General features: G+C 38.3%; 3 protein-coding genes across 3 annotated transcripts; 2 read left to right on the top strand and 1 right to left on the bottom strand.

The window, feature by feature from the left end:
- Positions 1-10,541: 10,541 nt before the first annotated feature.
- Positions 10,542-18,489, top strand: LOC109214543 (ethylene-overproduction protein 1-like). Its single transcript, XM_019378479.1, has 4 exons — positions 10,542-12,780; positions 13,285-13,576; positions 13,654-13,963; positions 17,619-18,489. Exons 1-4 carry the CDS (start codon positions 10,730-10,732, stop codon positions 17,846-17,848), a joined length of 2,883 nt encoding a protein of 960 aa, XP_019234024.1. The 5' UTR covers positions 10,542-10,729; the 3' UTR covers positions 17,849-18,489.
- Positions 18,490-32,233: 13,744 nt separating this feature from the next.
- Positions 32,234-36,268, top strand: LOC109214544 (probable phytol kinase 3, chloroplastic). Its single transcript, XM_019378480.1, has 6 exons — positions 32,234-32,646; positions 34,539-34,606; positions 34,696-34,827; positions 35,381-35,496; positions 35,649-35,763; positions 35,838-36,268. The coding sequence occupies exons 1-6, from the start codon at positions 32,359-32,361 to the stop codon at positions 36,013-36,015; spliced, it is 897 nt and encodes a 298-aa protein (XP_019234025.1). The 5' UTR covers positions 32,234-32,358; the 3' UTR covers positions 36,016-36,268.
- An 18,430-nt stretch (positions 36,269-54,698) lies between these two features.
- Positions 54,699-64,378, bottom strand: LOC109214545. The gene is made up of 11 exons (XM_019378482.1): positions 63,903-64,378; positions 60,970-63,441; positions 60,680-60,809; positions 60,498-60,586; positions 59,875-60,119; positions 59,274-59,360; positions 58,676-58,775; positions 57,695-57,902; positions 57,487-57,619; positions 55,723-55,780; positions 54,699-55,628 (listed from the first exon to the last, which is right to left on the bottom strand). The coding sequence occupies exons 1-11, from the start codon at positions 63,969-63,971 to the stop codon at positions 55,443-55,445; spliced, it is 3,777 nt and encodes a 1,258-aa protein (XP_019234027.1). The 5' UTR covers positions 63,972-64,378; the 3' UTR covers positions 54,699-55,442.
- Between the last annotated feature and the right edge of the window lie 7,711 nt (positions 64,379-72,089).

The following is a 72,089-nucleotide window of genomic DNA, read 5'->3' as shown; positions in this document are numbered from 1 at the left end:
GCCATACATCTTACAATTTTAGGGAACAAGAAGGCAAAATGACATTCCTCACATGAAAGCCAAGAAGTGTGTATACGGCAAAAATCAGAGGGTCCGATTTTGTGACCATTAAGGCACCTCGTAAAGACCGCCCCCAGAAGGCTCGAAGTTTAGCTCCAGGCTCGACCCCGAGGGTTCTCAATGATCGACCTGAGGCAGTGCAAATTAGCGGCTATGATGGACTAACGGGAAGTTCCCAAGGCACGTGACTAAAGTTGACCAAGTCTATTAGGCTAGTACAATCCCGTATTGTGGCATTAAATGGCTGTACCAGCTAAATATCTTTGTAATAAATGTATTTGTAGTATGTTGGGATTCCCCCTCAGATATAAAGGGCACCCTTGTCACTTTGTAAAAGATATGACACACAACATACAACATTGAATACAAGAACATTCTCTGCTCTCTAACTTAAACATATTCTCTCTTTGTTCTATTACTCACATTTATTGCTTACATTTACTGTGTTCTATTAATTGTTCTTCATTTATTGCTTATTATTGATCATAAAGAGCCTTCATCAAAGCTCTCAAAACTGTTAGCCCTTCATCGGCTTTTCACAGCTTAGTGTCAAGCTCGACTTCGAGGCCCCGTATAGGCTAGCCCGAGGCCCCGACTCTCTGTCATTCGGTTTGCTCAAACATACTGCCTTTAAGGCTTTTACCTTATTTTCTAGTCTCACACTTAGCATCTACTACTTAACAACTAGCATAAAAATAGATCACGTATTTTTTTGAACCACAAAATCAAATCTAATTGTAATTACCATTTTCAAGGTAAACAGTTTGGCGCCCACCGTGGGGCTGAAAATAATAGTGATTGTTTTCTTGCTGGTTTACTACATAACGCAAGTTATCTTTCACACTTTTTCTTGTCAAAGAATCTTTGATTTCAGGTCAAAATGTATAACTCAGTGAATGCGTATGAAAACAACAGTCTTGAAGACCATGGAGTGAATGATGTAGCTGTTCCAGGTACTGGAGTACCACCACGAAACCCTGAGGACGCACCAGATCCAATCCCCACAGATGTGGTCTCACGTGATGCTCAACACGTCGATATAAGCTCCCACACTAACATGAGCGTACGCCAAGGAGACCCACAAGAAGCTCGGAAAACCCCAGCTCGAGAGGAACAAGAGGTTAGCCTTCACATTATTTTTTAAATGTTACAGGCACAACAACTGGCGATTGCTCAACTGCAAAACCACCAAAAAACTCCAAGCACAGCAGCACCGTAAACGGCTCCTCGAGCCAAACAGGTACAGGAAAGAACGAGTAACAACGGGTCAGCAGCCAACCCCGCTATTACGAATATGCTCGAGGACCTCACAAAGAGGATTGAATCGGGCAAAAAATGATAGAAGCTAACGACAAAAAGGTGGAGACCTACAACTCGAGGGTCGATCAGATCCCGGACGCACCCCCGATCCTGGAGGGTGTTGATTCAAAGAAATTCATGCAAAAGCCATTCCCGTCAAATGCCGCTCCAAAGCCCATCGCAAAGAAATTCAGAATGCCCGACCTTCCGAAGTACAATGGAACCTCAGATCCCAACGAGCATGTCATTGCTTACACTTGTGCGGTGAAGGGAAACGACCTAAGGGACGACTAGATCGAATCCATCCTGCTAAAAAAGTTCAGAGAAACACTCTCGAAAGGGGCCATGATGTGGTATCACAACCTAGCTCCGAATTCAATTGACTCATTTGCCATGCTGGTAGATTCCTTCATAAAGGCACATGTCGGTGCCATCAAGGTGCCTACAAGGAAATACGATGTCTTCAAAATCAAGCAAAGAGAAAACGAGATGCTGCGGGAGTTTGTATCCCGCTTTCAAATGGAGCGAATGGAATTACCACCAGTCTCCGATGACTAGGCAGTACAGGCTTTCACCCAAGGCTTGAACGAACGAAGCTCGATGTCTTCAAAGCAGCTGAAGCAGAACTTGGTCGAATATACTGCCGTGACTTGGTCGGATGTCCACAACCGATACCAATCAAAGATCAGGGTCGAGGACGACCAACTGGGAGCCCCCTCGGGCTCGGTATATCCAAGCAGACTCCTAGCAAAGGATCCAAAGCCAAACAAGGAAAGGTACCGACCATACACTCAAGATCGAAGAAACGCCCCAAGGCGAAACATACCCCGGAATGACCGAAGGACAGATCGAGGTCAGAATCCTCGGGGACTTGTAAACAGAGCCGGATTCGACAGATACACTGGGCCAACAGAGGCACCCTAGTTATCCGAGTATAACTTCAACGTTGATGTTTCGGACATCGTGTCAGCCATAAGTAAAATTAAGGACACCAGGTGGCCAAGGCCCGTACAATCAGATCCGTCACAGAGGAACCCTAACATGGTGTGCGAATTTCACGGCACACACGGACACAGCACTGAAGATTGCAGACAGCTCCGAGAAGAAGTAGCCCGATTACTCAGCAAAGGGTACATCCGAGAGTTCCTTAAGGACCAGGCCAAAAATTAGTTCAGAGAAAGAGAGGCGACAGGAAAAACGAAACAAATGAACCGCAACACGTCATCCACATGATTGTTGGGGGAGTCGACATCCCACAGGAACCCACTGTTAGAAGAACAAAAATATCCATCACAAGGGAAAAGCGAACTCGAGGTTATATACCCGAGGACGCCCTCACTTTCAGCATAAAGACATCGAGGCCCTGTCTCAACCTCATAACGATGCACTGGTAATTTCTTTTCTTGTGAATACATTCCAAATTAAACATGTACTTGTGGATCCAGGTAGCTCGGCCAACATTATCAGGTCAAGGGTCATGGAGCAGCTCGGACTGCTCGACCAGATCGTGCCCGCCTCTCGAGTCCTCAATGGATTCAATATGGCGAGCGAGACAACCAAAGGGGAAATCACCCTCCCGGTCAACGTGGCCGGAACAACACAAAATGCCAAATTCCATGTCATCGATGGAGACATGAGGTACAACGCCTTGCTCGGAAGGCCATGGATACACTGCATGAGAGCAGTACCATCAACCCTTCACCAAATGATGAAGTTCCCGATGAAGGACGGAATAAAAACTGTATATGGGGAACAACATGCAGCGAGGGAGATGTTCGCGGTGCACGATGTGGCACCGACATCTACGCCTCCTACATCGGAGGAGCCAAAGGATGACAAACAATGACGTAGTAATTATGAGACACATTCTCGGCTACACCCGAATAAAACAAGCAAAGGACCGTGCCGCGTCCTCGGAGCAAACACTAAAGGCATATCGAGGCTCGAAGCGCCATCGCCACTTAGGTATAACCGTCTCCCTTTTTATTTACATCTTACACTAACCTTTGTACAGATGTCCGATCAGAACAGTCGAATCACTGTCCGGCTCGAAGACCTTAAGGTTTCAAAGCATACGTTACACTCTTTTCCTTCGGTCGGGTTTTATCCCAAGAAGGGTTCTACCGACAAGGTTTTTAACGAGGCAACACCTATATGCTACCTAAGGAAAATTTCACAAGTATTCAAGGCTTCTGTTCAATCAACCTCAAACACTGGGGGGGCATCCCCCCGGAAGATCACCTTCCTGAAGAAGCTAAGATGAGCCAAAAAGGGTCTCAGTAGGAAAATGATGTATCGCGCCAAACGGTCGAATGAACCGTTTCCGCATAGAATAATTGAGCCCTAGACGACAAAAACATGTATACTTGTTCCAAGTAATCAAAGAATATTTCCTCCTCCATCAAAACGCTTTATGCTTCAAAGAAGTATGATACTTTTACAAGAAACGGCTTCAGAACCAGAGATTTCCCGAACACTCGGGGACTGACGCCAAAAACTCGAGGCCGCATGACCTCCGGGTCGAAAACTTCGAACTCATAAGCCCTTAATGAGGTAACACCAAGTTTACAAAGAATGGTCCAGAGCCAAAAAACTATCGACGTTTCGAGGACTGCCATCGAATGCCTTCCCTTCGAGCAACCAGTAACTCAAAGCCGTAAGACCCCAAGCGGGCAGCCTCGAGTCCAAAAGCCCTCCACACGGCAATATTAGAAAATGAAGACCTCCACGAGGCATTATCAACAATGTAAGACCTCCACGAGGCATTATCAACAATATAAGACCCTATAAGACAACACCGAAACTGTACGACCTCAAGAAAGGCATGAACCATACTTGTACCAAGTAACTTATCTGTAAGACTTCAAGCAAGGCATGAACCATACTTGTACCAAGTAACTCATCTATAAGACCTTACAAAAGGCATAATCCCGATCTCAAAAGTTGAGGCTACATATCCGAACTTATAAGACCCCTAAAAAGGCATACCCTCGATATAGACGCCGAAACTACTTCACTCGGGGACTAAAAGGCTCTGGCCAAACACAATGACTACGGTCACAAGGCTGTACCAACCAAACGAACACGACTCGGGGACGCCCGACCGTCGCTATAAAATCACAGGCCTTCAATTACTTCGAAAAAACTTCGAAAAGAACCGGTTAAGCAGGCTACCCTCGGCACAAGAAAAAGAGCTTCGATCATATCAGCTCCAAACAATAGGCTTCGAAACAATTCAGCCATCGAGCGAAACCTCCCGAGGTGCTCATTTATCGCTACATAACGGCTCACAATCGAGGCTCTTAAAGAGCCATCAAAAAGTCTGGCGAACATAAAACTTCAGAAAGTCTTTAACGAGGGAAAATAAATCCAATATTAGAGGTTGTACCGACCCAATGCGTAAGAGCCACTGCCGACAGCCCATATTAGAGGTCGTACCGACCAAATGCGTAAGAGCCTAAGGGCCATCTTGAAATTCAAAAACTTGAGGGTCAATGAGCTCGAGTCAAAATCCGACTCGGAGACTGAGCCCGAAATAGTTAACTAAGAAAACGCCTAAGGGCAAATACGTAAGAGCCACTGTCGCTAGCCTAAACAAAAAGGTCGTACCGACCTAACGCGTAAGAGCCACTATCGCCAGCTTAAACTAAAGGTCGTACCGACCTAAATGCATAAGAGCCCTTGTCGCCAGCTTAGATTAGAGGTCGTACCAACCAAATGCGCAAAAGCCTACGGGCCAGCCTAACGAGCCTCAAAGCCAAATTATGCACCTGAGGGTCATTACTCAAAGTCAAGTTCACCTGGCCAATAATCGACCAACGTATAAAAGAAAGACATAGGCAAGCAAACAGAAATTCATGGAAGCAAAAAACCGAAAGGTTTCTTTACATATACGCACGTATGAAACAATGCGAGGCTACATTTACAAAGTTCTCTAAAAACACTTTACAAAGAATTAAAAAGGAAAAGCCTAGCCTAATTTCCCTTCGGGCACTGCGGCCCCGTCGGCCTTTTCTCAATTATATTCGGCATCAGATACTAGGAATTTGGCGTTGTATTCATCCACCTTGGCTTGTGTTATCTCTTCTGAGAGATCGAAGCCCCTTGCTTCAAGGGTTTCCCTCCAAGATCTACACCGGGCATATTCATTGCTTTTACTCTCTCGATCAGAAGCACACCTCAGCTCAGCCCGAGCTTCGGCGGTGTCTTTTAAATAGATAGCCACTTTCTTATCGGTCCTGGCCCGAATCCCTTCAGCTTCAGCCCGGGCGTCCACGACCTCGGCCTTCATCTCCAAAAGGTCTAACTCGTGCCTTGCAATCCTACTCTTCTGAACCAAGTTGTTCCCACAGGTGTTCCGGAGCTACCCCTCGAGGGCAGAAACCTTGGCCAAAGCATTCTTCATGGCCGCAACACGGGCATCTATCTGAGCCCTTAGTCCGTTACACTCGTACCTGGCCTGGCCAACCTCGCCCCAAAGGCGTTCCAGATCCTCTGTCTTGCTCTGCAACTGAAATATCAAAACATTAATCTCCAAGGATAGAAGAAAAAGCTTGCATTCTCTCAGAGCGAAGGTTACCTGTTTCTCAAGGTGGCTTTCGTAGTTCAGACTCCGATTCGCCTCGTACCGCAGGTATACCAACTCATCTCCCCTTTTATCACAAAGAAGCTTGAGGGATTTCTCCCCATCCAAGGCTCTCCTCAACATAGATTCACGGCGGAGCAGCTCGGACCTAAGCTTATCAAAGGCCTATGAAAAAGAAGCCGAATAAGGAAATAAAAAAGTGTAAAACTGAAAAGCCAAAATTGTCGATCAAAACTCACTACAGAACTGAGCCTTTGAGCCTCCTCAAAGGTTGAGCGCACGTCTACTGGCCTGGTCTCATCGACCCCAGTAGAACCACTCCCGATGGGAATATGATCACTCGACACCCCGCCTGGCTTAAGCAGCCCCCGGCCTCGAACATCCCTTGAAGTACCTTCGACAGGAGATGAAGACAACGTCAGAACACCTGTATCCCTCGAAGTACTTTCGATGGGAACAGAAGGCGGCGCCAGAGGGGGAACCATTTTTTTGGGGGCTAAAAGCCCCAAGTGCTGTAGGCTCGGTCGATACATCTTCTTTAAGCCTGTCACGCCCCCTTTTTCCTCGCGAAGTCCGGGTTTCGACATTCATTGGGAACAACTCGTTTCCTTTTGGGAATTGGGTATTTGAAGAGTCGCCACCTAACGGATTAAGGTGCGTTAGGGCACCTAGAGCTATTAACTCATATAACTAGTTTGCATTACCAGAGATTAGGGTAAGGGCCCGACAATCAAGATGCACTTCCTTCTAACAAGTGGTTGAGAGTTAGCAAGCAACCTTGGCCTCTTGGCAGGAGGTTCGCTGTCCCCCTCCTTTCCGGTCCAGCCGCCGCCCATCACGAGTCACATGGGCACCCCCACCAGGTAGAATAGTTGTGATATCCCCATCAAGATCTAACTCTAAGAGGATACTATTCATTTCTTCTTTACACTGCTGCTCAAATTCGATGGTGTTTTTCGTAGCAGTCCAAGGTGGCATAGCGTCGAATCTACTCTACCCTACGCTACCATCTTTCTTCCTTGTGATTCAACCACGGCGGATATTTAGTCAACTGCGGTTACATTCTCGAAATAACCTTGAGTAGAAGGTGTGAGGCACCCCTCGCGGTCCACAACGGTGGGTCCTAGCCAAACTCAGTTATGTGAATTAGTCATTTAACACGTAAGCAGTCTAATCACACATTTGCAAATAAAGGAAGTTTAGGTAGTCTGAGCACACATATGTAAATAAAGGGAGTTTAGGTAGTCTAAGCACACATATGTAAATAAAGGAAGTTTAGGTAGTCTGAGCACACATATGTAAATAAAGGAAGGGAAGTCCTAAGTTGGTTAGCCTAATTTGGAGTATCCTACTTTCACGCAATTCACAGGGTTCAACAAGCAATCGATATTTCACGATCAAGGGTTAGGATCATATCTGTACAATACCCGGTAAGTCTTCCTCAAATAGAGGGGTTACACGTGGCATTAGCACACAGGTCATCATATCCTTTTTACTACCCATTACCCTCCCCTTAGCGGTTATATAAGCGAGTTTAATTAGCAAACTCTAAGCGTGCTTTACCAGTCCCTTCGTTGTGGTCCTGGAGGTGTTTAGGACCTCTAAATTTAGGCAGTACTAGACCCTCCTAAGGTGTTTAAAAGGTAAAATCTAAGCGACAACAAATAACATATAGGACTATCAAATAGGGAAACAATTAAGGGACTCATGTTTACCTCCACATATAAACAAATAAGTAGCACGTCTCAAACAGCAGATTTTAAAGAATTTCAGAAGGTCCTAGAACAGGATATCTAGGTGAGCATCACAAACATAGAATATGCAGCATTGTTTTAAAGCGAAGTGATATAACTTGATCAGTTTGCCTACTGATTTTAGAACCTTTTAAACCTGGACAATTTTACAAACACAACACCATTTCGCAGTTTTTATGAAACCCTTAATTACCTAAGGCTTGCCTAGGTGTGAATCTATTATACCCCCATAAACATGCTGTCTGAAACAGAATTCTGGGAATTAGTCAAATAGCTTGAGTTTATTAAATCCTATAGGTATACTGGTCTAGGTGCTGAATGTTACAAAAAGCTGATTTCATGCATATTTATACTAGGACATGATATCTATGTGTTGGGGCTGTCTTTAAACCTCTTTATAGATAATAATTTATTTGAGCGACATAGATACGATTTAAAGCAAATGCAAACAGAGTCCTAAGGCATGATTTCTAATGCACAGAGAGAGATGGTCATTTTATTAAGCATGATCACAGCGGTGACTTTAACAACAGATTTTCGGGTGATTATGACTTGTGCAGAAACATAGTTTTCGTGATAATAGAATGATGAGCCTATAACATGTTTTCTAATAGGCAAAATCAGTAAACATGATTATCCTAAGGCAGGATATCTAATGCATAGATTAATGGCATGGTTTTTAATACAAATAGGCATAGCAAACCTATAGGCGTGATGTCTATTGCATAATATAAACCTAAAGCATGATTTGTATTTCAAATCAACACAATATAAACCTAAAGCATGGTTTCTACTGCAAATCAATATATATAAACCTAAAGCATGATTTCTACCCGTTTTCCCCACAAAATCATATAGGAACCCTCCCTTTTTTACTAATTCCCCCAATATCTGTTTACAAAGAATATTATTACAGACCAGGATCGAATGAATTAAATAAATATTACCCCAATATTACGAAATCATATAGGAACCCTCCCTTTTTTACTAATTACCACAATATCTGTTCTTTCTCTCATGAATCTCATGAGTTCCGTCTTGAAGGGGTCATTACCGGGCCCGCTACCGATGCCCGCGGCTCTATCGAAGTCGATCTCACCCCTCGGGGTGTTGTTTTCGACTCTTTGAGTGGTTTTATTTGCGGGAGCACCGGGAGGAACAAGGCCTCTTCCATTCGCGTTGTTGGAAGCGCTTGATAATGCCTGCTTTAGTTATGTCATGACCTGGTCTTACCTTGAGAGATAGCCCATGATGTCCTTTTGCTGCTCTCTCAAGATCCTTACTGTTTCCGCAACGTGCTCGTCCTCAGCGTCATCAGGAGTTGTCTCTCGCACATGTTGGGGGTATTGCCCGCCATGGACCAAAGTTGCTACAACTCCCTCGTTGCAGGTCTCACTGATTGAATCCTCATACTAAGGTAGATTTTCCTGAGCCTCAACGTTGTATGTGTTGTTTACATCGTTAGCTGCCATTTTTTTCTTTTCGATTTGTGCTATGAAACAAAGAATCAAACAAGTTAGTAATAGACGCAAGGATCTACTCAATTACGCAGCTGTCTAAGTCCCACGGCGGGCTCCAAACAGTTTACCCGTAAAATGGTACAATTGAATTTGTTGCGTGATTTATATATAAGCGGACTGATTTGATCCCAAAATGATAAATAAACTAAATGAAAAATAAGATTTAACATTGAAATCGAAAGAAATAGCAAGCCTAGTTCCGGGAGCAAGGCTTCCGAGAACAATGATAAGAATAATACTAGACAGAAAATAAAGTTGTCTTATTTAGCTTGAGAATAAAATGTAGCGTAAGTTTTGCTAGCGATTTTATGTCTACAATGGTTGTTGAGGCCCCTATTTATAATTATACCTTGGGAATAAGATTCAAGGATCAAGCCACTCTTAAATGATAATAAATGGGGCCATCGATGAATATACAACGGCAGGCGATAAATGCCAAAATTCTCTACAACGGCTGCGTATTTAATACTGAGGAATATTCTTCATTAAATGTCATCTGGTGACAAACATTCGTTTGCTTCTGTTGACTGTATTCTCTTTGGAATCTACCCGATATTAACCGAAGTTGTTGTCTTCGGTCTTGGTTTTCACTCCCTTCATCTTCTGTCTGCCTGCGGTTCTACGTGTCATGTAATCATTCGAGCATTTAATATAAACCAATTTTACCCTATACAATACATTTTCACTTTAATAACAACTCTTAAGATTAAATATTTTGATTTCCTGTAGCCATGTAGATATAGATTGTGAATAAATTTTCTCCAGAAGTGGTGTAACTGCAGTTGAAGAACTCGTGACCCGTTTAATAGCATCTGCATACCCATTATTAAACTTATAAAGAAACAACTAATTAACATTTTCACGTAAAGAACATAATGGATCGTCAAACAAGAAAGGAAAGTTAGGATATGAATCAGAAGCTGACTTGACTAAGATATGAACTTAATATCGGAAGGCATACATTTTTGGAGGGAAAGTGAAAACTATATTTGAAGTTTTGTGTAATTAAATACAATGGTCCATGTCTTCTTGACGAAAGGCAGGATTCCATTAATGATGCACAAAGATGAAGATTAAGTTGCTTCAGTTTTCTACTTTATTAGTAGTTATCTTCTTAGACACGTAAATTTCCTTTTTAAATTCGTTAAATATCATAAGATAATTTTAAGTAATAAACTAAAAAAAAAAAATTTAAAGAAAAAGCAGAAACACAATAAATGTACACACACACGCAGCCTGATATAGTGATGTGACGAGCTGGCATTATTCAAATGAAAAAGGAAATAAAACAAAACATACATAATGGATTAGATACAACCTCCATAAAACTATTACTAAATCCTTTTCACAAGTCAGATGAAAGTAGTGTATGTATAACAAATCACGCCATAGTTGTTGAACCTTGAACCTGCATATCTATCACCCCCCCCCCCCCTAACCCCCCTTATTTCTAGGTGGTGATATATGCAGGGCAAAAGGTGAAACAATCAATTAAATTCGTTATTAGATTCATGTCTACTTGTACAGACAGTAATGAAGAGAGAAACATTTGGAATTGGAAATCAAGATTTGTGAGTCTCATCTGTCACTACTCTCTCGAACTCTCTCACACTATGCGGGGCAGCAGGGGCTTCAAGCTCAAAGACCGTTGTAAGACTACTCAAGTCCATGCTTACAACCCATCTTCTGAAACTTCCACCAGCAACCCTTTTCCTTTTCCTATTTCCAAGCTCCATTTCCCTACAATCAACTCCATTTTGCAAGAATCTGCTGATTCTACTATTTCCCTTTCAACAGCTGAGGCTTTTCTTCCCTATGGTCTTCCAAGAACCGATTCTTTTGAGCCCCCACTTGAGCTTTGTCTCAAATCTGTTGATTTTGTTGAATCTCTGGCTGAGCTTTACCGCAAAATCCAGATGACCCAAGATTTTGATAAATCTTTGGTTTATTTAGAGCAGTATGCGCTCTTGTGCAGCCTTGGTGATCCAAAGTTGCTGCGAAGGTGTCTTCAATCGGCTCGTCAACATGCGGTTGATGTGCACTCAAAGGTGGTTTTGTCAGCTTGGTTGAGGTTTGAAAGGAGAGAGGATGAGTTGGTTGGATCATCAGCTTTGGATTGTATTGGAAGAGTTGTTGAATGCCCCAACGCTGCTTTGCTACATGGCTATGATCCCAATTCTGTTTTTGATCATTGCCTATGTTCTAATCAGATCTCTCATTTTGGGAATAATTTCCTCAGCTCAGAATCAGAAGAGGATGGGCTTGTTTGCTTCTGCATAGGCAATGAGGAAGTCAACTGTATTCGAGGTAAAATTGCAGCTCTCTCTGCTCCATTAAAATCAATGTTGTATGGTAATTTTATTGAGTCTGATAAGCAAAGAATTGATTTTACCCACGTTGGTATATCTGCGGACGGAATGAGAGCTGTAGATTTCTTTACTAGGACTAGAAGATTAGATTCTTGCTCACCCAATGTACTTCTGGAGCTTCTTTCATTTGCAAATAGATTCTGTTGTGAGGAAATGAAATCTGCTTGTGATTGTTACTTGGCGTCTTTGCTTTCCGATATCGATGAGGCATTGGTTCTTATTGATTATGCTCTGGAGGAGAGAGCACATCTGCTCGTGGCGTCTTGCTTGCAGCTGATGCTAAGAGAGCTTCCAGGTTATTTATATAATCCAAAGGTTCTCAACACATTTTGTAGCTCCGAGGCTAGGGAGAGACTCGCCACAGTTGGGCAAGCTTCTTTTCTGTTATATTATTTCCTTAGCCAGGTAGCAATCGAAGATAACATGATGTCCAAAGTTACAGTTATGTTGTTGGAGAGATTAAAGGAGTGTGCTAATGCAAGATGGCAGAAGGCACTCGCTTGGCATCAACTGGGTTGTGTATTGCTTGAAAGGAAGGATTACAAAGAAGCTCAACATTGTTTTGAGATGGCTATTGAGGCTGGTAATATTTATTCAATAGTAGGTGTTGCACGAACTAAACTCAAGCAGGGGCAGAGGTTTTTAGCTTATGAGCTAATTAATGATATTATTACAAAGTATAAACCTACGGGGTGGATGTACCAAGAGAGGTCTTTGTACAGCTTAGGCAAACAAAAGATTTTGGATGTTAATGAAGCCACCAGATTGGATCCTACCCTTTCTTTTCCATACAAATACAGAGCCATTGCAATGGTAGAAGACTGCCAGATTGAGGCTGCTGTCGCAGAGATAAATAGGATTGTCGATTTTAAGGTCTCTCCAGACTGCATTGAATTACGGGCTTGGTGCTTTATTGCACTTGAAGATTACCAATCTGCTATAAGAGATATCCGTGCATTGTTGACTCTAGAGCCGAACTTTATGATGTTTCATGGGAAAATGAGAGCTGACCACCTGGTGGAGCTCCTCAGTCAGCACGTTCAACCATGGAGTCCTGCAGATTGCTGGATGCAACTCTATGATCGATGGTCATTTGTTGATGATATTGGTTCATTGGCTGTTATACATCAGATGCTCATAAATGATCCTGGGAGGAGTGTCCTGCGCTTCAGGCAATCTCTTCTCCTATTGCGGTAATTTTTTGAGACATATTATCTTTTGATTTTTGCGGCAACCTTATGCAACAGTTCCCAGTGTCTCTGAGTCCTGATTCTAGCTTCAACTTTTCCCTTTTTCGGGAATGCAAATAAAAAAGGGAAAGACTGGTCATTGACTTTTTTTGGCAATCTGTAAACAATATTCTTGTTGTCACATATTCTTGTTGTCACATATGTTACTTTATAATCGAAGAACCTGTTTACTAATTGTAACACATCAAATCCGGCTTTAAGTTATAAGACCCGTGTTATTGAAAATTGAAATGGATAATGCATGAAACAACTCTTTGATAACTATCCTTAGTTGGATTGAGTCAACATATGTGTAAGTAAATTTTGGGGACTGGCTGGAAATATACTGTCATTCTTAGATAGAAAAGCCTTATCATGGTTAACATTCCATGCTGTTCTGATTTCCATAAATTATTTGATATAAGCACATCCTGTTACTTAGGTTTACCTAATACCTTTTACGTGCAGGTTGAATTGTCAAAAAGCCGCAATGCGCAGTTTGCGCCTGGCCCGGAATCATTCCACCTCCAAATATGAAAAGCTTGTGTATGAAGGATGGATACTATATGACACTGGACATCGTGAAGAAGCACTTGCCAAAGCTGAGGAATCGATTTCTATCCAAAGGTCATTCGAGGCCTTTTTCCTTAAAGCATATGCTCTAGCCGATACAACTCTGGATTCTGAATCTTCATCTTATGTCATCCAACTGTTGGAGGAAGCACTTAAATGTCCTTCAGATGGTCTTCGCAAAGGACAAGTGGGTCAATTCTCCAAACTAGTTCTCTTGGCGTTGTTTCTGTAGATAAATTTATTCATGTTATGTGGTCTTGGCAGGCATTAAATAATCTAGGAAGTATTTACGTGGATTGCAATAAGCTGGACCTTGCAGCAGATTGCTATGTTAGTGCCCTCGAGATAAAGCACACAAGAGCTCATCAAGGGCTAGCGCGTGTATATCATCTCAAAAATGATAGGAAAGCTGCTTATGAGGAAATGACAAAGCTGATAGATAAGGCTCAGAATAAGGCATCAGCTTATGAGAAAAGGTCAGAGTATTGTGATCGCGACATGGCAAATAATGATCTCAGCATGGCTACACAATTGGATCCTCTAAGGACATACCCGTATAGATACAGGGCTGCAGGTATATTATCACTTTCAATCACTTTATAACCCTTGCTTGTTACCTAATTTTATTGTTCAGGAAGAGCTTACTAAAATTCTGACTAAAGATCTGACTGTAGGGTGATGAATAAAACTTATTATGTGAATTTGAAGTAGAGTTCCGCTATGATTATATTTGAGGAGAATCTTTTCTTGGGTGTTATTACTATTTGTGACATAAATTCCTGGTGTAACCTAAAAGATTATCACAAAGAGGAAGCAATCGTTGTTGCTTGTGGACTGGGCTTGAGCGGATGAATCTTCTTATGTTCTCTTGAAAATGTAATTCACTTTTCCGAAGGAATTAGCAGTGTTGATAAAGGATGAATGCAGTGCCGCCATGTCCAGACTGATAAGAGAAAAGCTCTATCAAAATTTGAAATTAAGTCACTTGAAAGAGCCTTTATATAAGGGAATACCTCTCTTTTCTTCTTCTCAGGATTGAGATTTACTACAACTATTACAATTGAATTGGTTAGCAAAAACATTTTCGATGAAAGCACTCTTTCTCTTTTCTGCGAAGGTCCTGTCGTATAAAAACGATTTCTAGCTATTTTATGTATATGTGATGGTCTTAAAATCTGTTTTTCAAATTGCAGAATATACATTGCAAAAAATTAAAAATAAAGCAGGTAACGAGATATTAGTGTGGTGGTTTATGCCTATGTCACGCAAAGCATCAATTGAAGTCATTACAATTAAGAGATATGCATCTGTTCATTCCACCTTAGGTTTGACAAGCTATTGTCTTATGATGCATACCCCAAATGTTCTTAAGATAAGTTGTCTATGCAATAAATACAAATGTAATGTAGAAAGAGGAATTTATCACTGATATCTTGTCCATCTTTGACATAGGCAACTTATTGTTCTCATGGAGCAACTGCAGAGAGCTCCTCTTCTTTTGACAAGTAAATTATTCTTTGAATCAACCGGTACCAAGAAGGTGCTTAGAGAATATAAACTGTTGACTCGTCTCATTTTACATGTTTAAGGAGTATAGCAAGTTGTTTAAATGATTATATCATTTACAGTATTCTTCCAATCTCCGTAGACCAAAAATATAAATTTTAAAGACATCACTTATGATATGTGCTCCTTTTTTCATCAAAACATTTATGATTCTTTCTATCCAGATTGTCCTAATAAAACATAAGCAAGTTTCCTACTGTGACTCTCTTAAATATCCTCTGTCCCTGCCCATTGTTGAGAGTTTGCTGCAGATTCTTTGGCATCACCAGTTGAACTCCAAATATGTTTAAAAACATATCCATATTTGCCATGTTTGCTTGTCGTAGGTGGTTAACTGATTCGATGAAATCATGTAGGAAGCATCTATGAAACAGTTTAAAATCCCTTCTTCGCATATTATCTTGTGTCAAACAGGCGTTGTGTGTTGCAACCGCATGCTATTTTTGGAGGTGCCTTGGTGTTCCAGATCATTTTCCATGGTCAATGATCTTCTTCTTTTCCGTGTGTAGAGATTATCTTATAGCATATGATTTAACAGTAAATCTCCCATCCTTGCTTCCAATCCAAAGTATGTAATATTTCACATCATCCTCTAATACCACTTTTTCCAGTTTCTGCAGCAAAAAGCTGATATCCTCAATTTCTCAATCATTGAATTCCTTATAAACTGCAGGTTCCATCCATAATCTAAGTAACATTCTGCAATTGTACAATCTTTAGTTGTGATAAGGCTCTACCAATCTGGAAGAATTCCTTTTGGTGTCAGGCCTCCGGCTGCTTATCAAATACACTAGTCTTATGATACGCGCTTTGCGCGTGTACCTATATAAATATAAATATAATTTGTAAAAATTATGTAGATATTATTGAATAATATATTTGAGTTATTGAATAAATATAATAAAAAAAAATGTAAGTTCCTAAAATAATGAATGTATATTTAATAAGCTAGCTCATTATATAAAGAAATCCTACTCCATATAAGTCTTTATATGTCTTATTATAGTTTATGAGACGTAGAATATGTATCTTATGAAAATTATTATTATCTTTGCTACAAATACTATAACCAAATAACAGAAAAAATACTGTTACAATAATTCAAAGATTACAAAAAATAATGTAATACGATATTAAAAAATATAGGAAGCTATCATATATTGGAATGAATATAAAAAGAAAGATAAATGATAATGGCAACTTCTTTTGAATACCTTTTGTCTTGTATAACATCATTATTGCTTCAACTTAGCATTTTTAGTAATTTAACTTTTAATGCTATATTAAAATAAATTTTGCTTTATTTTCTTATTTCTTTCACGGCACATACTCTTCTTGTGTAAAAAATTTATCTACCTTAAGAGTTTTATCAACTTGACAAATAATTTTACTTATACAACGATTTTGAAACAAAATTGATTTTTTTTCCTGATTTATTAATTCAAAGATTTACTTATTTGTTGAGATTTCATGTTTTTATGATAATATAGAAGATACAAATTATTTTCGAACTTTTCTCCTACTCGAACAATATTTTATTCTCTTTATCGGTTTGTGTAATATTTAAAACTAGATTTAATAATTCTAACAAATATTTAATTAGGTACAAAACCTCTTGCTTTAGTAGTAACAGTATATAGAAACATCTTGTTAGAATTATTGGTTCCCTAGTTATAACTATAAGAAGAATGAATGTAAACATATTTCCATGAAAATTTCCGTGAGGGTATATAAGAAAAAGAAACGTGATTCAAATAAGGAAAACATTTAGCAATTAAATTTTTAGTTGATTTATGTCCTAAATTTTAGAAAAGTTAACTAAATTACGGTTTTGTCTAATGTAAAGCTTATTTGTAAAGGGTAAAAAAGGCAAATGACATTTCGCTAAGGGCCATCGTGCTTTTAATATAGTATAGATATTCTAATATTTCTCCTGTTGCCCAGCTTTAGTCTAATACTGTTCTGAAATTCTCCCCAAATGCAAGAAGCTCTTCTTTTTGAGCTTGGCCTATCAAATGGTTACAACAACCTTTTGGAATATTGCATTTTCTGACACAAGGACAATCTACTTTATGCTATCAAAATTCTTTTCATTGGCATTTGTCTGTGAATGGTGAAATGCTATTGATGAAGTATGATAAACTTTACAGTAAAGTTGAGAGTTTTGGTTCCGTCAAATCAAATAGTAGTCTAGACACTTCATGAATGGCTTCAGCGAAGTAACTTTAATCCTGTCGAATAAGTTCAATTACTTTAAGTTTTCTATCTCCCTGCAGGGAGATTTATTAGCTGATTTAGTAGGTAATGTGATGCTTCTGTATATATTTTGTGGTTTGAGCTGAAAGATTGATTTGCTCCCACTGTTGGAAGAAAAATGGATGAAAGCATTGTGCTACATTTCCCTAAAGTTCTTGTACAAACCAACATGAAACTAGGAGGACAAAAGTTCCCAACTGGTCAGGTTGAGCCTCCACCGTGTAGATTGAGGCCTCAGCCGTGAGTTTAGCACTTGTTGTTGCTTATCACCTTACCTTTTCAAAAAAAAAAGGAAATGTTGTTGTCTTGTCAGCCGCGAGTTAAGCATTTTTATTGCCTTGTCAGCTGCGAGTTTAGCAATTTTTGTTGCCTTGTCCGAACTGACGTTTGACTCTTGCATGCAACAGTGCTCATGGATGACCAGAGGGAGACTGAGGCTGTGGAGGAGCTTACAAGAGCCATTTCTTTCAAACCTGACTTGCAAATGCTTAATCTTCGAGCAGCATTCCATGAGTCAATGACTGATTTCTCACGTGCTCTCCAGGATTGTGAAGCAGCCCTCTGCTTGGATTCCAATCATAAGGATACCTTAGATTTGTACAGTCGTACACGTATTCAAGCACGGCAAAATACGTGAATATGCATGTGAATGGACTAGTTTTGAGGAGTACTTTCTGCTTTCGAAGAAAGAAGAGAAACGGCTTGAGCTTTCTAGTCTTCGGATATAAGGCTCCCTGCACAACATTCTACTGTGCATGGATTGGTGACTAAGACAAACTGGGAAATCATTGAGGAGGAGAAATTGGATTTGGTGTACATATGATCATTGAAGGACTGCTAAGGACATGATGTTGGTAAAAAGTTGTTCTGTTTTTGATGAAGCAAAGCAGACCATTTCACAGTAAGCAAAATCAGGACACTCAAGCTCAATGTACTTTGACATTGCTTTGGTCATTAAGAACTGAAATTCTCATACTCTTATCATAATTTCCGTATACGACCTAGAAAGAGGTAAAAATTCTCATTTGTGTAAGTTCAAGAGGAACTTTTCTTCTCTCATTCTGTTAAACGGTAGAGTTGCTGGAATATGTAGAAGTTCTCCGTTTCTCTTGATGTTGTGAAAATTGTAAGTCAAGATCCTTGTAATTAAATTAGATAGCAGCAGAGATCTCCTTGTATTCTGGTCCAAGACCACTTAATGTTTTGATGATCAACTCTTCATTTGATAATGGTGAGCCACTGATGGCTAAATCATCAGCAATGGACTTTATTTCTCGCATCTAGTCACTGGCAGGGCGAGACTCTCGCTTGAGATTGGATAATATTTCACGAAGGCCAAAAATCCTTGATTGTGATTTGTTCGCATAAGTAGTTTGAAGAATATCCCAAGCATGCTTAGCAGATGTTGCGTGTGCTATTAAAGGAGCAATGGTCGCACCCACAGAAGCCATAATGGCATTCCTAATGAGACTACATTGTCTGTGCCATAATTTGAAGGAGGGGTTGAGAGACTCACAACCAGAATAATCAATCAATCAAATGCTTTGGTGGAATGGCTACTGTACTATCAACGTAACATAGTAGGTCGTAGCCAAATAGTAGAGTGGTGACCTGTGCCTGCCAAGTAGAGTAATTGGAGCTTCCTGTTAACTTGAATGATAGTTGGGAGGTTGGATTGAAAGATATCAATTGTGTGGGCTGTACAACGCTGTCGTGTCCAAAAATGACGGAAGGCTTCAATGAATCTGAATTTTTGGATGTGGATGACTTTGGTGAGAGGTCACCCATTATTAAATGCAGAAGGAAGGCAACAACTGGCTTGAGATCAAAGAAAAAATGTAGGCACGATCTTAGCTTGTGAGAGCTATATACGGTTAAAACCGGGTCTACCCGATTTTATTATTTGATCGAGGCCAGGGAATTGCATCGAAGGCCAGCCTTGTAGTGGATCAGACCAGAGCACAAAGACAAGGTATCAAATTCGAGGATCGAGGTGCCTATCGAGATCGAGGCCAACAACGATCGAGATCAAATATGGCAGACTTCGAGCAAAGCGCGATAACGGAAAAGCGAGATATCCGTGACCGGTCGAAGATCACGGCGGAAATCTCGGGACAGATCAAATCAAGGGCGGTTGTTTAGGCTAATGATGGGATTTACTTCCGTAGTTAGAATTGTACCATAGATAGGATTCCTCTACTATATAAAGAGGGTTCTAATTGTTTTGTAGACACCTTACATTCACACATATCAAAGCAATACAAAATTTTCTAGCTTATATTCTTGTTCATCAGATTATCGTACTTTTAACTGTTCTTGCGTTAATCAGTTCGACAGTATTCAACTCGAGGGCTGATCTCCGTTCAAACACTAGTTTGCTTAATTTTATTGTTAATTTTTGCTACTAATTTTCGTATTCATCAATTGATATTAGGTAAAATCACGTGTCTTTAAAACCACATTATAAGTTTAATTGTTATCCAATTTTAAGGGTAAACAATTTGGCGCCACCGTGGGGCTAAGGATAATAGTGATTTCCTGGTATTAATTCCCATAACACACACTGCTTTACGCTTGTTCTCGTAAGTTTTTTGTTTTCAGGATCAATATGTCTAACTCGCAAACAGTACCCACTCACGCCGATGATGGCCTCGGTTTCCATGGAGAAAACGATAATGTAGCCGCCCCAGGGATGGAAGTGCCTCAAGCTGGCCACGAGGGAGTACCGATTGCAACCCCCGTCGACGTCAGTTTGCACGTCGCCCTAAATGCAAATCTGGGTGTCGTCCCTGGAAATAGTGTCCGCAGAGATGCCCGAGCAGCCGATCAGAACGCACAGAGCGGTGGAGAAGGCGGAATTAGCCTTCGAATGATATTCGAAATGTTGCAGACTCAACAAGCTGCGATAGCGCAACTCCAAAATCAAAATCGAGCACCAAGCAGAATTGAGCTCGAAACATCACATGAAGTTGTTCACAGAATCGAACCTGTACCGGAGAAATCGAACGCCAATTAATCGGTGACCGATCCCGCCATTATGAAGATGCTCGAAGAGCTCACTAAACGGATTGAATCAGGTGAAAGGAAAATCGAGGCTAATGACAAAAAGGTAGAAACGTACAACTCACGGGTTGACCAAATACTGGGGGCACCCCCGATTCTAAAGGTTTTGGATTCGAAGAAGTTCATACAGAAACCTTTCCCTCCGAGTGCGGCTCCGAAGCCCATTCCTAAGAAATTCCGTATGCTAGAAATCCCCAAATACAATGGGACCACCGACCCTAATGAGGACGTCACTTCTTACACATGCGCAATAAAGGGAAATGACTTAGAAGACGATGAGATTGAATCCATTCTATTGAAGAAATTTGGAGAAACTTTATTGAAGGGTGCCATAATATGGTATCATAACTTACCACCCAACTCTATTGATTCGTTTGCTATGCTCGCAGATTCTTTTGTGAAAGCCCACGCTGGAGCTATTAAAGTTGCAACAAGGAAGTCGGACCTCTTCAAGGTAAGACAGAAGGATAACGAGATGCTTAGGGAATTCTTATCTCGGTTCCAAACGGAGAGAATGGATTTTCCTCCAGTCCCCGACGACTGGGCTGTTCAAGCTTTTATACAAGGTCTCAACACTCGGAACTCCATAGCTTCGAAACAGTTGAAGCAAAGTTTGATCGAATATCCTGCTGTCACTTGGGCCGATGTACACAATCGGTATCAGTCAAAGATTAGTGTCGAAGATAACCAACTAGGAACTCCAATTGGTTTGATTAATCCTAGTAGGCCCGTGGACAGAGTTAAAAGGGATGTCGAATCGGAACCACGACCAAATAGAGATAGGTACCAGCCATACAGTGGAGATCGGAGAATAACGGGCACGGACGCAACCCCGTACGGAATGATACAAGGAATGATCGGGGACAGAGTTCCCGGGGGCTTATGAGCAAAAGTGGTTTCGATAGAGATGTCAGGTCCAAAGAAGCACCTCGACTGTTAGAATACAACTTCAGTGTCGATGCATCAGGTATTGTATTAACCATCGGTCGTATTAAGGATACTAGATGGCCCAGACTGATCCAACTCAAAGGAACCCTAATTAAATGTGCAAATACCGTGGTACCCATGGTCATAGAACTGAAGACTGCAGACATCTGAGGGAGGAGGTAGCCTATCTATTCAACGAGGGTCACCTTCAAGAATTCTTAAGCGATCGGGCCAAGAACCACTTCAAAAATAGAGCTTCGAACAAGCAGAACGAGCAGGAAGAGCCATAACACATAATTCATATGATCATTGGTGGGGTCGATATCTCTCAAGGACCGGTATTTAAACGTACCAAGGTAACGATCACGAGGGAAAAGCGAACCCAAGACTACTTACCAGAAGAAACCTTGTCTTTCAACGACGAGGACGCAGAAGGGATCGAACAACCTCACAACGACGCACTGGTAATATCTATCCTTATGAATAAAATTCAAGTTAAACGTGTGTTGATTGATCCAGGTAGCTCGGCAAATATTATTCGATCAAGGGTCGTAGAGCAACTCGGCCTCTAAGATCAGATCGTGCCCGCAGCTCGAGTACTTAATGGCTTCAATATGGCAAGTGAAACCACCAAAGGGGAAATCATTCTACCAGTAAACGTGACCGGGACTATCCAGAAAACAAAATTCCATGTGATTGAAGGTCCTCCCCTTCGTGGGCTCTTTCCACATCGGTGGTCCCCATGGCCTGGGCTTCCTAAATTTGTCCCTCGGAAAATGTAGGGAGGATCGGCAAATCGCCAATTTCTATTGCTCCAAGCAAGTCACTTGGGGCGTTCTCTTCATTTTGAAGGGCCTCGGAGCCAGCCCCTTCAGGCACACCCACCGATTGCTCATTTCGGCGAGAGGCATCTTCGGCCTCCGACGACTCGGGGACTTTGCTCGAGCCCTCTTCCGAGATCTCCTCGGTTCGAGGCTGAATCTCTTCGACCCTCACCGGCTTAGCGGCCTTTGGGGCTTCGGTGCTCCTCTTCGTTCGGCCCACCAGCTCAAAGCCATCATCTTCATTTTCCTCTTCTTCATCTCTTCGTCGTTGAACTACATCTGCGGGCAGGACGGCGGTGTCTTTCTTCAACTTACGAGCCTTACTCTTCTTGGATTTGGAGTCTCGGAGGTCGAGACCCTTTTTCTCTTCTTATCCTTCGCCAGCTTTGGGGCCGGGGGTGAAACCTCTTCCTCCCCAAACGGGGGCCTCATGACAGTGTCTTTTCTAAGGCCTATATGAAAGGGAATCAAGTAAGCATGAAAAGAAACATTTTAGAGAAAATCATCAAGTATGTGAAAAAGGGCTTACCATGATTTTTGGCCTCCCATCGGCCCCTTGCCAAATCGCTCCATGAGCACTCAGCGTACGAGGAGGTCGAATCCAATTTGTGAACCCAACTCTCGAGGTTAGGAATTGCACCAGGCATCCAAGAGACCACTATATCATAGAAAGGAATGTCGATAAGAAGAAGCAAAGGAAACGAAACAATAAATGGAAGCTAAAGGCAGGATTGTACTTACGCTTCATATTTCACTCCTCGGGAAATGGCATTTTCTCAGCCGGGATTAGGTCCGGAGTCTTCACTCGAACGAACCTTTCTATCCACCCTTGATCTTTGTACTCATCTATACTCGAGAACAATACCTTGGTGGCCCGACGTTGGAGTTTTATTAATCCGTCTCGAAAGAGACAGGGGTTGTACAACCTGATGAGGTGGTCGAGGGTGAAAGGCATCCCTTCGGCTTTGTTCACGAAGAATCGGAGAAGAATGACAATCCGCCAAAAAAAAGGGTGGATCTGACCGAGGGTTATTTGATATTGGCGGCAAAAATCGATAATGACGGGATCGACAGTGCCCAGGGTAAAAGGGTAAGTGTAAACACTTAGAAACCCTTCCACATGGGTAGTGATGTCTTCTTTGGGGTCCGGAATCACCACCTCTTTATCTGCCCAATGGCACTCTTTCTTTACCTGCTCAAGGTCACTCTCAGTTATCGAGCATATATATCTCGACATAGGCTCACACCGACCAGGGACCGACGAAGTCTTCTCGACTTCGAAGTCGGAATCGAGGACGCATCCCTTCTCAGGAACGCACTCCTCAAGGCGCGGCTCTACCGGTGTTTTATTGCCGGCCGACCGCGATGAAGAGGCTTTTTCCTTTTGAGGAACAATTTTTGACTTTTTCGCCATTTTTGTGTGAGTTTAAAGAAAGAAGAAGAGGATAAGGTTTGGTGTTTTGAGGAAGGGTTGTTAACGAAGCCCGGAGATTGTATAGAATGGAAAAGCTTAAAATATGTAAAAGGCTTTGAAGATTAGAGTAGAGATCAAGAGTAAAATTTAGGCAAAGAGAAGGAAAGCATATTTATAGGATGAAGACAACGGTTCGGAACCAATAATGGCCGACAACAACTGACATGCGTTTAATGCTTCGTTATATGAATCGATGGGACGTTTCAGTTACTTCCGTCGCTTGCATCACAAGGATGACATCATGACAGGTCGAGGTATCGAGGGCTCGGTTCGTTTCTTCTCATTACACTCCAAGAAACGAGGGGACTATATGTATACGGTTAAAACAGGGCCTACCCGATTTTACTATTTAATCGAGGCCAGGGAATTGCATCGAAGGCCAGCCTCGTAGTGGATCAGACCAGAGCATAAAGACAGGGTATCGAATTCGAGGATCGAGGTGCCTATCGAGATCGAGGCCAGCAATGATCGAGATCAAATATGGCAGACTTCAAGCAAAGCGCGATAACAGAAAAGCAAGATATCCGTGACAGGTCGAAGATCACGGCGGAAATCCCGAAATAGATCAAATCAAGGGCGGTTGTTTAGTCTAATCATAGGATTTACTTCCCTAATTAGAACTGTACCATAGATAGGATTCCTCTACTATATAAAGAGGGTCCTGGTCGTTTTGTAGACACAATACACACATATCAAAGCAATATAATACTTTCTAGCTTATATTCTTGTTCATCAGATTGTCGTACTTTTAACTGTTCTTGCACTGATCAGTTCGAGAGAATTCAACTCGAGGGCTGAACTCCGTTCAGACACTGGTTTGCTCAATTTTATTGTTAATTTCTGCTACTAATTTTCGTATTCATCAACTGATATTAGGTGAAATCATGTGTCCTTAAAACCATATTATAAGTTTAATTATTATCCAATTTTAAGAGTAAACAAGAGCGTAGACAGGCTCTGATACCATAAGAGCGCAGGCAATGTTTCTGTGAATTGCTACAATGTGCTTTAGTTGAGATTATAATATATACAGTGTGAGTTATACTCATGTTAGGAGTGTACAACTAGTGGATGAGGAGAATGAAATACACACGACTGTTGAGTTGCAATCCTTATCCAACTTCTTGATAGTCTTGATCTTGCTTATCCTTATCACATAATAATAATAATTTTTACCTATATGAATATAGGAGTGGTGTCGCTTCTAGTGAATGTACCACTTATGGAACACATCTGTTTTGCCGAAGGTTTGTAACATTTCCGAACAAGTACAATTTAAATCTATTTCCACAGCTTATGCTCTCTATAAATATAGACGAGAATTAGTCTATATCGGTCACTTTAGGGCATGTCCTAACCCTTTCCTCCAAATCTTTACTCCAAAATGGAGTAAACTAACTTCAATCATTACTCCATTTTTTACTTCAAAAAAGAATATTTCTTTTTATATTCTTCTCTCTCTCTTTATATTATCTTTTATTTAAATTTTATTTTCTTATTTCCATTAAATAAATCCTATCTTTTTTTTTTAAACATATTCTTCCCATATAATTCATATTTCTTTCTTATATAACCAATTAAAATAAAATTATTTTATACCATAAAATTTTAAATAATATAATTTTAAGCAAATATTATAGATTATAGATATTAATGGATAATTCAAATAAAAGTTAAATCATTTAGATACAAGATAATTCAATACATATTCAATTTTAATATATTTTTATTTAATGTATTTTCAATTTTAGCAACATCTTGTATTTTATATTTGCACCTTTCATTTTTGAGATGGTTATATATATATTTATATACAATTATAATTTATAATAAATTAACTTACAATTTTACGTAAAAATAATATATGCACGAAAATTAATTTATCAAAATTATACAGCAAAATTAAGATGTAAAATTAATATTATATAAATATTACATACATAATTAGGTATATATAATATGATAAATTAAAAGGATTAAATAATAATAAAATAATAGGGAATAGTGATCGAGTGAATGAATAATGCCATTCTCCAAAGTGGAGGCAAATTTGCAGCTGCATTGGAGCAAAATCCCTCCATTTTTTACTCCAAAATAGAATTTGGAAGTAAAAATAGAGGTGGGTTGGGGATGACCTTAATTCAACTAGTAACCTGCTTATTGTATTCCAGAAGAATGTTGTCTGCTAACCCCATAGATATGCCATCACTCTTTTAGGACAGTGATAGTACTTGAAACCTTTCCCTCCTTTCTCTTCATCTATTTTCTAACACATAATTAAAGCATTGTGACCACATAAGGTCATCCCGAGATTTGGGATGTGACAATAATAACAAGTTTAAAATATCTAGAAGTGCATATGTTGGCTGAAATTAACGGAAGGATAAAAAGAGTGAGCTCCGAGAAAAAAAAGATAAACAGATGGACAAATTCTAACTCATGAGGTGAAGTTGCTTTCTCTTTGAGACTTGGTTTGTGTGTTCCACAAACGTCAGTTCCGCTGATGTGAAAACAAATGTATTACTTTTTGTGTTTCAATTTATGTGAACTTATTTGAATAAGGACGAAGTTTAAGAAAAAAAATTATACAGAAAAGGGCTATATATATCCCTGTACTATCTAAAATAAGTCATATCTGGCCCCCGTTATACTATTTATTTAAAAAAGTCCTTACCGTTTGTGCCCAGAAATTAAAATGTCCCTCCACCATCTATTCTCCCATTTAAAATTAAAATATCCACTTGGCAGCCTTTGATTGGACGACTTAATGGGACCCCCTATTTTTTAATTAACCCCATGACCCAGTTCATTTTATCTATATAACCCACCCGTAAATCACTTAAAGAAGACCCCCAAAACAGATCGGTCCTCATTCTAGAACAAACCAGGAGACCAAAAGTTAGGGTTCTTCAAGAAAGCCTTCTCTTAGTCGATGTTGCCGATTAAAGAATCAATTTTCTGAAAAGGTATGTAGATTTTGCGTAATATTACTTGTTTATCTCCCTTCTATGTGTATTTGTCTTAGTTTATTATTAGGGTTTTATGCTCAAATCGTTTTGGGGCTTTAATATGTTTTGTTTTCTTATGTCTTGGTTTAAGATGTTATTTTCTGACCTTTTTGTCTTATTTTCTTGTGTGGAATGTCTTTGCATGTGTTTTGTGTTAGTATTTTCTGAATTTTGTAAGCATTAAAGTTGGTGAGATATGGTAATGTGGGGTTTCATTTATTCCTTTTAGTCGTTTTCTTGTCTAGCATATGTCTGTGCTGGGTGTGTCGAATTCTGTTCCCTCACAACTGAAATCTGTGAATATTTTAGTACTAGTGGGCCTTTACTACTTGAATTATTTGTGGTCCCCTAGTTGTTACATGTTATTTGTGCTCCCCTAAATCCATACAGGATTTATAATTCTGTTTTGTTTAATTGCTTAGTTATTGTTCTTTATTAGTATTGTTTATGTTATATTTTTGTTGTTTGTCCCCGTATTCTTTATTAGTATTTTTTAATTAGGTATATTTTATTGTTACCTTTACAGAATAGCAAGGATGCCATTGGTGGACCTAATCTTGCATTATGGTGGGGACTGGATCACAAGCCCACATGTCTTGTATTCAAAGAAGTTGTCCCATATCAAGAGAGGTTATGATTCTGAACTTCTATCCTACAAATATCTAGTGGATTTATACATTAATGAGTTAGGAAATGTAGGTGTTCAACAATTAATTGTGAATGGTCCATCTGGTAATTATTATGAGATTGAGGATGATGATGGTATAAGACATATGTTGTGTCTAATCTCTGATGAATTCAAGACTCTTCATTTCTATACTGTAGATGAGTGTGAGCAGTCTATTAGTGTGACTAACATAGTTCATGATTCTGAGTCTTATAATGTATTAAATGAAGTTGGTACTGATTGTAGTGATGTTGAAAGTGAATCTGATTCTAATTTTGGAGAGGTAGAGTATGATAGTGATGAATTACAAACATTTGCTAATCAAAAGAAAAGAGAGATTATGCCAGGTTGGGATAATTATAAGGAACTGTATAAGGGTATGAGCTTCAAGGATATACCTGAAGCAAGAAAATATCTCAACTTCTATGCCTTAGCAAACAAAAAGGAACTAAAGTTGTTGAAAAGTTCTCCAGAAAGGCTAAGATATAGATGTGTATTTGACTGCCCCTTTGTTGTTCATATTACTCCAGATGGGGACCTTCCTGGGGTTAGGGTAAAGACCTTAAAAGCAAAACATACATGTGATGAAGCATTTGAGAATTCTAGGGTTGATTATTATACAATAGCAAATTACTTCAAGAAGAAGGTGCAAGATAACCCAAAGTTTAAGATAAAAGAGATGAGAGTAGAACTGAAAAACACATTCAATGTTAATGTTAGTTATGGAAAGTGCAAGAGGGCTAAGAGGCTGATTTTAGAGAAACTGGATGGTAGCTTCACAGATGATTACAATAAACTTGAGGCATATGCCAATGAGCTTAGAATAAGTAATCTGGGCAGTGATATAGTCATTAATTTGTCAAAGGATGCCCTTGAACAAGGTAAAAGAAAATTCTTGAGAATGTATACTTGCTTCCAAGCATTGAAGTTGGGTTTTAGAGAAGGGCTGAGACCATTTATTGGCTTAGATGGTACTTTTTTGAAAGGAAAAGCAAAAGGTCAGCTACTACTTGTTGTAGTTCTAGATGCCAATAATCAGGCTTATCCAGTAGCATGGGCAGTTGTTGATAAAGAAACCAAAAGGACTTGGACCTGGTTCTTGGAATTGCTTCAAAGGTCATTGGATCTCAAAGATGGTGAGGGAATTACCTTTATGTCATGCAGAAGGTATGAATTTTATCCAGATATCTTTATTTCTTTCATTTCAATTTGTTGTTAATTACCTGCATGTTTACTAATATTCACTTTCATTTTGTAGGGATTAATTGAGGCAGTCCAGAATGTTCTACCTGATTCACACCATAGATTTTGTGTGAAGCACATAGAGGCAAACTGGTGCAAGAGATGGAGGACAGATGAGTTCAAGAAGTTGCTATGGTGGAGTGCCTGGAGCTCTTATGAGGAAGATTTCAAGGATCAGTTGAAGAGTATTGGGGAACTGAGTAAGGAAGCTGCTGAATCACTATTAAAATATCCTCCACAGGCTTGGTGTAGAGCCTATTTTGATACTGTGTGCAAGAACCAAAAAGTTGAGAATAACTTCACTGGGTCAGTGAATGCATGGCTGGTTGAAGCAAGGCAAAAGCCAATCATTAAAATGCTTGAGGAGATAAGGATAAAGTTGATGAATCAGTTGAGGGAAAGGGAGGAAGCTGTGAGGTCATGGGCAAATGATTTCAGCCCACATAGTTTGAAGCTTTAAAATGAATACTTCAAGATAGCTAACACTTCTTGCTATATGGACAGCAATGGTGACAATGGCTATGAAGTCAGGGAAGGGGCATATAAGCACACTGTAAACATGATTTGAAAAAATGCACATGTAGGGGATGGGATCTTACTGGAATCCCATGCCCACATGCAATTAAATCCTTGCAATTAAAAAGGTTGGAGCCTATTAATGAAATCAATTGGTGGTACAGTAAAGAAGCATATCTGCTTACCTACAAGTACAAGCTGCAGCCAGTTAGGGGTGAAAAATTCTGGAAGGTAGATCCATCACAAGCAATGGAACCACCTGAGTTAGTCAAGATGGCTGGGAGGCCTAAATTCAAGAGAACAAGACAAAAAGATGAGGCAATTAAAAGGCAAGGTGAATGGGCAGCTTCAAGAAAAGGGAGAGTAATGACTTGCACCAACTGTGGAGAGCCAAATCATAATGCAAGGGGTTGTGAGAAGGTAACACCTCTCACCATATCTAACTTATTTTACTTTTTAACAATACTAACATTTACTTTATCTAACTGGTTTTATTTGTTAACAATAGCCACCAATGGCAAAAAGGGCAAGGCAAAATTCTAGAAATCTAGTTGATGAAGATGAAAGTGTGGGGCAACAATCAGAAGAAGAGATACACCTAACAGCACCCCAATCTAGTCAAGCAAGTCAGTCGAGTGTTCAAGGCTCAAATTTTGTGTTCGTGCCTACACCATTAATGCACAGTCAATCAAAAAGTCCATTCCCTGAGTGTGAGCAACCTGAACTTGATCCAGATGTAGTTACAAGGCCAACAACTGTGTCGGTATCTAAAACAAGACTTCTGCAAAGGCAAAAACCTCCTCAACCTTCAAGTGTAAGGGTAATTTCATTCACTGGTGATACAAATGGTGTTAGTCTTCCATCATCTCTTCCTTTCAAACCACCAGGCCTCAAATGGAAAGGAAAGGATGTTGTAACTGGAAGTCAGCTGGAGATGCAAAGTAGAAAGAAAGTTGATAAGCTGAAGCCAAGAAGGGGAAACAACTGAAGTCTAGATATGTTGTTTTTGTGTAGTTTGTTGGGTTGTAATAGAACTAGATATGCTGTTTTTGTGTAGTTTGTTGGGTTGTAATTACTGCCATGTGACAGTACATTACCTATTTTGTATAGTATTTTAAGAGTTCTTTCTGAATGTTTGGGTTTAGATGTCATATTATCACCATATTTGTGACAGAATTTAGGGGGTATAATATGCCATCTATGTCTCCACAAATCTGGATTTATTTTGTGTAATGAAATATGCAGTTACTATGATGAATCTGCAGTTTTTAAGTTAATGTTAAGTATGTTCACTATGTTGCTCGAAAAAGGTGACCTATTGCAGTTTTGTAGTTAATGTTCACTATGTTAATGTATGTTCACTATTCTGCAGTGTAATGAAAGGATTTATGTTGCAGTTAATGTTCAGTATGTTTTTAATCTGCAGTTTTGCAGTTCCTCTTTCATCAAGGCTTTGTTTCCCCATTATTTGAGTATAGATTTATGAGGGAAAGTAACTAAGCTAATGTTCAGGAAACTTGGAAACAAGGTGACCTTCACCTAACTGCTGACCTGAGTGGTAATTAGCCATCAGTGCACACTTTTGGCATTTGATTTATTCAAACCTCATACTGATAATAAGCAAGATAAGTGCTCAAACTCGAAAGAAATGTAGTAAAATTATCATCTCTTAACCAAGTTTCATTCAAACCTCATAAGAACAAGTTTCATTAGAGAGACTTCATAATTCCAACAAAACATAACATTTACTCATAAGGCTTTCATACAGCAAAACATCTTCCTAATACCAATTAGAGAGACTTCATAATTCCAACAAAACATCTTCCTACGAGACATCAATGTTACAAGACTTGAAGTAGTCTAAACAAAAGTGAACTCATATGATATATGACCCTACATAATTCCAACAAACTTCCAACAATACACTAGCAGCTACAATTCAATTCATTACTCTAGCTGCTACAATTCCAACCAAAAGGGTACATAAAATAATAGTGAAAATCTTCATCTTGAGGATGTTCTCTTCTAATTTAGTCACTTGAACATGGTTTCTTGCCTTCACAACGATCAATTTCTCCTTCAATTTATCCCTTTCAATGTTAACATTGTCCAACGACGACTTCAAATTACTGATTTTAACATTTGCCGCATCCAACTGAGACCTTAAATTGTTGATTACGACAAGCGCTCTATCAGGGATAGGATCATCTGACCATTCCCAATAACCACATGAAGCATCCTATAACATCAAAATACAATTCAAACAAATAAGGGAAATAATTCGTTAAACTATAAAAAATTTCACACATGACAATATTTAATAATAATCACTTACTTATGGTTTTGGACACTTGTAGAATCTCCGTCCAGGGTTAAAAAGAGTAGTCGAAGTGAAGTGGTTAGCAAATTCCCCACAGTGGCACTTCCTTTTGGATGAATAACTATTTTCCGACATGCCAAACCACCTTTTTGGACAATATTTACAGCGTGGTTTGGATCAAATAACTGATAATGAAAGAAATTGGAGTATATAGCCCTCTACTAAGAGTATGCTTTCTTGAAGAACCCTAGCTTTTGTTCTTGAATGAGGACCGATCTGTTTTGGGGGTCTTCTTTAAGTGATTTACGGGTGGGTTATACGGATAAAATGAACCGGGTCATGGGGTTAATTAAAAAAATTAAGTCGTCCAATCAAAGGCTGCGAAGTGGATATTTTAATTTTAAATGGGAGAATAGACGGTGGAGGGACATTTTAATTTCTGGGCACAAACGGTAAGGACTTTTTTAAATAAATAGTATAACGGGGGCCAGATATGACTTATTTTAGATAGTATAGGGACATTTTTGGCCCTTTTCCGAAAATTATAACCTTATAGTGTAAAATGAGGTACATATATTTTGCGTGGCTACAAATCATTATATAAATATAAATTATTTTTAAATATAGGGATCATTCTCTTTGGGTAGAATTAAAAGGAAATATGTTCATACAGATTGAAACACATTTTTTTGTTGCTACTCCAAACTTCCTTTATGGGCCCGTAGACAAAATTACTCCACCAGTAGTAAATACTCCCTTCAGTTCAATTTAAATGACACACTTTTCTTATTAGTCTATTCTGAAAAGAATGACATATTTTTATATTTGGAAATAATTTAATTTTAAACTTATTATGTTATCCATTTGATCCTAATGAGAAGTTTTTACGGTCATATAAATATGATGGTCCCAAAAAGCTTTTGCCCACTTAAACTTTTACAAGTATATATTTCAAAAATCTTTCTATTTTTCTTTAAACTCTGTGCCAAACTGGTCCAAATTGAAAGGGAAGGAGACGAGTTAGGCGAGAAGAGACAGCCAATTAATGCCTATTGCCGAAAGGAGTCGCGCATTGAAATAACTAAAGTGTGGCAAACAAAGATAACATGGCTATCCCTGCTGGTGTCTTTCCAGGATTAAAGTCAAACTCAAATCTACACTTATATTCAAGTCTTCCCTCTTCTCTCTTGTCCAACAAGAAAGCAGTCAATCGCTTCAACTTGGAAATCCATAAGCTTAAAACCAGAAGATTACACATCGAGGTGAGTCCTAAAGCTATGTTTTTGGAAAATCCAGTCATGGGGGATTTAATTGCCACTGCAGTGTCCGGCGGTATTGCCCTTTCCATGCTTCGATTGTGGGAAGAAACAGCAAAGAGAGGAGTCTTTGATCAGGTGGGTCCTTTGCTTTTTCACTTTTAAGCTTGGGATTACTCTCACTGAATATCAGTTCCCAAAACTCAACTTTTCTAATCGGATGTTTTAAACTCAAACCGAGTAAGGTTGTTTTAATTCTTAGCCTGAGAAGAGTAATCTTTATTGACTGTTTAAAACTTTGATGATATTTAGTTGTAAATTTTGATATGGCCTAAATGAACTCTTCAATTTCGAAACTGCAACTTAAGAATACTGTAGGAAGCAGCAAAGGCGGCTTATTTTCTTTGATTTCTTTCTCATATGTTAGATGCCAGAATTCTTCAGGCATTATCATCTTATTGCCACTAAATTCTGACGTGATGGTGCCCAAGAGGTAAATCTTATTGAGCTTATGCGGAGGGCAAGTATATCTAAAGAAAAATAGTTGAGTGAATCTGCTTGTCTTTACAATGCTCCTTATAAAAATGATGGTCTTAGCTTGTTGATGCAAAGTTAGAGGGTTTCCTGTGAGTTCATGTTAGCTCTCTGGTTACTCAAGTAAATTCATCTTTTTCCCTTTTTATTTCTGTCAAAGACAGCTTTAGAACAGCAAGTTAAATCACTGACAACGCTAACTGGTGCTATCAATTTGTTGATTTTGTGCCATTGACATGTTTCAGCATTGTGATGGTATTCGACTTGGTGAAAATTTTACCAGGGACATCACATGATAGAACTGACTTCATCACTTGAATGGCCATCTTTGATAAATTGTGACTCTACTAACTCGAGAAAGTTTAGAATACTACTATTGGGTGCGAGGAGTTGTTTGTTTGTCAAAGTGTCCTGGGTTTAATTGCATTCTGTTAAGCTTCTGATGGATCCTAAATGTGAAAGCTAATTCTCTCGTGCTAAGTATGGCAATGAAATAGCTTAGTTTTTCTGAATCTAATGTTGCAAAATATGCACTATGTTCATATATGGTGTGTATGTTAAGTACCTGATATCAGAACTAAAGTGGCAGGGTCTTATACTGTCTACTACTGCTAGTCTTGTGTGCATTTACTGCCATACAGATGTCTTGATTATCCGGCGTCGACCAAGTTTATGTAACTTTCCACTAGTCATCAGATTTATTTCTTTTTTGATGACCCGAAAATCTGTCTGGAGCCAGCCCTTAGGACATACCTCAGTCTTCGAAACTCGGGATAATGGGCCTGCTCCTCTACACATCTCCACTCAAACGTCAGGCGTAGTTCGCGTAGCGCAAGGCTCAAACCTGTGACCTAAGTAACAAGTGCCTCAACCTTTGCTACTTGAACTAAGCCCTGGGGCAAGTCTAATCATCAGAAATTATTCCAAGCTTGTATGCTTCTGGTAGTTAGCCGTAATCTCTATAATGATTATAAGATGAAACAATACTGTGATGAGGATCCTCTTAATATATTTATGATGTTAGCCCAAAAACTATATTGGTTTTGCAGTGTTACAAAGTCTATGCTGTCTTCGTTAATGATTCTTTAAAATATTATCCGGCTTTAACCAATACAATCGGACAATACTTGATCTCAAATAGATTTATTGCATTCTGCTGTCTTGTTTTCTTCTATTTACCAATATAACTGGTTCGTCTGTATCCCTTGAATGGAATAGAAGCATACAATGTGTATTTACTTAGTTGAATATAATTTCCCCTTCTTCTTTTATGTTTCCTACTTTCTCATTTCAAGATTCTAATTCTGTTAGAGTTCCAGATTTGGGATTAGTTTGTCCCTTTGTTTTTCAAGACCATGTTAGATGAAATAGCCCCAACTTATGCTTATAGTTGGATTCCTTCATCTTATGGAAATAGTAACTACCTGTTCAGTTTAATGATGTTCAGTAAGGCCTTTGTACTGTATTTTCTTAATCCTTCAATTTTTATATTACAGAAAACAAATAGAAAGCTTGTCCATATCAGTATTGGGCTGGTCTTCATGCTCTGCTGGCCAATGTTCAGGTACCTTTTTTCAACCTACGCATGAAGCCTGCCTTTCATTCATTTAGTGCCTAATTTTTTTCGTGATTTGGCATTGTTTGTTTTTCCAGCTCTGGTCGCCAGGGAGCAATTCTAGCATCTCTTATTCCTGGTCTCAACATAATAAAAATGCTTCTTTTGGGACTAGGATTATGGAAGGATGATGCGACTGTCAAGTCTATGAGCCGATTTGGAGACCACAGGTTTAGTAATTTGAAGAATATTTACAGCTTCTACCAAACAGTTTCATTAAACCATCTCTTGTTACAAAACTTAGCTATTACTAACAATAACAAGCTGTCACACAGCCAAAAACTGGTTCAGTTGAGGATGAGGTTGCTATCCAAATTTATTTAGGGTCATCCATCTCTTCATTTCTCAATTTCTTTTCTCCACTTCATTTCTCTAATGGCAACCTGGTATTTGTTAATTTCATTAAGCTGTAATCTATGAGTAATATGATGCTGCCAACATCTGAAAAATTGAACATGTTGACAATATTTATGCTTAAAAGTCTACCATCTCTTACATCATAACTAAACGATGGGGAAGAAAAATTTCTGAAAACATGCAACAGCGCCAAAAATATGGCACTAGAGGCTAAGCATAATTGCCTGGAAATCCACATTTTCCTTCACTTGTTTGTGGTCCTAATTAAGCTAAGGATTACTTTTTTTGTCCGTCTATTACCTTTTCTTCTTTGTTAAGCAAATTAATTGGCAACTTATAGTGTGGTTGGCATGTCTGGTACATTAGGGAGCTTCTCAAGGGACCGTTGTACTATGCCTTTACAATCACTTTGGCTTGTGCTGTATATTGGAGATATTCTCCTAATGCAATTGGACTAATTTGCAACCTTTGTGCTGGTGATGGTATGCAATGCTGAGGCAACATAATTCTACTCTGTCTCTCTCCCAAATCCTAACTGTTCAACTTATTAAGTTGGAACGGTTAGCGCCCTTCCTAATTGTCTGGCAAGGTCTTAATAATAAATAATAAAAAAGATACCGTTTTCCTGCTCCAGGTATAGCTGACATTGTTGGCAGGAGGTTTGGAAAACAGAAACTTCCGTACAATAAAAACAAATCATTTGCTGGTAGTATTGCGATGGCGGCTGCTGGTTTCTTAGCATCCATTGGGTAATTGAAGCTTCCTTGTTATCGTGCTGCTCAACCTCTGCAACTTGTTTACTGATTTACATGTTTTGCTACAGATACTTGCACTATTTCTCCTTGTTTGGGTATATTCAGGAGAGCTCCCACATGGTTTTTGGCTTCTTGTTTGTGTCGCTTGCTGCAGCACTGGTAGAATCGCATCCTATAAGCACCGAACTTGATGACAACTTAACGGTTCCCTTAACCTCAGTGCTGGTGGGCAGTCTTGTTCTATGATATCGGACTGTATCCTTATATGGATGGACTTTCAAACTTACAAATGCTAACTGAAAATGGAAATTTTGTTGGTCTAATCCAGGATTGTGTATCAGTAGTCCTGGTCAATGTACAAGCCACTGCATTACATAATCTTGTTACTTTCTGTTGTGGTACTACTTATTAAAAAACACAGAGAAAGTATACTAAGTGTATTTGCTTATGAAACATTTCTTGAAATCCTTATATTTGTCAAAAACGTGTTTTTGTTTTCGTTTTTCCAAGAGCTTTTTGCACAAATGTTTTCAAAAAGGTGTTTATGTGAAAGTGGATTAAGGATTTTTCCCTTTTCTTTTAATTGTTCTTTCATCCACAAAACACTAGCAAATCATTAAAAAAAAGTTACATCTATCTAAACACGTTGTTTTATATATTTTTGTTGGGGGACGGTCCTGACCCCGCCCCCCGCCCCCCCCCCCCCCCTCCCTGTTTCTTTTTGCACAGAAAGTAATTAATGAAATTGCTCACCAACTTATTAAAGGAATGCCTCAAGATTTTTTCTCTGTTAAATTAGTTGCAGACAAGAAACTAATTACTAATAAGTTGCAAATTTGACGGTAACAAACAGAAGTAACTCATTCTTTTACAAGAAAAAAATAGCAAAGTCTTTGAGTCCCAATCAGTCACTAGTATTTGTTATGCTCATTGTTCCTTTTAGACCTAGTCATTAGGGCACATGAGAGCATTTAACGTGTTCATGGTTGGGGTTTTTTTTATTATTTAAATCGAAATTAAACTCATTAGGGAAAATACATATCTTACGACCCAAAATCCCACCAAAGATCGTGATGGCACCTAACCCATTTGCTAAGCAAGCCAACACTCGGTCAATAATAATATAAGCAGATTATTAAGCCATTAATTGGTTCAGAATATAAATAACAATACAGAATAAATATCAATTCAATATCATAAGTAAAAAATTGACTACAAGTTCTAAATACGGCCACAACTATCCGACAAACAGCCAAAATCCGGTGTCACTACATCACAAGCATATAATAAGAGTAACTAATATCGACGAGACAAAGCATCTGTCCAAAACAAATACATAGACAAGAATAGATAAGTAGGGAATGGGAACTCCATGAGCTGCAAATCGGATCAAGTATAGCAGCTCACCACGAGGTCTCCAACAAAGTACTCCTACTCAACCCAATGGTACCACTAATACCAGTCTCAGAACCTGCACAAAAATATACAGAAGTGTAGTATGAGTACAAAATTATGGTACTTAGCAAGTATCAAATCTAGCATTGAAGTAGTGGCGAGGGGCTGACAGTGACACTCGCTAGCAGTGTGATAAGCAAGTAAAAGCATAAGGTAAAGCTGTAGATAAAGCATGATATCATCAATTATATTAGTGAGGATTTGTTTAAGTGATCACCGGTTATGTGGGTAATTGTTTTGACTGTTTAGAAATCAAAACTGTGAGAAAATTTCTGCTCCTCTATGAAATACTTGAAAATTTGGAAGCAAGTGATTAACTTAGGAAAAGGATATTGATTTCTGATTGAGAACAACATCATGAGAAATTACTATATGTACTATTTCAAAGTCATTTGTGAGACATTTGGATGGTCATAAGCTTTTACCATCTTTGATGATGATCCTCCCTGGAACAAGAGCTACTAGAGTTCTACGAGATCCCCGTGAACTCTGAAGTGTTAGGGAGTTTAAGGAAATCCCTTGGCATTACAAATTCTAGCCAAAGTTCAGGGGTTGGATCCTTGTTAGAGCCCGTTTGGATTAGCTGATAAGCATTAGGTGCTGAAAAGCACTTTTAAGTGCTGAAACTGATTTAATAAATAAGCAGTTACGTGTTTGGGTACAAGTGCTGAAATGGATGATAAGTTGTTGCAGTATTTGATAAAAAAGTGCTGATAAGCTCTTTTTCTGTTAAAATGACTTAAATAACCTTAGAACTGTTTACACTTATAAGGTCGTAATTTCTTTAAAATTTTAGATTCGAGATTGATTCAAATACAAAATATTCTATTTGTCATTTTACTTTAAATACAACTGTGCTTAGATAAGATAATTTTTCTGATAAATATAATTTATTTTATGATAAGCATATAATCATAAGTTATAATAATTAATAAATTGCCAAAAGTTTCTCAGTAAAAAATAAACCTAAATTGGACAAAATATTTGAAGAGAAACAAATATTGCCTTCATCACCACAACACTTAGAAAGCAATACACCAAAATTTGATATGTCCTCATTTATTACATACAATTCAAAGATTAATATACAATCACATAGATATAAATATGCAAAGGAATAGAGAATTTGCTTACCTTAAATAGTTAATGAGAATTGCAGACTTGAAGAGGAGGAGGGGAGGGGGGGGGGGGGAGGGTTTAGGTTGAATACTTGAGGCAATGAGTATCGATGCATGAGTTTTGTTCTAAAAAGGAATATTTTAAGGATAAAATAGTAAAAATCTTGGTCAAACTTAAAGTGCTTATAAGCTAAAAATTCATAAGCTGGGGGTGACCAGCTTATAGCTTTTGATTTATTTTTGGCTTATAAGCACTTTTAACTTTACCAAACGCATAGATAAGCCAAAAAGTACTTATAAGCTGATTTGACCAGCTTATAAGCTTAGCCAAACACCCTCTTAATATTTTGAGAAAAGTCATTTACTAGCAGTTGTTTGATTCATCTTCGATTCCTTAAACAACTCAACTGTGCATTACAATTCTACCTTTACTTTATAATTTTAGAATAAATAGATAGTACTAATCTTTATTCTCATTATGTTTTGCATGGAATCCTCTTGGGCCTGCTGAGTTCATTTCGAACTCTGGCCCGATCCAAATGACTGGGCTGCTGCCACTACACTGTCTTGTGTCTGCTATTGGGTTCATCCGCCGTCTCTCTCTTCGGACCACTGTCTCATTTACAATTGGGCTTGCCCAATTAAAAATAGTTTACTCATGCTCTTGCATTCCGTCTATCTCCTTACTAGTTTTTGGACACGCGCACCATATTAATTAATATAAAATTTTAAAAATATTGAATAAATATTATTAAAATATATATTTGAGTCTGAAAATAAAAGTTCAAGGAAAAATTATAAGCACTATTAATATGGATCCTATTAAGCTAAATATGTAAAGGAAGATGGTAGAGATGAGTGATGAATCCCCAAATACCGACAGCTAATGATGAATTCACATTATAATTGGAACTTAGACTCCAACTGCTAGAGCATGTTAATTTTGAAATATAACCATATGTATAAATGCTAGAATTTCTTGTAATGATAAGAAAATGGAGATGATAAAACAAATGAATTTCAGTTTGTAACATAAACAAGTTGCAACAAAAAAAAGTATAACAATTGCTGGTGCATTCTGAAAATTCACACACGTTCAATATCATGAATGCATGTGAACAAGATCCTTTAAACCTTACACAAGGAAATAGTAGCATAAGGCTTCAACAATAAAATAGACCATGAGAACAATTCAAAATTAAAATGACAACAATTACAAAAAAGGAGAAAAACAACAATGAGCAGTTTGAATGCAAGCTACCAAACTTAAGCCTGCAAGTTTTTAATCTTAAGGAAAGATAAAAATACAAAGTTTTATACCCTACTAATATCCATCAGTAACGTATACACTTTACATACTTATCCATCAAAATAATACTAATTGCACAACAATTAATGCAATTAGTCTGTCTCTTCGTTTTTCTCTTCGTTTTTTTCTCACGTAGTCACATTCAGATTACATAACTAAATTGTTAATTATATTTTGGCGCGTATATCTATAAATTAAGTGGTTTAAAGAATAAATAATGATAGCTAAGGGGAGAGATTTTAGGTGAAGGGGTAATTTGGTCAATTAGCTTTTGAAAGATATTTTGGTAAAATAACTTTACCTAAAAGTCTTCACACTTATAATATAGTATAATGATATTTTGGTAAAATAACTTTACCTAAAAGTCTTTACACTTATAATATAGTATGATATGATATAATTAGGTTTATCGTACTAACAATGGCTAACGTTTCTTATTTTATTATGCGTGTGTGTGTGTTTTGATTTTGTACAATGAAGTAGTTGCCAAGACTCAGTTGAATCAGCTAGTATAACACCTGCTTTAGGATGCAAATTCGTAACCCATATTAAATAAATTAAAATTGAAATTTTAGATTTCGCTTATGATGTCGAATAAACAACGCTTTATTGTGTTGACTTGCTTGAACTAATTCTTTATAAAATATCATTTGTACAATGAAACCTGAATGCAAAGCGCAAAACCGATTTCCCCCCCCCCCCCCCCCCCCCCCCCCCCCCCCCCCGAAAATTCAGGGGAATTTGCATCATACACCCGCTTTTTAGGTCACGTTTTAATTTGTGCCCGCTTTTGCAAAAAAAATAAAATTGCAAGCGTACCCGCTTTTTCGTGTAACTTCAGCATACGGGACTGACCAGTAGCAAAGACAATCATGCAAAATTTAGCATTCCTAGTAGAATGGGCCTGAGAAGTAGCAAGTGTGTGAAGTTTTTGTTCGTAATTGCTGAACTTAAGCATAAGTAGCTGAAGTTTTGTTCTCTATTTGCTGAAGTTTTTATTTGTTATTGCTGAACTTAAGCGTGTAGTAGCTGAAGTTTTTGTTCTCTTGCTTGAAGTTTTGTTTGTAATTGCACTAAATAAGCTTGAAGTTTTTTTGTCTGGATTCATTAGTTTTGTCATTTTAAGCTTTTTTTCAAAAACTTCAGCAGAAGATGCTGAAGTTATTTAGTTAGTTCATTATGAAAAACTTCAGCACTAAATAAAGCTGAAGCTTTTTTGTCCTGGATAAGCTTTTTCAAAAATTTCAGCAGAAGCTGCTGAAGTTATTAGTTCATTTGTAAAAATTCATTGCACTATCAAAGTCTGAATGTTTTTTTGTTCCTAGGATTCATTAGTTTTGTCATAAAGCTTTTATCAAAAACCTTCAACAGAAAAGTGCTTGAAGTTATTTAGTTCATTTGTAAAAACTTCAGCACTATATAAGCTGAAATTTTTGAAAAGGCTTTATAACATACTAGATAAAAAATCAGATTGCCAACAGTATCTAAATCATAAATTTTGAAAACAATAAACGTGAAAAGAATAGAATTATCATTGTCTACTAACTTACGCACGTGGAAATATTCATAAATTATTGTCTACTAACTTACGTAAATATTTATAATTTATTTTTAAATAATTTGATAAATATATTTATGGCAATCATCCATGACTGAGTTTCATAGCAGCACCAACAGCAGCAGAAGAAAGAAGAAGAAGAAGAAGAAGAAGAAGAAGAAGAAGAAGAAGAAGAAGAAGAAGAAGAAGAAGAAAACGAAGGAGGAGAAGGATGAGGAGAAAGAGGGCTGAAGTTGTTTAAAAAGTGGGTACAAGTTAAAAAATTTTAAAAAAATGGGTATAGGTTAAATGGGGGCGACCAAATAGGGCGCCCCGTGCAGTTTTTACGAAAATTCACAATGGATAAAACACGAGATGAGTCTCCTTGGCCCAATCGATTTCATCAAGCAAACAAAGAAATTAGACATTTCAAGCTATTGGGCTTCTGTTCCATTGCTAGCCTGTTTAAGAGAAATTTTCATAAAGCACTATCTTTTAGTGGTAATTAGTAGGGCTGGTCCAAAAATCTCTCACCTATTCTTTGCTGACGACCTCACTCTCTTTGCCAAAGGCAACATCAGGAACTGTAATAGAATCCTTTCAATATTAGCCAGTCAGGCCAGAAAATCAACCTGGCCAAATCAAGAATCATGTTCTCCTCAAACATTACACAAGACACAGCCCAGCAGCTCTCCAATACCCTATCCATTAGGCACTCCACAACCTTTGGAAAGTATCTTGGCTTCCCAATCTTCCACAAAAGACAGGCTGCCTCTGATTTCCAGTTTATCATTGACAACATGCAAAACAAGTTGGCTGGCTGGAAAACCAAATTCCTAAATATGGCTGGGGGAACTGTGCTGACAAAAGCCACCCTGAGTAGCATCCCAAGCCATGTCATGCAATTCATAACTCTCCCAACCAAGATAACCAACCAAATTGATAGGATTCAGAAAAACTTCCTCTGGGGAACCACCCATGAAAAGAAAAAAATGCATATGATTAAGTGGGAGGTAGTCACTAGAACTAAAGCAGAGGGAGGGCTAGGGCTGCAAAAAGCAAGCTTTAAAAATAAAGCTGCTTTAGCAAACCTAGCATGGAGAGCCTACAAAAATTCCAATAGCCTCTGGGCTAGAGTCCTCATCCACAAAAACTGTAATATGTCTAGACCTGCCCACAATGGGAGGCACAATGGAAACAGCAAATCCACTACCTGGAAGGGCTAGCTAAAAGGTTGGGATACCTGCAGCAAAGCCAGTAGATGGATAGTGAATAAGGGCAACAGGGTCAGCTTCTTCACTGACACCTGGATTCCCAACCAGCCACCTCAGGGAATTGATAAAAGGGCCCTTAACCCAAAATGACCTCCAAATCAAGGTGGATTCAATGCACAACATGGGTACTTGGAGCATAGGAACCCTGTCTTTTGACCTTCCCCCCCCCCCCCCCCCCATATCCAAAACATCCTGAAATCTGTGTTTATTCCTAGTATCACCACTAAGGAGGACACCCTAATATGGGCTCTTACTCCTAATGGTCAGTTTTCCCACAGCACTGCTTACACTTTCATCCACAATAGTGCCCAAAATAGCTCTCAAGGGGAAGTAGACAACTTCAAGTGGTTATGGAAGCTACAAACCTCAAACAAGATAAATACTTCATCTAGCTCTTAACCCACAAAAGGCTCCCTACCAAGGCATTCCTAAATTCATTTGGAATCAACTGCACCACCCAATGCCAATACTGTGATACTGGGCAGAAGGACATTGACCACATCTTCTTTCTTTGCCCCAATGCTGCCCTCTTTTGGAATTTCATCCGGTCAAAGTCATCAACTCCTCCTCCATCCAACCCACTAAGCTGCAGTCACCTTTGGCAAACAGTACTACCAACTCTTAAAGGGTTAAAATTCAATGACTGCCTCAACTGGGCAATCCGTATTCCATACTGCCTCTGGCACATCTGGCTAGTAAGGAACAACAATGTGTTTAACAACAGGAAAGAATCTATTAATGCTAATAACACAATAGCAAAAGCAACAGAATACCAAGCCCTCAAATGCAACAGTGCCAACCAATGCACCCATCAATTAATGCTCAAATGGTCACCACCACCAAGAGGCTATTTCAAACTAAACACTGATGGTGCAGCAAAAGGAAACCCGAGAATTAGTGGAGCTGGGGGCATTTTCAGAGATCACAGCGGCAGTTGGAAGTTAGGTTTCATGGAAAACATATCTCAAGCAACTAACTTAGGGGCTGAATTTAGGGCCCTCATAAGAGGCCTCCAATTAGCAGAACAAAACAATATACTCCCGCTTCAAGTAGACACGGATCCTACGGAAGTAATCACTATGATGGCAGAAGGTAACTTAATATTTGACCCTCTAATTTGTGAATGCAGGTTGTTGATTCAAAGGACGGGCAACGTGGTTGTGAGACACTCTTACAGGGAACAAAACAGGGTTGCTGATACACTGGCGAAGGAAGCAGCTAAGGAAAGCTTTTTGAATAGATCAGTACTACTAGCAGTTCCTCCGGTGTTTGCCAATGATGTATTTTGGGCAGACACCCTAGGAACTGAACTACCTAGGACATTTTTGGGTTGTAATATAGATACAATCATGCAAAACATTGCATCCATGGGTTCCTTAAAGTACCCCAGTAACTCTTAAGGCGGTGTAACCTCCTTATTTTAACTAGTTAATATAAATCCTTTTGACCGAAAAAAAAATATTTTCAAAGGCAAAAATAATTGAGGTATATTTATAGGAACTTTTTCCTTCCTATACAATATTTGAAACTTATTTACCAAAATTATCCTAATTTTGTATATTACACACCCTAAATAAGGATTACATACAAATTACATACAATCCATTATTAGTGCCTTAAATTAGGGGATTTAGTTACACCCTTTTCCTTTTTTCTCTCCATTCCTCTTTTAATAAAATTCCTTTCAGGTGCATTAGCCATTTTAAGCCATAAAAACGGAACTCTAGTGGTTGATTGGCAAACCTTAGGTCCGGCCAATTACAAAATTGTATCAACCAACAATTTCTAACGAGTTTAAAATAATCTCCGGCATGATGGCGAGCCACTTCAAATATGATACTGGGTATGAGTTTCTCCCCTAATGTTTTTGAAAGAGTAAAAGACACGAAGATAAAGGATCTAGAGGATTGCAGTTGATAAGCTAGCCAAATTGTGCAAAAGTTGGATACGATAGGAGCACACACTGATTGTTAACCACTGACAACCATTAAAATGCTTTGAAGCTTTGAAATCGAATTTGGATTTTCAAAAACCATTATTTGTTTGGATTGGGTGTTGTTGAAACCAATTGAGAATATTGTTTGGAGTTTATATCTCAATTTTGAGGGTGTTCGGTGAAGATTATACTTGATTTTGGCTGAATTTCATATTGAAACTCGAACAAGAAGAAGAACACATGACATACCATGTACTTACGAAATTGTAGTAAAGTTGTACTATAATTGTATGTAAATTGTATTCTGTTATAGTTATATATTTTTTTTATTTGAATGTTGTATGAAAGCTGAAAAATAGTTGTATAATGTATAAAACATTGTAGAAAATTTGTATTTAAGTTATCAATACTATCTTTTTACGTAAAGTTGTTGATATGTATCAAAAATTTATGAAACATAGTAGTATTACTTGAATGAAGAAGCATTCTCTATGTGAGATATTTCATGCACAATTGAGTATTAGTAATTTGCTTCAATTTGATTCTCACTTGTAGATTGTGGTTGAGGAATTGCATTTCATGCATAAATATATAGTCCATTGGCAAATTACACTTATCTTTAATTTTTGCGGCAGGCAATTGGCCACGTATTATTCCTTCGTCCTTATGTCAATGACTTCAGTACCCAGTGGACAATTTCTTCTATTGTTCTCTTGACCCTCGGCTCGGCACCAAATATGAAAGAATGAATAAGTTATTTACAACAAAATAAATACTAAAAAATAAATTTCATACAACTAATTATAGTATACATTTATTTACAATTTTTATATATTATTTTTATTCAGTTAAAATACATCTATAACATCATACAATTCAAATACAATTTTCATACAAATTTTATACAATATGTATTTTGTATATATTTTGTCTGTGGTGTGTGCTTCTTCCTCTCTAAAATTCCAATCAAAGCTTTCTCTCTTCATACAATTTTGATACATATCAATAACTTTATGTAAAAAAATTGTATTGATAATTTAAATACCAAATTTATACAACGATTCATACATTATACAACTATTTTTCAGCTTTCATACAACATTCAAATAAATAAAAAATATACAAGTACAACAGAATACAATTTACATACAATATACTACAACTTTACTACAATTTCGTAAGTATATTGTATGTCATGTGTTCTTCTTCTTCTTCTTCTTCAAGTTTCAATCTGAAATTCAGCCAAAATCAAGTCTAATCTTCACCAAAATACCCTCAAAATTGAGATTTAAACTCCAAATAGTATTCCTAATTGTTTGCAACAATATCCAATCCAAACAAATAATAATTTTTGAAAACCCAAATTCGATTTCAAAGCTTCAAAGCTTTTTAATGGTTGTCAATGGTGGAGAGTCAAACACCTTCAAAATTTATTGATTGACAATTTCAATTTGAACACCAATTGTACAATATGAAAGGAAATTACTAAGTTAAAACGATTGAAATTCATTGATGAATTTCATTAAAACTCTATACACAAGAAAGCATAAAAAAACAGAGAACATCAAATGAAAAAAATTGGGAAAAAACAGAGAAGGAGAGTAGAGAGACGAAGACAGAGACGGAGAGAGAGAGACGAAGAGAGAGAGTGGGCAAGTATAAAGTGATAAGTAAATAATTGATATTCCTTATTCAATTTCTAATATAAAGGGATAATCATTTAAAACTTATTTGTATATGATAAGTAAATTGTATATGACTATGTAATTAAATTGAAACTTGAGTAGGGAGGATAATAAGGTTACAAATAGTATATAGGAAGGTAAAAATCTCATATTTATACGACTTTCATATCCCTTTTAAGGCATATACAATTATAAAAATTATTTAGTCATTTCTCTTTTTATATTTGGCCATATTAGTTGACTTTTCGCGTATATTTAGTTAGGTCTCATTTTCTCAAATTACAAGTAATATCTCCAAAGTTTCTAATAGTGGTGTATTTTTGTAACAACCCTTCGTTCCTATTTTCTTAATTAAAGTTCTCTACTTTATAAATATTAGTAACTCTTAACGTAGATGTCTCAAACATATTCGAGTAATAATATATGAGCTTGCTCAATAGGTTAAATCGTAATATAAGAATGATGATAGGCTATAATTGCGTATTTTAGTCGATTATTACACTCGAATTTACTGCACTTTAATTGAGTTTGCACTTTAATCGCTAGTGTTTTGCACTAATTGTGCGTTTTATGCCTTGTAGGTGTGATTCCGAGCTATATAGATGTCAAGGAATGAATTTAAGTGATTTGAAGCTTTGAAGTCTGAGTAAAAGCTCAAGGAATTAAGCCGGGATCGTGTTCGGGGGTCAAATTTGATAATTAAGTACGAACGAAGACTTGAGGAGGCATATTGCGCACTGTCTAGTAAAATAGACATAACGTTTTGCTCAGAACTCCATTTGGACTCTACAATATATGGTTGGAAAGATAATTCAAAGGGCTACAACTTTCATGTTTTACGTTTTTCCAAATTCCAAACGGAACAGGGTAAAAAACGAGGTCGAAACCGCGACCACGGAACTGACCGCGGCAGAAAATCAGAGAACTTGTCTGGCCGCGGTTCTACCGCGTTTTGGCTGCGGTCGCGCCGCTCCAGGTGTCAAAAAGAAGTCATATTTCGCCCGGGACAATTTTATTTCGGCCCTACACTATTCCAACTTGTATAAAAGGGGTCCTAAACCTATTTTGAAGAAAGGAGGACATATTTTGGACACAAATTAGACCTAAGGAGGCGGAGAGACACTACTTTAGGGTTAGACAACACCCTTGGAGGCAAGAACACATTGGGAGCAAGGTGGGGAATTCTTCTACGAGTTTTTTCCTTCCTCTTCCTATTTTTCATTGTTGGTTATGACTTTTAGTATTGTAGTTTTACATACTATTATGAATAGCTAATTTGTTATCTAGAGTTTGATAGAATCTTTTGTAGGATAAATTCTTGTTATGTTTTTATATAATTGAGCCATAGCTTTTCTCTATTTGTTCAACTACGTTTATATTCTGGTTGATTGAAGAGCTCTCAATTAGCTGTGCTTATTTAGTATGCATAACTCGGGAGAGAGTGCATATTTAGGTAATTGTTGAACAACACCACTCCCAGAGTATATGAGGGATCAATAACCGAGGGTTTAAAGGCGGGATTAGGGATAACGAAGCCTTGGGTGCGATCTGAAGTGAGCTGTATTAAAAGCCAGCTAGCGTAGCTCGGGAGAGTGCGTCTAGTAAATTGTCGTAATTACTTGGGAGAGATTTACGGTAATAAGAGTGCTCATGATCGGTAGAGAATACTTAGGCGAAATTATAGAAGACATAGCGGGAAGGATTCCGACAATTGGGAAAATCATAACTCTAGACCTCCTTAATCTTTTCTCTAACCCTCAGTATCGTTAGTTGTTAATTTACTATTTTAATTTGTTAGTTAATTAGTTAAACAGAAGAATCTTAAAATCTATAAGTTAGGAATTGTTCAAGCTTGTCTTCTTGGTGATAGTGAACAACTGTAGCTAAACCTTAGTTCTCTGTGGTATTCGACTCCGGACTTGTAAACCGGATTATATTTGCAACGACCGCATTGTCCTTTTTATAAGACATAGTTGGGCGAGATCAAACTTTGGCGCTGTTGCCGGGGAACTAACGGTATAGTTGTAGGTGTACATATTGCTAGGTTTCAAGTTTGAACTTTTATTTTATTATTTGATTTTTTTATTTTTTTATTTTAGTTTTATTTTTTTTATTTGAGAAACATGGCATCATGGAATTATAAGAATTTATATGTTGGTAATTCTACTTTTAATCCTCCTTATCCATATTGTGAAGAAAACCACTCAGGGCAAAATTATCAAAATATTCCCGAGAGCGAGTTTTGTGCACCAACTCAATCTTATGTGTGGAATGTGTGCGATATGTGTGGTGGTCAAGATGGTCACTTTCACGGTTGTGCTTATATTTCTTACCTTCCCCCAACCCCTTACTTTGATGGTTCTTCTTTTTCTGGTGAAGTTAATAGGAGCAAAGAACCCAGGTATGAGGACCTGAAAGAGATCGAGGATATGCTAAAGTGCCTTACGAAACAATATGATGAGATACAACTGCGGGTACAAAGGCAAGGGGCAACTATTCACAACTTGGAGGCTCAAGCGAATAAATTAATTGAACCCGGTAAAGCGCAACTAGTTGACATTGTGGATAGTAGCCAATATAAGCAAGAAAGGGCTGTAGAAATTGCCATATTACTGGAGGATTTAAAAAATACGTAGGATGAGCTAGAGGAGGAGGCTAGAGTAGAACACCAACAATCAATCGCACTAGATTTTGAGGATGTCGATGTTGTAGAAGAGATACTAGAGTCAACCAAGGATATTGAGGATACATATTTAGTTGACTCTATTGTCATTAGTGTTGAGAATGTAGACAGTCCCAATGTTCATGTAGTTGAGCGCATTGGTCCTCACTCCAAGCATTTTTCCACATTGTGTTTAGATGATGATATGGAAATAGAGTTGTCCGAGCCATTTGAGGAGTCGAGGAATGAGGAACAAAGTGCTTACATTCTGGAATTCTTCTTGCCAGAAAGTCGGGATTACACACCTCATATAAAGGCCAAGAAGTGCAGAATACTACATTATTTTATTGGGCCAGTCAGATTCGTTCCACCACCCCAGGAGCATGATCATAGAGCAGAATCAAAATTGGGGTCCGATTCATAAGTTCAAAGTGGAGACAAAAAGTGATTCACGTCGTGCCGCGACGTTAAATCAAGCGCTCGTTGGGAGGCAACCCAACTTTATTGCTTTCTTTTATTTTTTATATTTTTTTTATTATATTATTTTTGTAGTGTCAATTTTTTTATTTTTTAGGAGCATGGAAAGCAAAGGTATTTGAAGGATGCACCAACAAATGAAATTGTTGGAGCTAAGTGTGAGGTACCCGCACGAAGGACCAAGCTGGGAAAAGTCTGAGTACCCCATGAGCGGCTAGTGCTTCGGCCTTTGGCCTACCACGGAGTTTCTTTTACCTTCTTGTATGTATGGATGTGCATTGGGGACAATGCACAATTTTAAGTGTGGGGTGAGGAGATTGTCTGGGTGGTTTTTCATGCTACTTTAGCTGTGTTTGTTTTTTTTAAAAGATTGGACTTTTCCTGATGACGGATCTTCTAGACAGTTTTCTTGAGGGAAGTGAGTCTAAAGAAAATACCAAAAAAAAAATTTGTTTTGTTTTAGGTAGTGTAGCAATTACCCCTTGGTTTTTCTTTAAACCACGGTTCTTTTCCAAGGGTTTTATTTGAACCGGGTGTAGTTAGTTTTTTTTTTAGGAATAGGAGCCACTGTGTTGAGTTTTGAATTGAAGCAACATCTCTTGACTTTGTTATGCCTTGAGAATAGTGAGTATTTTGGTTGTGACGCTTAGGCTCAATTTTTGACTCTTGTATAAGTACCTTAAATTGTATTATCTTAACTTTGCTTAACTGCTTTGACTAGAGTGTCTATGAATCCAATCCTGAGTGAGTTATGTGCCATGTGTGTGTAAGGTTTTGCGTTATTCAGTGCATTGCATTTGATGCCTAGAACTTGCCCTGTGTGTTTGCAAAGCGAAATAGTAGTTTTGTTCAATCTTGGAAGTGATATAGGCGCTTCTTTGTTGAGCCGGATATGTATATTTACCCACCTAATTGTTATGTATCGTAGTTAACCCCTTTGAGCCTGTAATCTTGTTTCTTTGGCAACCACATTACAAGCCTTGCCCATTTGTTGGAATTAACCATCTATTTGAACCATTGTAACCTCTCATGAGCACTTGAATTATTTATGAACTTTGTAAAAGTTAAAGTGTGGGGTGGTTGGTTTGGCTTTTGAGTGGAACCAATTGAATAAGGAGAAAGGTGCACTGTTTTGAAAAAGGAAGAGCCACTTGAATTGAAAAAAAATATAGTTGGATTGTTGTAAAAAAAAAATTCTTGATAAGTGGTGGTTCTTGACGTAAGTGTGCTTAAAGAAGAATGGGGTAATTTACATTGATGTGAAGGTGGAATTTTGGTTTGACATAAGTATGGGGTTTAAATGTTAAAATGTATGTATTAAAGTGCTTAGGGAGGTGTAGTCACTCTTATATCTAAATGTATCGTACCCGTTCCGTAGCCTACATTACAACCAAATAAAGTCCTAATTGATCCTAGATTGAATGAGCTCGATTAGTGGAGTAGTACACTACGGGCAAGCTTATGGTGCATCTTTTGTGGCATATGAATGTTATTTCTGAGAGTGAGTGAATTCTTTCTATCTTGAGTTCCTAAGTGTTCGTAAATTTTATTGTGTGGAACTACTCTCTTTTGTTGTGTGAGGGCACTTGATTCATGAAGGAAAGGTAATGTCAGTGACCTCTATATTAGAGTAAGTGGGTGAGTTGTGAATAACGTGTGGTACTTGTGAGTCAAATTTTGAGGTGAAGATGTTACGCTTTTGTGCTTAGTCTATTTTAAATACTCTTGGTGTGATGAGTTAGGAGAATTGTTTAAAAAGGTTGTGTCTATAAAAAAGTGTAGTTTGATTGCTCGAGGACGAGCAATGGTGTAAGTGTGGGGTGTTGATGATAGGCTATAATTGCGTATTTTAGTCGATTATTACACTCGAATTTACTGCACTTTAATTGAGTTTGCACTTTAATCGCTAGTGTTTTGCACTAATTGTGTGTTTTATGCCTTGTAGGTGTGATTCCGTGCTATATAGATGTCATGGAATGAATTTAAGTGATCTGAAGCTTTGAAGTCTGAGTAAAAGCTCAAGGAATTAAGCCGGGATCGTGTTCGGGGGTCAAATTTGATAATTAAGTACGAACGAAGACTTGAGGAGGCATATTGCACACTGTCTAGTAAAATAGACATAACTTTTTGTTCAGAACTCCATTTGGTCTCCACAATATATGGTTGGAAAGCTAACTCAAAGGGCTACAACTTTCATGTTTTACGTTTGTCTAAATTCCAAATGGAACAGGGTGAAAAACGCGGTCGAAACCGCAACCACGGAACTGACCGCGGCAGAAAATCAGAGAACTTGTCTGGCCGCGGTTCTACCGCGTTTTGGCCGCGGTCGCCCCGCTCCAGGCGTCAAAAAGAAGTCCTATTTCGCCCGGGACAATTTTGTTTCGGCCCTACACTATTCCACCTTGTATAAAAGGGGTCCTAAACCTATTTTGAAGAAATGAGGACATATTTTGGACACAAATTAGATCTAAGGAGGCGGAGAGACACTACTTTAGGGTTAGACAACACCCTTGGAGGCAAGAACACATTGAATGCAAGGCGGAGAATTCTTCTACGAGTTTTTTCCTTCCTCTTCCTATTTTTCATTGTTGGTTATGACTTTTAGTATTGTAGTTTTACATACTATTATGAATAGCTAATTTGTTATCTAGAGTTTGATAGAATCTTTTGTAGGATAAATTCTTGTTATATTTTTATATAATTGAGCCATAGCTTTTCTCTATTTGTTCAACTACGTTTATATTCTGGTTGATTGAAGAGCTCTCAATTAGCTGTGCCTATTTAGTATGAATAACTCGGGAGAGAGTGCATATTTAGGTAATTGTTGAACAACACCACTCCCAGAGTATATGAGGGATCAATAACCGAGGGTTTAAAGGGGGGATTAGGGATAACAAAGCCTTGGGTGCGATCTGAAGTGAGCTGTATTAAAAGCCAGCTAGCGTAGCTCGGGAGAGTGCGTCTAGTAAATTGTCGTAATTACTCGAGAGAGATTTACGGTAATAAGAGTGCTCATGATCGGTAGAGAATACTTAGGCGAAATTATAGAAGACATAGCGGGAAGGATTTCGACAATTGGAGAAATCATAACTCTAGACCTCCTTAATCTTTTCTCTAACCCTCAGTATCGTTAGTTGTTAATTTACTATTTTAATTTGTTAGTTAATTAGTTAAACAGAAGAATCTTAATATCTATAAGTTAGGAATTGTTCAAGCTTGTTTTCTTGGTGATAGTGAACAACTGTAGCTAAACCTTAGTTCTCTGTGGGATTCGACTTCGGACTTGTAAACCGGATTATATTTGCAACGACCGCATTGTTCTTTTTATAAGGCATAGTTGGGCGTGATCAAAGAACATAAACAATCTTTTCCCCACTAATTAGATTAAATTTAAGGAACTATCTTTAGATAGATTTTAAGGGATGTCTCATGTCACACCCTTTTTTACCCCAAAAGATATATATAGATTATTATGGGTTACCCCAAAAGTGACAATTTGAAATAGGGATTATTTTATTTTTCATACTCGCCACTTAGAATTTGATTTTTAAAAATTAGGTGCTCACACCTCACACCTTCCATTTAGAATAACTTGATTCCTTACCTAGAATCTCACTGGTTTAGCGGACTATTAAGATTTGATCTTTATTCGACTCATCGGTACCATGATATACCTTAAATATTAGGTGGCGACTCCTTATCTTTATGAACCACGGAATTAGCATTATGTTGAATCCTATCTTAACTAGTGTAAAATAGAGCGCAATAGCATGACGACACTGCTGGGGACAACAAGTTCTGATCTTAGCGGATTTGCTCTAATTCTAACACTTGAGGATGATTATTTATATTCTCTAATTAGATTAATTATTTTACTTTCATTACATATTTAATTTATATACTTTCACAACTTGCTACTATATGTTTAATGCTTTATCACCTATATTATTAGATGTCTATCAGAATTATTTATTACTACTTTTCATAAACTGTCATCACATTTTCTATCGAGTCTTGGCTGTACATAATCATACACAAATCATACGAGGGTTGCCTTTTCATCCCCTGAACCTTCTTCCAAAGTTCTTTAGTTTCGGAGAACAACATGTGAGAATTGTTTTTATTGAGCTGTCGTATTCATTTGATGATTGCATGCTTATTTCCGTATATTATTTATGTTTCACCTGATTATTGGATGGTTAGCAACCCCTCGCTACTACTTCTTCGAGGTTAGACTTGATACTTACTAATTACTGCGATATTTTGTACTCATACAACACTTCTACTTATTTTTGTGCAGATTCTGAGACTAGTATTTAGCGGTACCATTGAGTTAAGCCGGAGCACTATATTGGAGACTTCGTGGTGAGGTGATATGCTTGATCCATTTTAAAGCACATGGAGTTTCCCTTCCCTACTTATCTATTTCTGTCTATGTGTTCTTTTTCAGATTGATGTTTTGTTCAGTTGACATTACTTACTCTTTTTAGATGCTCGTGATGTAGTGACGCCGGATATTGGGCAATTGTTAGACAGTGGTGATCGTGTTTAAACCCTGTCATGGATTATGTACTCATGATTATTGATTTGAAACTTATTCTGCATTGTTAGTTATATTACGAAACAGTTAATGGCTTAATAATTGAATTTTATGGATGTTGTTGTATGTTGGCTTGCCTATCGAGCGAGTTAGCTGCCATCACGGCCTTTGGTGGATTTTAGATCGTAACAATACTACCAATCCTTGGGATTGTTGTTTGGATTTCAGTCATCTTATTTATTGCTTATTGATAATCTTTCATTCGAGTTATGTTATATGTTATTTGACTTACCTAGCATGTTAGATTAGGTGCCACCACGACTAGGTAACATTTTTTGGGTCGTGACAGGCCATCAAAGAATACTCAGATCAATTGCTTGACATTTTTAACAAGGTAAGTGCGTGGCATTGTTAAAAAAAATTCTCATGATGATGCTTGAAAGATATGAAACATCCATAACTACCTTAGAAAAAATAAAGGATCTGTCCAAAATTACCTTAGCATAATTGCTAAATATCTTGCGGGCATAAAGCAATGGAGGCTTATGAGGCAAGATGTATGGTTGAAGAAATCTTGGCAACCAACCACAAGACTTAAAGCAAGGAAAACTACCTACCTACAAAATGCAAGATCTATAACGAACTTGATCATGAAGCTGTGTTTGAAAAACAAATCCCAAGCCATTTTTGTTATGAATCAACAAGCTATCCATCGGCAAACATAATAGACCTTCAAATTGCTGATCGATACATAATCTTAATGCTCCAATGCTTGTTGTTCATACCATTCAATTTTTCAAGTATCTCCATATCTTGGTATGGTTTAGGAAAACAAAGAAGACTTCACTGAACTGGAATGTTACTAGCCTAAATTTATTATAGGAAGTAATCTAAGAGTGAAATCATGCCAGAGAATTTTATAAAAGACATGGAACGAGTGTAGGCAAAGTGTTTCCAAGAAACTATTAGGCAAATGATTAATTGGTTTCTTCTACCACAAGAACTAAATACAATAAATAGAAAGGAGTTGTCAGAAGAATAGCAATGTATATAAAAACGAAGAAGAATTGGCAGAAAGGTAGAGTAGAAGAATGATAGAGAAAGCCTTTATATAGATGTGGCTTTTGACTTAAAGCCAGCCAACGGTTCAATCTGGGACTGCCTTACATTACCTTGCCTCATTCTTCCTATACCGCTCTCTTCCTCTACTTGTTGCCACGAAAGATGCAAGGCTCATGATTCCGGATCAACAAGAATGTGCAAGTAGATTGCCCCTCGCTATCCCAGGTGATGTGCCAAACTAGATTGCATGTTTCAACCAGTAATTTTCTCAAACATTGTGCTTTTATATGATCAGCGGTCAAATGTATTGGCTCTGGACAAAAATTATATTCGCGGCGTGACATTCAAACTTGCCAGCCGTGGACTTTGGTTCTGCACATTTGCACTTTCAGGATTAAAAAAAGAGATCTTGATTAGCTAAAGGGTTACCTAGAGATAGTCAGCTGTACATGAATATATACGAGTGGGAGACCAACAGCCCTTAAAGTCTCTTCCTCTCCTTTAAGGAGGAAAGAAAAGGTTAACGAAGCAAAAGATTTTAGGCCTTTGAAATAAGTATCCTGGAAGATGTCACAGTTCTGTGGTTGTGCCATCTTTTTTGCATAATTTACCAGCTTACTAGACAGTTACCCCTTCCAAAACCAGCTTAGCTTCCACGGGCTGATATCTTCTTCTACGCTTGTAATATTTGTATTCGACACTAGCTGCTTTTTCAAAAACATTACTACCAGTAGCTTCAGCTCGGTATTGCAGATTAGTTTCATCCTGGCAAGGCAGGCAGCCAAGACGAGCTTGTTGGTTTGCCTGTTCAAAGACCATAAAAAATTACACTTAAGATGAGGATCTGGAGGGTAAGAAAATTTTCTTAGACAAAATGTTCTGAGCAAAGGAAAAGTACCGCAATAACGAGGGGAGCTGGAACATCCGTATTACAGGTTTCACATCCTCCAGGTGTACTGAGGAAATAGTGCAACAGTCAGTAATATTCTTGTTGCTGGTATATAAGAAAAAGAATGTTATTCAATGCTCTATGAAGTTATACCAGGACGGAAAGAAATTGTCATGGTTTTGACACAACAAACAGCAGAAGAACACAATCAAGTTCTAAGTGGGCAATTGGATTCTAATCTGTTTGCTGTTCCAAAACCAAAATCAAACCTGACCTTTTTCGCTGAACAATCCAAAATCCAACAACAAACAGCTCTCTGCAACTCAACTTTCTTATACAAAAGGTAGATCAATAAATAAGACGTTTATTTTTTTTATATGACGTTCATTTGCTAAACTTTTTAATCCCCTATTTCATATCCTCCTGTCTCTTTGAAGAATAAATGTAAAAACATAAAAGACAATGGGTAGTAAATCCAACTCTATATCTTACATCTGAAAGTGTATGCACCATGTTATGGGCATACCTGTAATACACTCAGTAGTATCTCAGTGTCTGTGCGTGTGTTCCAATATGGAGTAGACTCACTTGAGAAGTCTTTTTAGCTAAACACTATTTCTTTCGAATTCTTAAAAGCACCACAATGAGTTATTTTCACCAACTGAAGCAAAATTGAAAATCGCCATAGCTAATCTGATGCGACAAGCCAAGTACACAGCTTTTTTTCCTCCTTTACATACTGTGGATGGTTGGGGTCAGTGGGTTTGATTGGCTTAATCATATGTCATTACCAAATTCAACACTTATTACATTTTCCTTGCAGTGAGCCTAATCATAAGTAATTGAGTATTACCACGACAACGACAACAATAACAACTCCTCATTCCCAAAGATGTCGGGTTGGCTATATGAATCCTCAATGACCATGTTGCTTAAGTATTACAGCAGAACCAAGAAAAAAGACCAACAAAATAGACATTCTTTCATTAAGATAACTCCTACTTTCATGCATAAAACCGTCTTTTCTACATTTTCTTCCTTTTTTTTTTTTGAGAAAAGCATCCTCACATTCAAATACAACCTGATTGTGATTTATTCTCAATTAATAGAAATTTGAATCAATCACGTCCCATATATTGTTTTTCTAAAACTCAAAACCACTTAATCAATGATAGGTCATCCCGTACATAACATTGTGATAAGGCTAATTTTTTTGTTAGTTGATGTAAATTTTGTATATCTTGACTGGAAAGAGCAGGTGCTTCAGTCAATCTTTTGAAGGCAGATGGCTTATGTTATAAACACTATTTGCCTTGGTTATAAGATCAGTACCCAGTTGCTGGGTGTTAATTTTAAAAAAAATGATGTCATCCCTGGACATACCAAAGTATAGGACTTTCAACCCCAATAGAGCACATCCCTACCCCCTCACCTTAAATTGAAGGACTAGCTGAGACACATTACTATGTTGTTACCATGATCAGCCTCCCAACGACATCATTATCAAACTTGAATGAGTTACCAAAAGCTTATTACTGTTTTCATGTTAAACTCTGAATGATCTGAACCTTATAGCTCTCTGATTACTCCCTTCTTCAGTTTTTTTTTTAATTTTTAATTTTGATTATATATAGGGGGTAGGGCAAGGGGAAATGAGGGAGGGGATTACAAGGTGGGGAATTGAACCCTTATCAAGAAGCCAACCAACTAAGCTACTAAGATTCCCCTACTTCAGTTCTTTAAAAACAGGAGAAAAAAAGGGAGGAAACATACTGTGCAGATCCTTGGTCCACAATTTCACTCCTCTCACTTAGCGCAGCTTGGAAGACGTCAGAAAGCGCACTGTTTCCATCCAACTCAACATTGTCCTTGCTGTTTATGTGTTCAAAATGAGTTTGATATGCTTCTGCATAAAGAAAAATTTTCAGTCAGCAGATTAAATTTCCATCTCCTTTCATAGTAAATGAAGAGTTCTATATACCTGTTGATCCACTTGATACCACTGAGGGGATATCCTGAAGGAGTTTCTGACACATTGTTGTACCCTGGAAATCAAGGAAAGTGTAATTCAAGAAGTTCAGTCTCTGAGATTCTTTCATCACTGAGAAACCAAATGAAGTGGTCCATGTGTTTAGCACGGTGGAAACAGCTGGCAAAACTAGCCTCTCAACTCCTAATTCCATGAGTTTCTGGAACAAATAACAAAATAGCATTAGTTGAAACACAACCAGATCAGATAAATATATTCACACTATGTCAAAGCATGTTCATCATTAGCCTCTACCTGCACATTACAGACCCCCATATTTAAGACTACTTCATATGTTAAGCTTGGCAGTTCACAGCGGCTGACTCTGAGAGAAATTATAAGGTTTTATGTTTTTGTTTCAGTATCATGACAAAGAACCCAGACGCCACTTTGTGGGATTTTACTGGGTCGTTGTTGTTGTATCATGACAAAGAAAGAATACCATAAAAATAGCCACAGCTATCAGGACCATTGCAATTCCCCCTGTGATATGCCCCATACAATCACTTATTCTTAGTAGAATTGAGGGTTTTTTGTTTAGATTGGTAACAAGAACTTGACATCTTTGCTGTTAAACAAACTAGATGTAGCATAATTGTGCATTGTGTAACCCTAAGACTGACTAAAGGTTTTTCTCCTATAAATTGCATGTTTCTGATAAGGAGAACTATCCGATGTCCCCAACCAGTCAACTCGAATACATAACCTTGAAAATATTGATTATACAGCCCTGGCAAGGAAAGATGCATATGACTAGAAAATCAAAGAAGATTTCCTGCAAATTATAGTTTTCATGAACATACCTGCCTAATTAAATAATTCTTGGGATCTTTTAAACACATCCATTAAGTACACTCTCTCAGCAATAACTATTCTGTCCCCTCCCCAGAAGAAGAAAAGGCAAGGAAAAGGAAAGAAGGTATAGATGCAAACCTTTTCAAGCTCATTCATCAAGATGCGACACATTCCTAGTCGGCGGTACTGAAATCGTGTTGCCACAAGAGGAACCTCGGCTACCTTTTCTCCATAAATCCTTTGAAATGAGCAGGAAAATTGTCAGTTTACTTTCTAAAGAATACAAATATTGTTCAACTAATTTTTAAGACTAAGGAGATTTAAACTTGCTGGAAAATATTAATGGGTTGGGTCCACCCATAAGGGGTGCTAGATGACCCACAAGCCCATTAATTATTCCTCCACGAGTCCACGTAAAACCCTAAAGCTAGCCAATATAAACCCATTATGGGTGTTTAAGAGGGATTGTCTCCCATGAGAAATAAAACGGCTAGGGTTTGGAGGAGTTCTCTGCATCTAGAGGATTCTAGACTGTGGACAAAGGGGATTCATCCACTTCGTGAGGATTCCCCGATGACAGGTGACATAAGTCGTGCTTGATGCAAATCCGCTTCCCCAAAGGAGAAATCTGTAAATCTCCTAACTAGTATTTATATGTTAAATACTACAATACTGAAATAGAAAGAAGAGAACTATACTTGAATGATATAAATAATATATAATGGTTAAAGGATACCTTACAGTCGCTACTGAAATCACTTCATCATTGCTTTCCAAAAGCACAGTATAAAACCCCTGAAAATTTAAACGATTGAGCTCCGACCTGCAATTTCAGATTCCAACTTTTATCAGAGCCTAAATAATTAAAGCATATTTATACAAATCTCTGAAAGAAGTGTCTAGTGTCTAAGTAACTCAAGAGATAAATAATACATTTGCTTGGTAAACCCACAAGACAATCTGACATCTGGTGAGAACCGAATAGCCATGCTCAAACATCAGCTAGGTACTACTACTTAGGAACTAATGTGGCTCCGTATTCAAGTTGAGATATACCATGTCATCTATAGTTAAAAGTAATAAAGGCATTTTCAACTTACTTCTAATTGTGGTAGATCTAAAAGGCAATTAAGTTCATGATTGGTAAAAAAAGCTCTACTCTAATCCTTATTTTTGCTCAGGAGCTTTACTCTAACCCTTATTGAGAGAGTGTGTCAGTAATGAAAGTGTCATATTAAAGGCATTATTTTAGTTTGCATAATTTTGTAGTTGAACACAAATATTTGCACATAATTCAATAATGGTTACTCAAGAATTGCAGAAAAGCTGGAGATAACCATCTACTGAAGATAACATCTTCCACAAGATCTCTCCTTGTGTAAGGTTCTTTGACAGGCTCAAAACATTCATGCATCACATCCAGAGCGACACTAAGTTTGCTGTAAGTCTCCAGTATGGACTCATCATCAGCAGCATCAGAATCAAAATCATCAGCTTTTAAGAATTTCAACATAGTCCAAGTGAGGTTATCAACTCCCACCATAACTGGCTTTCCTAGAAGTTGGCGGATACCCAAACATATCTGCAACAGAAATTAAGTTGTCTCAGAGAAAATGTTTCTTAAACATAAAATTCAATGGACAGAAAAAGAATAGTGGTGCATATTTTTATTCTTTCCTATAACTCAATTTGACTTCTATTTAGAGAGAGAAACTTTTGTCATCTGTAGCCAATCATTTATTTTAAAAAGTTGAACTTGATGTTTTTCATGCCTTAAACGTTTCCCCAGAATTGAGAATATGGGAAAATCAATAAAGAAAACTTTCTACGACCCAACTGGTCAACTGCATTCTACACTAGAATAACTTTTCAATGAAACAATTGACAAGAAATGGCAACTGTACTCTCTACTCAAGATGTCAATGCTTGGTATCCCGGTGTTAGGCAGGAAACCAAATACCTGCTCACATCTCTTGTCGCAAAACCAATCTCCTTCAGGATAATTATCCAGCTTTTGAAGACCCTTATTTCTCACACATTGAACATGATCTGTACAAAATTGATCAACATCAGTAACTCAAAAGAGAGTAATATCCACAAATTCATAAAATTCTGTATGCCTAAGCATGAATAGCTACTTACACTTGTGCTCACACTGACAACAGATAAGTACACTGCTGTCTGTAAAGTGGTCTTTGTTTTTATCAAATCTGCTCTGGCCACACATTTCACAACGGCATGATGGGCAAAACCAGTCACCATCTGGGACCTCCTGTTTAAGCAATAGGACACAGTTGGTATCAAAACCAGGTGTATAGATAATATGCAAACATGCTCTCCCCCTCCCACTGTCTAACCAATATAATTGAAATTTGGACCCAGAAGAGGACAAAGAAACAGAAGTAGGATAAAGCAATGAAGAAATTTTTTACCTTCATTCCAAGGCAACCAGAATGAAATGAAGATGGACACTCATCACAGAGAAGTAATTCACCTCCATAATGGCACACAGAACACACGTAGTCGTTTGTGCCCAAATGACTGTCCTTCTTCAACGAACGTGGTCTATTATTCGTGCGTCTTACACTATTTTTGAGTTTCATCTGCAGTTGACACTCAAGAAGAGATCTTCCATCTTCCAAAAATATGTTTGCAGAAGGTCTGTGACAACTGCTTCCAGCATGCACCTCAAAGTTACTAATTCCATAAACTGTTTGGCAGCAACTGCATTTGATCCCTTCACGAGTGATCCGCCCTTCAGCCATTGGACGACCATCTTTTTTCCCACGATACTGCACTTTGGTTCGGGGCAGAACCACATTATTGTCTATCAACCAAGATAGCACTGTTCGAGGTGTATGATACAAGGAAGAAGAAATAGCTGCCTGCCGAGCTCTTTTGCTTGATCGCAGCACACGAGCTGAAGACCGAAATTCTATACAATCTGTTACTCTACTTAAAGATGTGGATTCATTTCCTTTATTCAGCACGTTGCAGCCACCTGCGTATATCTCGTTTCTGTCACCATGATTACTCCTCTTCTTTCTTCTTATGCTGATTTCACGAACTTTGACTTTGTGAAGTTGAGCAGGTTCTTTCGGAAGTGACATGACAGAAACTGTCTCCGTTGATAACTTCTTACATGAATTCCTCCCAGGTGCTAAATTTCCCTGGAATTCCAGAGTTGATGGAGAAATTAATTCAAGTAACTGACCCTCAGCTTCCAACTGCTCTACACACCCTCTGCATGCTGTTAGAAGAGAATTAAAAATCTTTCCATTAGGAGAACGGTACCGCAATTCTCTTTTGTTTCCTTTCCAATGATAATATAATTTCCATTCTATTGCAACTAGGTGCTGCTTAGCTTTCAGGATCATATAACTCTTTCGCTCACGGTTCAAATTGTCATAGGTAGGATTGTCTGCTGAAAAACAATAATCAATTACAGCTTGAGGGTTGAATTCAGGATCAATGATTGATCCTTGAGAAGGAGAGGGCTGTGCTTTTGCCAGCCAAGTAGACCGCTTGAGGTCATCAAGTGAACTATCATACGAAGTTTTTTGGCCTTCTGCAAAAGTTTCTGACTTTTCCAATATCTTACAAACTTGACGAAGTGAGTGAAATATCCTTCCATCGGGAGCAATGTACCGCGTCCTAGTTTGGAAACTCTTTGCTAGCTCAACTTTCCATCCTAAAAACAACAAATGCTTCTTAAGTTTTTGTAAGAGTGACCTATCGTTCAACATCTGATTCTCATTGTACTTAGAAATTGCATCAGGACAAAACTCAGCTATATCGTCCATGGTCTTCCATTCAAGTCGCTTGCTCTTTCTAGAATCTATTTCATTGGAAGGCTCAAAGTCTGTGAAACTAAATCTTTCACCCTTAGTAATTGAGAAATTAGCAGAAATTTCATTTTTAGGGGGATGTAAAATAGACAAAGCAGTAGGTGATACAGATGGTTGTTCTTCTTGTCTTGGCAGAACTGAGCTAAACATAACATTACCACTCAGTGGAACATCCTCCGCGATTGGTGCAAAACCGTCTGAAACAAGTTGCTTTTCAACAGGCTGAAGACATGACACATCCTGATCCATAGACACCATTTCCCTACTATCTGAATTGCATATGGCTTCAATAAAGGGTACAATGGCCGAGTTATCAAAATATGTTTCAACATTCAGTATAGCCTGGAGAGCAGGTTTTGAAAATTCTAGCAATTGGCCTCCCTCTACAAAGTCCGGTGAAGAGTTCAACTCATAAAATATTTGCTTGACGGTTAACATGGTGTTGTCAAGCACAACTTCCTTGATCAAGATCCTCCAGATATCCCTCGAAGTAGATGTCCACTCCTTAAGATTTTCATAGCCATTCTTCTCCCGCACTTCATACCAAATTTGTTTCACCGACACTAAAAGGGGGTGCAGAGGCTCAATCTCCTCAATTATTTCAAGAAAAATCCAGCTACCACGAGGCTTCCATTCTTCCGAAACCTCATCCCAATCTTGAGTTATACGTAGATTGGCGACTTGAGCCTTCATTTCATCACCCATATCTGGAAAGAAAATTCTCCGGTCCTCGGCGCCATCTTCATGGTCAAAAATCACACCTTCCCACCAAGCATCCTGATAAAATAAATCAACACATTGTCCATAAGGTAGAGCCCATCTCCCAAATTGAATTGGAGGAGGCAAAGGCCTAATGATACCACGATAGGTAACTGGCACCTTATCAGCAGGAATAATCCCATCAACCATGGGAGAAACATTCACAGACTCTATCAAGTTGATGGAACCGTCATCACATAGAAGGTGATCATACTGCACACGACGAACCAAATAATCAGAAGCAATCACGGTAGCCAAATGCCATGAACCCAGGAATCCATTTTCGATGCTCCTAACCTGCATAAAAACCATAATAATGTTTCAAAAAACACATTAAAACAAAAAAGCCCTGTCTCCTCCTTCGAGACCCCCCGATGAACAAACAGTGGTAGGCGAAAGCTAAATTTTTTTGACAGGTAACTGAACAAAAATACAGAAAGCGCCCGTAAACCTTTTAATCTTTTGACCACATTGATGCTGACGGTATAAATGTACCAAAGAAAAACCCAAATAGGAAGAAAACAAAAGTCAGTTATCACTCATTTAGTAGTTTTTACTAGTTCAAGGCTTTTCACTACAGTAAAGAAAACCCGCATGCAATCACAATACAGCTTAATACCAATAGTGATATAGTTTGCCTAAAATTTAAGGGAATGTGCCGGCAAAAAGAATCATGGAAGAAAGGTTATGAAACAAATTTCAAACCCGAAATTAAAGAAATCCAAAACCCAGAACCAATACATGAAAAAGAAGCATACCTCGACTTTTTCATCAACTTGGAGTTTGGGAGGAGTTTTGATGTTGATGGGTTCTTCAATGATGGCCATTGACAGAGTTAGGCAGGCAGTGGGTGTCAAAACATAACTTCAAATCAGCGGTCGAATTTCACAATGTCTGCCTCTCTACTAATTCTTGTGTCAAAGACTGCTCTTTTTTACGTCCCTCTTTATTAGCCACGCCAATGCCTCTTCTATTTCTCCTCTTCCTTTCCTCCACAATTCTCTCTTTGCGCCTCCACAGACACTACTAAAAGTTTTTTTTTTTTCCTCTGATCTTCGCCTTCCTTCGTGTTTTATGTGCAAAAAATTTCACGTCTAAGGGCTGCTGCTCTTTAATGTAACCCTGTAATATTGATGGGCTTTTTAGCTTTTAAATTAATTAACAAGAATTAACCTAAATCACTGGAATATCTATAAATATATATATATATATAATCCATGTATAATTAAATAAAGTCGCCTATTTTTTGGGTGAGAATTTGGGTTCTACCCGTTCGTACTCTGTTATATAGAGTTAACCCCCTATGTGAAGTCTACGTGGAACTTATTTAGTGGAAGCAGCAGCTCACAAGCTCCATGCATGCCTAGCTAATATTTTATTCAGTTTTACTTTACCCTTTTTTAGTATGTTAATAAAGTTTCATATTATCGTAGAAATACCTTTAACTCATCAAGTTAGATAATTTACTTTATAATAAAGGAGGCAGGACAGAGACCATCTTTGCCTTATTAGGTCCTCATTGACTAACATCATGATATCATCATATCATGGTACTATACTATGAGCGTGAAGCTTAAAATTGAAAATTAAAATCATTTTATCCTTTAAACTCAATCTTATTCTTATAAGGGTTCCTACAAAAGTGAATAGTTTCAATTAAAATAGAATATAAATAGTAAATTTCCCCTTTGAAAATAATAAAGTAGATAGATCATATTAGGACCAACTCAAATTTGGTGATACTTAAATTCCATTAAAACTTTGGTATAGGTTGCGGGAGTCGAAATATTTCACCAACTTGAAGATTCGTGTTAGCCATTTTGACATGTCTCTTCTCTCATTCTTTCATTGTCTACCCCGCACTTATATTAGTTTTAATATTTTAGTCACTATCAATTGAATTAATTGTCAAGCTTGGAAGAAAGAATATAGTAAGTTTTATTTTCTTTTGTTCGCCAACTCTTTGCCATGACAGATGCTAAAGGAACAAACTGCTATCTTCTTGTACAAAGATTACTTGTCTTGGCCACAAGCAACTGTAATGGTCATTAAGATTTTAGACATATTTCCACTTAATAATGAGATATGCAGATCTGCTACTAAAAATATTGCTAATATGATGGTTATGGGATCGGCATGTATTCATTTTGATCGAGAATGTGATTATGTAAATATATATTTAAGATATTCATGCAATAATTTTTTCTTTTAGGTCTTCTATATGTGATTTGTTTTAGCTGCTTTGGAGCCTTTTTTTCTTTAGAGGTTTGAATTCACTCTATATTTGCTACTTTTTAGACATCTTGAGATGACTCTATTGGTTAGATCTCATAGTACATTTTTTTCCTTTTTAGATGACAAAATTATTTTCTTATCTAAGAAGAATATGTCCAACTTATACAGCAAATTATGATTCTACCTATAATTTCAAGAGATTTGCATATGGATTCTGAGACCTAAGTTCTAACAACATTTGAAGGTGAAATCTTGCACCTAAAGATTAGCTAACTCGGTTATCTAATAGATTTTTCTTCTGATATGAAATAACTTTACTTTGCACATGATCAGGATGTTGAGTAGCTATGGTTTATTTTTAGTCATTTTTCTATGACTATAGGAAATTTATATTATTATTGTTTCTTTTTGTTTTTACTAAATACACAATCCAAGTTGCAGTTTCACCTCATATATAACAAATGATAGTCTGCTTTAATTTATCTGCATGCAAAATCGATGTTGCTTAGATCTGTCTAAAATAGCTAAATAGAACGTCAGCATAATAATTCAAGTTTATCCTTAATGAAAGTTCAAGCAATAAAACATAAGCACTTTTGTGGAGTAAGGTTTCCTCCTTTATTTATTTTTTTTAAAATTTTATTGTATAACTCAAATATTTATTTTTATATTAATATTTGTGTGACATTTTAAATTATTTACTAAGCGATAGAAGGTACACGTACAACGCGCGTGTCTAGATTTCATATAAATGGAAGGAAAAGCTGGACTCTCATAATAGGTTGACGAATCAGACAGGCGCAGTTAGGCTCTAAGCGGCAGCGGCAGCAGGCTTCAACGGACGAGAAAGAGGCAGCCCAGCTCTTTAAATTTGGGCCTAATTTCTCAATGAACTCAGTAGGCCCAGTAATGCATTCGAAGAAAAGAGAAAAAACTAATTAGCATGTGCAAAAAAATATTAAAGCAAGATAATGTTTATGATAATTATGAATGGAGTCTAAAGAAATATAGCAAATCCAAATTTTGTTTATGCGAATCACATGAAGATTACTTAAGATCAGTACGTATGGGCCTAGGGTGAACCATATTTACATATGTGGTTCCCCTATGGACCACTAACACTTCAGAGTTCACGAGGATCTCTTGGACCCCTAGCAGTGCTTCTGTCAGGGAGGGGTTCCTCAACCATAATGTCACGACCCCAGTTCTCCCTCCGTGAACTGTCGTGACGGCACCTAGTCCCTATGACTAGGTAAGCCTAACAAATGCGAAAAATAAACAATTTGCGGAAGAAATGATTAAACCTAAAAATAACCGAATAAAACAGTATTTAAGATGCCGCTCGGCATACACAATATCAAGTTCTCAAAAATAAACCCATAAATCCAAGACCCGGAAACCCATGAATCACAAGCTAAGAAGTACTACATAGCTCCAACTCCAGAATGTCTGACAAGAACGGAGATACAGAAGGGCTAATACTAAACAGCAAGAATAGAAAGAGACTCCTAGGTCTGCGGACGCGGCATATATACCTCGAAGTCGCTATAGCAGTCGCCTCGCCTCAGGGGTAGTAAGACTGAGTCGAAGTACCTGGATCTGCACATGAAAAACATGCGCAGGAAGGACATGAATACACCACAACGGTACTCAGTAAGTGCCAAGCCTAACCTCGGTTGGGTAGTGACGAGGAAGGTCAGGGCCCTACTGAGGATAAATAAAATATCAAGGTTAACAGTGTAAAATAAAACAGTATAAATAAGTGCAACAGTAAGGAATAACATAGAATTGAAAGAAACAACAACAACTAGAACAGAGACAAACAAACCACGGAAAGAAATACAACTCAACACAGAGATAACAACCGGGGAACCTTCCAAGATACCGTCCTGTAGTCCCAATTACAACTATCCAGTGGATCTCCTGGGATACCGTCCCATAGTCCATCATATATGTGTCCGAAGGATCTCCCGGGATCCCACCCGTAGACCAGCTATCAATGCGCGGGGGATCTACCAGAAATCTCGATCCATAGTCCCCAAATATAAATATGCAGGGGGATCTATCGGGAATCTAACCCGCAGTCTCAAAGTAAATGTGCAGGGGGATCTATCGGGAATCTAACCCGCAGTCCCAAAGTAAACAGACAAGGAGGAGCTACCGGAATCCCACATCCGTAGTCCCAATGTAAATACGCAGCAACAACAAGAAAATATTCAGAAAAGGGAAATTTCATATTAAGGCAACAACACGAAGAATACACAATTAAATTCAATCAAGGTAAAACAGGTACTGCTAGCCTAGCATGTTGCACATAATCCAAATAAGGCATTTTAAGCAAGTAAATCAATTAAGTCAATTAAACATACTTCTCTAGACTAACAACAGGCTTAAATTCCAAGTAGTGTAAACAAGATAGGAAAATATAATTTAAGGCTATTTTAATGAAAAATAGGATTTTCAACAATTAGCACAAGTACGCGCTCGTCACCTCACGTACAAGGCATTTCAATTATCACAATACCAATCCTAAGGGGAGAGTCCCCCACGCAAGGTTAGACAAGCCACTTACCTCGAACAAGCGCAAGTTAACCCGAAACCACACTTTTGCCACGAGTATCCGACTCCAAATGGCCAAAATCTAGTCATTCCAATTGCATATTGTAAATAACACCTCAAGTAACTGATTCCNCATCATGTCAATGAACTTTTTGAATTGATTCTCACTTTTCTGCTTTGCTAACCGTTGAGGATAAGGCAGAGGTGGCCTAGGCAAAGGTGCCTTGGCTTTGGGCACCACCGGCTCGGGCATGTCAATCACGTGTTCCCTAGACGGGTTCACGGCAGCTTGAGTTTCCACCTCGGCCTCATTAATGTCAATACTCACATCCTTGTTCACCTCATTCTCAACCACATCTTCAACTATCAAAGGTACATCATTTTCCCGCAACTCAACATCATCATCCACAACTTGCTTATCTTTCGAGGCATGCACATCACCGCCTCTCCCACTTCTTGTTGTAACTGCCATCACATGATTGTTTCCACCCTTCGGGTTCACTACCGTATCACTTGGTAGAGCACCCTTAGGGCGAGTGTTCAACGATTGAGAGATTTTACCTAATTTCACCTCCAAGTTCCGGATAGAGGTATTGTGGGAAGCCAATTGAGCATCGGAATCTTGGTTCTTCTTCATCATTTGTTTGAACATCATTTCTATTCTTCCCATATCATTACCCAAAGAACTAGATCCTTGAGATTGAAATGGAGGTGGATTGTTCGGTTGTTGGTACATCGGGGGCCTTTGAAAGCCTTGCCCCCGGTTGCCATGGTTTCCATTGTTATTTCACCCGCCTTGACCATTGTTATTCCAATTGTTGTTATTACCATTCCAATTCCCTTGGTTTCCTTGATTGTTGTTCCCCCAATTACCACCTTGGTTGTGATTGTTCCAATTACCACCACCTTGTTGTTGATTGCCCCAATTTCCTTGAGGTCGCCATTGTTGGTTTGAAGAGTTGCCTCTATTTCCTTGATAGTTGTTAACATATTGTACCTCTTCATTTTGCTCATCATAGCCATCATTTTGAAACCCATCACAATCATCACCAAATTGCTCAGAATTCCCTTGGTTTTGTTGCCTTCTTTGCCTTCTCTTGTTGGTAAGCATACTAACACCTTCCATAGCATTCACTTGGCGAGGGTTTTGGACTTGTTGCAATTGTGCCTTAGCCAATTGATTCATAGTAGTTGTCAACTCCGCTATAGCTTGCCCATGGTCGTGTAATTCCTTATGCAAATGAATAACCGTAGGGTCACCTTGAGGAACATTGGCTCTACTTTGCCATGCGGAGGATGTATCCGCCATCTCATCAAGAATCTCGCAAGCTTCGTCATAAGGCAACTTCATGAAATTACCCCCGACCAATTGATTGACTATGCATTGATTTGTAGTATTGATGCCCCGATAGAAGGTTTGTTGTATCATCGCCTCCGTCACATCATTATTGGGGCATTCCTTCACCATCGTTCTAAACCGCTCCCAAATCTCATGCAAAGGTTCCGTGGGTTCTTGCTTGAAAGCCAATATCTCATCTCGAAGTGCCACCATGTGCCCGGGTGAGAAACATTTAGCAATAAACTTATCCGCCAACTCATCTCAAGTTGTGATGGAATGGTTGGGGAGTCTCTCTAGCCAATACAATGCTTTCCCCCAAAGTGAAAAGGGGAAAAGCCTCAACCTAAGAGCATCCTCGGACACATTCGTCTGCTTGCTACCCCAACATGTATCCACGAACCCCTTGAGATATTAGTAGGCATTTTGATCCGCAGTGCCTGTGAAATACCCACGCTGCTCAAGTAAGGTCAACATCACATTGGTTATCTAAAAATTGCCCGCCCGGATTCTGGGTGGGACAATAGCACTCGCATAGCCCTGGTTCGGTAACACTCGCGGAACCGCTCTTGGAGGTGGCGGAGGAGGGTCTGGAACATTTTCATTAGCATTGGCCCAGCGGCCTCGTCGTGGTCCGGGAGGTACAAGAGGCACCTCATCCTCTCCAATTTCATCAACCTCCTCCCCCGCAAACACATTTCCAAGAGGGTCATTAGCATTTAAAGCCATTTGGTACCTGTAGTAATCACACACGCAAATTAGTAACAAAGAAGGAAAGAAGAACAACACACAAAAATAACTAAACAGATAGCGAAAACCGTTAGCTCCCCAGCAACGGCGTCAAAAAGTTGATCGCAGCCAACTTCGCACCACTAAAAAGTAGCGAGAGAGGGTCGCAATAGCTTTTACCCGATTTGTGGGTCGGGATCAAATCCACAGAGAGCTAGGATTGGAGTCGAGTATCTATTTAGCTTAGGATCGCGTATGTGTTCTTAATTACACTTCTCATAATTTTTGGGGTTTTCTTTATAATTCTACTTTTAACCAACTACAAATTATAATTGCAACTAAATTAAACTAAGAGTAAATTGCTACAAGTTGTATCTAATGGTTTAAAAGGCACTAGGGTGGTGACCTTCACCTAGGTGGCTAATTGACGGGTAATTGCATCTAAGGCACGATTGACATGATTGGGGAAATATGTTATAACCGTTGCTCAATACTACCCACTCTACACCTCTCGGTAGAAAGAGTGGTTTTGCCCAATTGACTCTCTCGAGACCAATTGGGTATGCATATTTGCCCATAAAACTAGGGTTCAAGTCGGGTAATTACTCTCTCGAGGTTTAGACCTTTAATTGGGACTATCAAATCCCTTGAGTCCATCCCAATTCCTTGTTGAGTCAATTTTGGAGACTTAGGCTCTCTTTCTCAAGAAGAGCCCAAGTCAACTTAGCACAAACTAGTGTTTGCAACCACTAATTCATAAATTAAATCATAAAATTGACCCAAATAACAAACACTCATAATCAATCTAACCTTAAATCACAACACCCATCAATTAACCACACTAGGGTTGAGCCACAACCCTAGCTAATGGGTCTAGCTACTCATGCTTGAAGATAAAATCAGAGTAATAGATGAAGAGAAAGACATATTAATTAATTACTAAAGTAAATACAAAGTTTCAATGATTAAAACTACGTAAAGATGCCAAAAATGGCTAAGAAATATTGTCTCACGAGTGCAGCTACAGTATTGTAATATCTGATACCCTAAAAATGGAAAAAATGTTCTATTTATACTAAGCTGGAAAAACTGGGCAAAATTGCTCCTGCGGGGTCAGTGCGGACCGCACAAAATGGTGTGCGGCCGCACTAGGCTCTTGACTCTGAAAAATCAACTCTCTGAACCCAGGCTCCGCGGACCGCACAGAATGGACTGCGGCCGCGGAGGCATCTAGCGCGGTCCGCACAAACATGATCACGGACCGCACAGGCTTGAACCTTGGCACTTGACATCTCTCTGAAGTTTGATTCCGTGGATCGCATAAAATGGTAGTGCGGCCGCGGTGTCTTCAGTGGGGGCTGCACAATATCTACTGCGGCCGCACTGCTTTGATACCTTAAAATCCAGGTCTCTGAATCTCCCTAGTGCGGACCGCACAAAGTGTAGTGCGGCCACATTAGACCTGTTTGTCCTGAGTTATCTTGTCTTTGGTACTTGTGCAGGTTTCACTCCTTTTGAGCCGATCTTTGACTTCTCGTCACTTTGTTGATCAAACCTGCAATCAAGCATAACTTATGAGCCTTTTGGACTATATTGTAAGAATTTATAATCGAAGCGTAAGCAAGAAGGAGCATGAAAACGTCAAAATCCCTAGTTATCAACTCCCCCAAACTTAAGCTTTTGCTTGTCCTCAAGCAAACAAAATAAGACCCACCCCTTGAGGGAAAAATCCAAGGATTCACAGCTATCCTAAAGTAACCTCAACTAGCATCAATTGGGACTAACAATTGCCCTCGACACACATGAGTCATTAACAATATTTAACCTTTGAAAAACCATGGATCAAGTGCGACACAAGAGCATCAAGAGTTGACTCAACACATCAAAGAACTCTTTCAATTACTTTGGTCATTGTGGAACCCAAACTCACACATCCTTAACTCTCCCTAATCAAACCTCAGCTTTAGAATATTGGCACACAAAACGAGGTTATTGGAAGTTCACTCATCTCTCTCAAGGAAAGGTCACAAGTCCGGCTCTAAGTACCATATGCTTTCCCCTTATGTAAGTATCCACTAATGTAAGC

The sequence above is a fragment of the Nicotiana attenuata genome, unplaced genomic scaffold (genome assembly GCF_001879085.1).
Source record: "Nicotiana attenuata strain UT unplaced genomic scaffold, NIATTr2, whole genome shotgun sequence".
Classification (NCBI taxonomy): Eukaryota; Viridiplantae; Streptophyta; class Magnoliopsida; order Solanales; family Solanaceae; genus Nicotiana; species Nicotiana attenuata.
The sequence above is the reverse complement of the archived record's forward strand: the minus strand, read 5'-3'. Positions and strand labels throughout refer to the sequence as shown.

What these genes read in the sequence shown, in the direction of transcription:
- LOC109214543 (XM_019378479.1), top strand. Translation starts at nt 10,730, where the DNA reads ATGTCTACTTGTACAGACAGTAATGAAGAGAGAAACATTTGGAATTGG. An exon ending in ATGGTCTTCGCAAAGGACAA is followed by an intron (nt 13,577 to 13,653) that starts GTGGGTCAATTC and finishes TGGTCTTGGCAG; the next exon opens with GCATTAAATAATCTAGGAAG. An exon ending in GTATAGATACAGGGCTGCAG is followed by an intron (nt 13,964 to 17,618) that starts GTATATTATCAC and finishes TGCATGCAACAG; the next exon opens with TGCTCATGGATGACCAGAGG.
- LOC109214544 (XM_019378480.1), top strand. Translation starts at nt 32,359, where the DNA reads ATGGCTATCCCTGCTGGTGTCTTTCCAGGATTAAAGTCAAACTCAAAT. An exon ending in CAACCTTTGTGCTGGTGATG is followed by an intron (nt 35,497 to 35,648) that starts GTATGCAATGCT and finishes TTCCTGCTCCAG; the next exon opens with GTATAGCTGACATTGTTGGC. An exon ending in GGTTTCTTAGCATCCATTGG is followed by an intron (nt 35,764 to 35,837) that starts GTAATTGAAGCT and finishes GTTTTGCTACAG; the next exon opens with ATACTTGCACTATTTCTCCT.
- LOC109214545 (XM_019378482.1), bottom strand. Translation starts at nt 63,971, where the DNA reads ATGGCCATCATTGAAGAACCCATCAACATCAAAACTCCTCCCAAACTC. An exon ending in ATTTCAGTAGCGACTGTAAG is followed by an intron (nt 58,776 to 59,273) that starts GTATCCTTTAAC and finishes CTCATTTCAAAG; the next exon opens with GATTTATGGAGAAAAGGTAG. An exon ending in CAGCTCCCCTCGTTATTGCG is followed by an intron (nt 55,629 to 55,722) that starts GTACTTTTCCTT and finishes GTCTTTGAACAG; the next exon opens with GCAAACCAACAAGCTCGTCT.